General features: G+C 42.8%; 2 protein-coding genes across 3 annotated transcripts; one reads left to right on the top strand and one right to left on the bottom strand.

Moving 5' to 3' along the window:
* The first annotated feature begins 17,136 nt into the window (after positions 1-17,136).
* On the top strand, positions 17,137-50,713 carry tp63 (tumor protein p63). 2 transcript variants are annotated; one of them, XM_085347239.1, is made up of 14 exons: positions 17,137-17,345; positions 22,611-22,745; positions 25,296-25,425; positions 35,321-35,578; positions 43,072-43,258; positions 43,347-43,462; positions 43,755-43,864; positions 43,947-44,071; positions 44,271-44,353; positions 44,436-44,560; positions 47,811-47,956; positions 48,210-48,357; positions 49,222-49,315; positions 49,414-50,713. In XM_085347239.1, the coding sequence occupies exons 1-14, from the start codon at positions 17,293-17,295 to the stop codon at positions 49,708-49,710; spliced, it is 2,007 nt and encodes a 668-aa protein (XP_085203365.1). In that variant the 5' UTR covers positions 17,137-17,292; the 3' UTR covers positions 49,711-50,713. The 2 variants fall into 2 exon arrangements, with proteins under 2 accessions (XP_085203365.1, XP_085203364.1); XM_085347238.1 differs by having other exon boundaries at positions 43,947-44,083.
* A 1,573-nt stretch (positions 50,714-52,286) lies between these two features.
* On the bottom strand, positions 52,287-63,928 carry zbtb11 (zinc finger and BTB domain containing 11). The gene is made up of 10 exons (XM_085347753.1): positions 63,432-63,928; positions 62,436-62,683; positions 61,277-61,508; positions 60,171-61,192; positions 58,030-58,347; positions 57,527-57,947; positions 54,006-54,123; positions 53,767-53,925; positions 53,045-53,220; positions 52,287-52,849 (listed from the first exon to the last, which is right to left on the bottom strand). The coding sequence occupies exons 1-10, from the start codon at positions 63,739-63,741 to the stop codon at positions 52,308-52,310; spliced, it is 3,546 nt and encodes a 1,181-aa protein (XP_085203879.1). The 5' UTR covers positions 63,742-63,928; the 3' UTR covers positions 52,287-52,307.
* Between the last annotated feature and the right edge of the window lie 7,661 nt (positions 63,929-71,589).

The raw sequence follows: 71,589 nt of genomic DNA, 5'->3' as shown, positions 1-71,589 counted from the left end.
AATCTGTGTCTCCCTGTGGTCAAAATGACCCTCAGCACCACCCAGTCCTTGTCAATGAAGTCATTTTCATGTGTTCAAGCATCATAAACAGCTGAAGGAGCATGCAGCGCTAGCAGTAGATGTGGACAGATGTGGCTAACAGCTGCCTCCATAGTTCAGGTTGCACATCTTGATGCTTGCAGCAGAATCCTTACTGCTTATGCTATTTTGCTCTGTTTTACAAAGCCTAAAAACTGAGCAGTAGCTTTGGTTTGCTTAGTCTTAACCTACTAATTTCCTCACTAGCACTCGTGAATTCTGAAGGCCAACGCTGCCAAAGTGGCGATTAGGCATCAAAAATGTTTGTGTGCCTGTTTGCCTACATGCAAAAATGCTTTTTTTAAACACATTAACCATTTCAAGAATTCAGGAAGCACCTGCTGTTAAAACTGCGTCAGCTGTGTTTTCAACATCGTGTGAAAAAGAAACATCTGAATAAAATGCACACACAGGATCACAGCTGCTCAGGTCCACCTGTTAAGGTGAATGTGAATGAGTGCGATCTTGTCCCACTGTGCTGGTATAAATACTGACGCTTCATGATGGAAGTGGGAAATCACCTCCCTGGTGTGTGTGTGTGTGTCTGTGTGTTGACACCCGATGTACTGCTGGTGTCAACACACAGATCTATACAGCTGAAAATGTAACAGTATCCCATAGGGCTGTGCGATATGACCAAAATCTCATATCCCGATATAAGAATTCTATCGTCGGATAACGATATAAATCACAGAAATGTAACAAAATCTGTAAATTCTGTGAATCTCGGGCAGCTCGACTTGCGTGAAGTGTTTCCAGCTGCGCGTCATGTAGCTGGAGTCGAGTGTTTTAACCGATGCATGAAACTATACATTTTTAGACATAAGTTGTAAAGGCCGCCGTTTTCTTTGTGAGTATTTATTACACGGCGTGCTGCGGGGAAAAGCCTGTTCTAACGTTTGAGTCTAAGGTTTATTTTTTAGCACCTGGCGGCTCTTTTTTTTAAAAATTCTCATCCGTAAACAATCTGCTCTTTCACGTGATTCAGTTTATTTTGAAAAGTCTGAACAGGATCTTGAGCTTTATTGTGAAAGGTTTATGTGGAACATAAACAAGCGGACACGCAATGCTGTTACCGTCGTTGTTGCTAACCACAAAGCATAAAAACAGGCACTTGTCTGTAGTGTGGTTATATAAAATAAAAGAGAAAGAGAGAACTTTAAAAATTAATATAGCCACTACAGTGACCATCAAAACGATGAAAAAATATTTCCGTAAACAGTTTATTTTGCGACACCACGAAACAAACGATAGCGTAAAATGAAACGATAGACGTTTTTATATCATCATCCGATATATATCGCTATATCGAACAGCCCTAGTATCCCAACTGAATGTAAAATAGAGCATTTAAATGAATAGTTTGTACTGAGGCTTGATATTAAGGATTGCCGTTGTCCATCCTCACTTCAGTTAATAATTGATTTTTCCAAGTATGAAACACTTGGACCGTGGCAAAGACTTGATTTCGTAGAGTTGTGATGATGAATTGAGACGTGCTGTGTTTAGACTTTGATTCATGATTCATTACTTCGAGTCAGGTTTGTTCTCAGGGTTACTTTCGAGTAAGCCAGCCTGTGAAGTGGAACGGGCAGCAAAGTGTGAAAACTAGGACCTCGGTCTCTTCAAACATAATGGAAAAATCTTTGTACAACTTTTGAAAAATAATCCAGGGCGTCCTTAGTGGCATGTTCTAAGATTATAAATTGTAAACTTTGCTAAATTAAGGTCATATAAAGATTTCAACTTAAAATTTAGCAGATCTGTTTTACTTTGATGTTCAACATGACGTTTCCTACAACTCAGAACATGAAATGAAATTTGAACCATTCTGTAATATTCTTGAAACAGTTTGTAAGCTGAAACTGAAGCAAACTGTAAGCGAGAGTACGCAATAAAAATAAACAGTTAAAAAGTAGATGAAATATTAATGCAATAACATATAAAGTTTAAATTAAATAATGCAACATTAAGATGAAATACAGAAAAAAGTACATTAAAAAATAAAATCTCTTAAAATGAAATTAAGTGAATAACTACAGATAAATAATGTCTGTAAAGCAAATGCTTTCAGGTCTTCCAGCAGGAGGACAAAAGGTAAAAGCTGCAGTTTTAACAACCAGCAGACCTCCTGCCAGCCAGTTTATGAAGTATATACTCTGTACTGATTGACTAAAATGATGTGGAGACTTAAAAATAGAAGGACAGAACACATTACACCTATCAGCAGAGCTCTGAATGAATTGTAGTACATTAAAATGTTTTTAATTAGCAGAGAGTTACAGCAGTCGAGTTTGGCAGATAAGAAAGCAAGCATCAGTTTCCTTGAGTCACTCGTAGAGAGCGGAGGCCGTGCTTCAGTTAAATTCTGAGTCAAAGCTCATTCTTGGGTGTCTTGCTTTACGGCTTCTAAGTAAATAATTTCTGTGATGAGTATCTCTCTATGCTTTAGAACCTGTTATTATAATTTCAGCTTTATTATTGGTTGAGATGTGAAAGTTTTTGTGACACTAATATCTAAAATGCATGTCAAGTTCTGTGAGACTTCTTAAACATCATAGCTGTCATCACTGCTTTATCTGTTGTGTGCTGGGATCTTCCTGCCACCCTCACAACAGAGTACAAGCATTAAATATAAATTCATGCAGATGGAAATTCTCTTTTAAGTGTAGCAGTCCTCACTGCATTGATACGCTCAAAAATCACGCTATTGTGTTTGAATAGTGAATAAATGGGATTCAGTTGCAATGTGTGCAGTTACCCACCTAAAAAGGTCTGCATTGCGGAGATTAATCACAGATATAAATTTGTACTTTTTGTAAAACAATTTCTTTTAGTACAACAGTATTTGTATAACTCGTCTGTGAGCTCCTTAGCGAACTTCTTATGGGGGCAGGATGGGGGGAGTTCTTCAGAAAGGTGCTCTGACTGATGAGTAATCTTGCTTGTCGAGTTTCAGAGAAGTGAAAAACGTTGGTCCTGACTGTTTTATGTCATTCTATAGAGACGCTTTTAGGATGACGAGATGTCTTCAAATTAAAATGTATTCATTTTCTTTGCACATGCTGTCTTTTTGTCACTGGTGTTGCTTCTTTGTCGCTCTTTGTGCAGTGTTAAAGGTTTTTATGACTGATTATTTCCCCGGTCTCTTCAGCACGTGTAGACAGTGAGGTAAAGTTATCGTGTCAAATATCACACATTTTATAAGATGTGACAAACAATAAGTAACATAAATGATGCGATGAACCATCTGAGGACATGATGATTAATAATGATGAAGAAAACACGATATTTGCCTAAAATATCAATAAGCTATGCAAAACAAACTTAATGAGCAGTTTTTGATAAGGCTTTTCTATACATGTGAGTCACTGGTGTTACCTACAGCCTCTAAGTAAGAGTAATGGCTCTGTTATCTACCTGTAAGGAAGATAACACTGGCTCTGATAAATGAAAAGAGTCGCTGGATTTACTATGAGTGAGTCACTGGTGTTACCTACAGCCTCTAAGTAAGAGTAATGGCTCTGTTATCTACCTGTAAGGAAGATAACACTGGTTCTGATAAATGAAAAGAGTCGCTGGATTTACTATGAGCAAGTCTTTCTAGAACTTCAGGAAATGATATATAAAGGGAAGTTAAGTGTTTTGTTTTTTCAAAATAATAACCTTTCTGACCTAATAACAGCCTTACTTTTTTATTTTTGCCAAATTTATTTTACATCCTATATCATATATTACATTTATCACATATTTGGTAGTTATATGCATAAAATTACATTAACAGTGGTTAAAACAACACGTTTGTCATCAAAACGCTCAATACTGTGGGGACAAGCACGAGGATATGTTGTTTTATGTTCACATGGAAATAACTTAAGCCTAAAGTGTTTTTTGGGTGTAATATTTCTGTGAAAACAATCAATAGAATAACCTAGAGTACACTTTACAGAGAACAGCAGGGCAGTTGATCCTGAAATTGATGGAAAGATGGGCTGGTTCTGCAGTTCCAGAGAAAAAGCCAGGACTGGGGTGTGGGAATGGGTTTTTTTTTTTCTCAAATACACAATGAGAGACTGCGTTGGCAGCAAGGCTGAGAGGCGTTTGTGTACCTGGCTATCGTGGGTGCTGTTATCCACATTTCAACATCTGTAGTTTTGTGATGAATCTCAAAGTAACTTAGCTTGAGTCACTGTTCCAAATAATCCCTTTTTTTCATACTGAATGAATATTCTGTCTCACAGTTTTAGCCCCTGTTAAAGCTTCCTTCTCATAAAGCCTACTTTCCTTTGTCCTTTGAGCCTGTGAGCTGCACTCACTCAACTTTGTTGGCTGTCAAGGAAGCTTGACAGCCTGAAGCATCAGGTCTTTAACTTTGCATACACTTAACGCATTATTCAAAACTAAATTATGTTAATTTTGTACAAATTAAATTTTTATAGGCTGACATGAATCATGATAGAGAGTAAAGATAAGCATAATAGCTCATTTTTTAATACATCAATAGGGAGAGGCGAGATTGCATTAACAACTTGCTTCTGCAGCCCAAGGATGACAAAAAAATCTTAACAGCTTCAGTTTAACCACACAAAAGCGCTCATTATGCACAAGGTACTACAGATGCCAGCGCTTTAATCTTCCACCAAGCTAAAGTCCAGAGTTTCAAACATGACATAGATTAAATGCATTTTAAGTGTGTTTTAGTATTTTTTTAACTTGCAGATGTCAAACTGCGTTCGCTCTTTGAAATGTTGTGGTTTAGTAATGATGCTAATACACAAAGAGTCACTTGTAGCGCGTTCATGAGTATTTCACCTTCTGGAAAAAAAACTCTACTCAGTTTACAAGAAACTCACTTGATCACAGTCCATACAGCGTAGGTTAAAGGCCAGCATCACTAACAGGCCGGGTCAAACAGATTTCAGTGAAGTCGTCATTGTCGGGTGTTTTGGGTTTTTTTTTTTGTTTTGTTTTCTCCAATTGTTACTTCCATCCATCTGATTTAAAATCAGACCAAACATCTGTTTTGGAGATGTTGGCAATATTTCAGATATTTGGGGGTGAAACACTTAAAAGTATTTGGAGCACTGTCAGAATGAGATGTCCTGTTATGGAATAGTTACCCATAAATTACAAATTGCAATAAAATAAAAGCCTTATAATCTGTTTCAAACAACTGTCCATAATTTGTGCCACACCTATGGAAGAATTCATGTAAGAAAAAAGGTTCTTGGTGAAGCAGAATGACAGATTCATGCTGGAAACATTATTCTGATAACAGTCTGCTTCATAAATGACCTTACTCAATGACTGGAAGGTTAATACACTGGAGTAAAAAGTGAACTATTTTCCTTTATTAATTGCAGTAGAGTCAACTTTTTAAAAACCGTACTCGAGCACAGTAAACGTAAAGTGATTTTTCAGCACTGCAGACAGGCTGATGGCAGTAATGTCAGCATGTGGACGGAGTTTACATTCCAGCAGCATTCAGTCTGCCATGAGGCAAAAGGTACCATCATTGGCATTTCCTGTTGTACGGAGGCGTCTAGAGCTCCGACTCTGGCACACGTGCGGCCGCCGACACTCCCCGGTCATTTCGACACCATTTGAACCAACACCAGAAATGATCTAAGCTACATTTCTGTACTTCCTGGCATTGCTGAAATCTGTGCAACCGCTTTTAAAAATTGTTTTGATAAGTGGGATAGTGCGGTGTTTTGAAAGGCCTTGCATGATGAAAGATAAGCTTCTTTTCTTTGCACGATGACTCGGTGTGAGTAATAGTAACAGAAGGTGCGATGATATGTGTGTCCATATGTGTTTGTGCTGTTGCCTTCACAGAGTCACCTTACAGTAAGTTTGGCACTTGAACTGTGTCCGAGTTCACTCAGCCGTTAATCTCTTTGCCATCCTCCTCTGCACTCTAAAAACAGGCCGTTCGGTTAAGTTTTGGTGGATTCATGTAGTTAAAAAAAAAAAAAAAAAGTTTTTTAACCTTTATTTTGGTTAACTTTTCAGAGAAAGTTGTATGTACTCTATGTATGAGATGGAGCAAGATAGGATTTTACCTGATAACAGCAGTAAATTTATAATGAATTTCATACAGAAAATCAAATGTTTTCAGCAGAATTTAATGCAAGGCATGTTGGGAAATATAAGCAAAGACGATCCCAATCTACTCTACATTATTATTCATAGCTGTAATTAATCATTTTTTCTAAAGGTACGCAGTTTTGTGGACAATGCTGAAATAGGTTTCTTACACGTCATCACATATCAATAAAATTGTATAAATCTACTGCATATAAAGAAATTATAAATGGGCTAAAAAGGCATATGCTTCTAAAATCTGGACCTGTGGATTATTTTGGAACATTGGATTTGAGAATTCCCATTAAACTAAAGTGTATTGCAATCTGAGCTCAGATAAGCTGCTGATGTCGCGAGTCTGACCTCTCTGTACTCTGCAAAGAGTTTAGTGTCTTCAAATTACTTGATTTGAAGCCTTGAACTGATGATTTTTTTTATCAATCAGTTTTGTTTTTATCTAATTTGTCAAATAAAGTCAGAAAATGCTCAAATACAAATAAACATGTGACAAAGAAAAGCTGCAAAACCGCACATTCGAAAAAGTTGAAGTGTTCAAATTTTGCATAATCATGTGATTATGAGCTCAAGTTCTAAAGGTAGTGATTTACTAATGCAGCACTGACAAATGTGTATTTAAGTTAATATTAAAAGAAATGGTTGCAGTGGAAGTGATTAAATAAATGCAGATCAGAGGTTTTCCTGCATTCAAGAAAAGGTGCCTCAGAACTTAGTGTTTTTACAGTGTATCAGCACAGAACACCTGAGGGTGTTAAACTGTGTGTGTGTGTTGCAACTGAGCACAGTCACTTGGCCATGACGGGATGGGGTGGGGCTGAAAAGGAGCAATCTGGCATTTGAAGATTACATGGAAAAGCTGACTGATGACATATTCATCACAGTTTCCAGTCTTCCATTTTTTCCTCCCTCCTAACAAAAACCAGGTGAATAATGTGTTCTTAAACACAAAAATGTGTATCGTGTAGCACCCAAAACAGCAGTGGACGCACACTTGTTTAAACTTACCTTCAGCTCGATGCGTTTGCTTTACAAGTGAAAGCTCAAGGATTTGTCATCACGTTGGGTTTTTTCTCTCTGGCTAGGTGAGAGTGACAGGGCTCTGGGATATGTTGGACGCCTGTCAGGATTGCACACATTTCACAGAGTTTATGTGCTTTATGTAGCAGTAACCGTCTGCGCTGTAGGAGCTGAGTGAGGAGAGAGCCCGATTGCAGAAGCTGAATGGGATCTGCAGGCCCCTGAGGCTCAACAAACCTGTCCTGCAACCTCCTCAGCCAGCCCTCTGTGGTCTTAAGAACAGATTTGTTTTTCAGACCTGTTATTTTCCTGCTTGGTTAATGCTGACTTCTTGTATTACAAACTGAAAACAAACAGAGAAGGCAGCTACAGTGGATTTCATGCAGACACGGCAACACAATTAGTGCTCCTTCTTAACCTCCTACACCCTGATTGGTCACAGTAATTGTGGCTTTGTGCCATTGTTGGCAAAGAGATATTTTCCTAGGAGTTTTACCATCTTCTTGTTTGGTATTACCAGATGAAAGCTTACTCTTTTGCTGTTGCAAATATGAGTAATTAAAGAAAAAAAAAAATCAGATTCGCTTGTTTTGTTTAGCTGTGTTTAAGCAAAAATAATAGAAAACTGGAAATTATGTTTTGCTTCCACTCTTTTCAGTTTAATAGTGGTACTGTAGAAACAAAGTGGGCCATTCCTGTATTTTCAGTATATCATGTTACTCCACGCTCTTAAAAGATCAGGGCCTCCTGGTTACGTCTCATTAATCAGTGGAAAGTGCAAAGCGTCTAAAAACATTTTGTCTTGTTTTTTTTTTGTTGTTGTTGTTTTTTGGACTGTTTAAAACCCGCACACACTGGAATGGGACCAGTAAACAAAACTACCATCGTCTATGGGGAGCAGTCAATGTTATGCAACATCTTCATTCAAAACAGTGACTCAGAATTTACCGTGTCCGCTGGTACAGTGTGTTGTCACACTTGCAGTGAGTAAGGTCGTATGTTGAGCAATGACGAGTTGTAGTGGATTAAAAAATAAGTTTGATCACACAACTTTACAATAACAAGAATGACATTCAACTCTGTCTTTTAGTTTATACGTTATTAAACAAAAACTTCAAAGATCTTTTGTTTTATACATTGTCACGCTGTGTTTTTTTTTTTTTTTTTTTTTAATCTCAGGTTACGTTTCTGAGATGGTTTTAAAGACCCCCAGAGATCTTCATGGCTGGGTTCATCACTGATTGGTTAAATGTACGGTTACATTAATAACCTGCATTGTTTTGTCAGAATCGCTCCAGACACCACTTACCAGTAGCCAGAATTCTAGATCAGATATATATGGGGGAGCAAGGTAATGAAGCGCTACTTATATCTACTCATAAGTAGCAGTGGTAGTGAATTCCAATTTCTGGAACTCTAGACAGAGATGCAGCTTGCAGCAAACTAAATGCTAACTTAAGCACGCTCACAGTAGCGAAGCTAAAGTCAATTTTATTTATATAGCACGTTTAAAAGAACAGCTGTTGACCAAGGTGCTGTACGTTTAAGATTATCAAATGATATAAAAACATAGGAAGACATAATAAAAGTTAAGAAAAAGAATCATAAAATTAGAAGATTTGAGTAAGAAATAAGACAAATAAAAGTAGTACAAAGTCATTCTGATTTAAAAGCCAAGGAGTGTGCCAATTTAAAAGATCAGAAGCTAGCATGTTGGTGTTTAGTATTTACCTTGTCTGTCACTTATCACATACTGTGTAGTGGACTTTACAATGAGTTTTAAGCCACTTTGTAGTGTCCTCCAAACTTATATTGTGTATTAATATATTATAGTCTATACAGTGCAATAAGAGTGCCTGCCTCACAAAAAACAGTACAGCAGTGTGAAAATGATGGGTCACTTCCCAAATATTTTATAGCATCATACATTATGTTAATGAAAAAAGTAAAGAAAGACAGCAGTGCAGCACACCATGAACTGGAGTTATTTTCTATTTAAGAATGTGAGAAATTGGCTGTATTTATTTATCTAGCCAACACCGATCGTCCTGTTTACACTACGTGACTGCAGTGACATTGCACTAAGAAAATAAACTAAGAAGTTAATTCTGTGTGCTGCAAAATGTATTTGGTTGCATGGCTCTGATCTCAGACCTTGCCGACAACATGAAAGGAAGAACTGGGACGAAGGTGGGTTGCAAAGTGACAAATGACCAACAACTGTAGGCAATGATTACAAAATACAACCGGAAGTTACCTGACATATCCCAAACCATGACCCAGGAATAGGTTTTAAACCAGTGGTAACCTCTGGAGCTGAAAAATCTGCTGTTCCTCCAGTGACCACATGCTGGCCCTAGAAGTGATACAATCTGCACATCTTCAGCTCATAACATGATAACAGCCAGGTACAAAAACCTCATGGTGCTTTATACTGTGAGGTAAACACCCCACAATAATCGAGAGAATACCCTGACAACCAAAAGATCCCCAATGAGCAGTCACTTGGTAATAGTGAGAAGAAAAAACTACCTTTCAACAGGAAAAATGTCCGGCAGGTCTTTGTGTTATGATTTTTTTTTTCTTTATAAGAAGTTTGATTTTGAGTTGAAAGGTTTTGTAAACAAAAGGTTAAATGACCTTAAAATTTTTTTGCACTGTGTGTAAAAGCCTGCTAAGTGACTCAGACTCCACTTATGTGATGTGAAGCTGAAGGTCAACGCTGACTCCGCTGATTAACAGACGCCACTTATGAACTTATCAGATGTTCAGATCCGTTCTCCTTGATCAGCATCTGTATCCTGAGCGCTCTGCAATACATCACCTGCTGCGAAGGCTCTTTGCTGCCCTGGCATGATTTGGCAGCAGTTCGATACATCGTGTACGGCTATAGCAAGAGTAAGACGAGAAGAAGAAGAGCTGGGCTCTGCATGTCTGTTTCGCACAAGCTCGTACGACCATGCCATGACACCTTAACACATGTACAATTGCAAACCCTCTCACTGCCAGAGATTGACGTGACGTTATCTCGCTGGAACCTGGCATACCTGACACTGAAAACATTCCCTTCCCACTACCTCCTGCTGTCTGGGATCAACTTTCATATGTGGTCATAGCAGTGTAAGTTCTGTAAGCCTATCAATTAGCAAAGAGGATTACACGGTTCTTCACTCGGGCTGACCTCATGTCAGCAAAAGAAGAATGAAAAACTAATAAAAAATCAAGGTCATTGTTGAATGGCGAGCTCCGTGGTGTTTTACTGACTGTGACTCATGGAAGGAATTTAACAGTGAAGTCAACACTGACAGAAGCAGGGCTGTGCCGTACACTCTCTGCTGAATTATCTGAATACTTGAGCCACAAAAATGACAAAATGAGAAATCACCTATAAAAAAAACCCCCCAAGATGTCCCAGTTTTTTTGGTGTACATAGTTTTTTACGACGTGATGAATGAGATGCACAGCATGTTAAACGTGTAATTGTTTGATGGTTTGGTATGTTACAGACAAACTATATCCATCCACTCATCAGAGTCTCGAAGAAATGCCTCTGAAATATCCACTTTCATTTAAGCGTCCCAGAACGTCGACAGCGTGTTTTATTTTTAAAGTGTATCCGGTGACAAAGGACACTTTAACCCCTCACTTAGATTACTTGTGGACGGGTGGAAGCATCATTATGTTCTACCATACATGCTTTTTAATAGGTTGAGGGCCAGACCAATCACACTTGTCAACCTGTTGCCAGGATACCGGCGGTGTGGTTGCTAAACACCGGTCCACAACTTTTACATCATGGGCTATATTTCTGAAAGTTAGAGTATGAAAGTGTATTATATTACCTTACAGAAGTGCTGAAGCAGGTCCCGGCAGCACCTGCTCGTCCAGTGTAAAATATCATCACCCCGCTGCTCCTGAGGACGGACAATTTCCTCATTTAATTCCTGCTCTCAATTGAGGAGACGATCGCCATCTAATCCTCAAAAATGGTCTGCGCTGGAATGATTAGTGAGGCAGAGGAGCATGTTTAGAAGCAGGAAGCACCCTGTAATTCATCTCTGCGATAATGGTTCGGTTACATTTTATCTTTAGTTTGCTAATCATTAACCGCTTTTATTTTAATGTACTTCTTGAATGTCACGTTATAACAAGATTATTTGTGTAATTAGGCTGTAAGTCTCACTGTCAGCTTACTGCTACCAGTGTTTCTGCTCCTTTCTCCACTGTAAATGTAAAATTATTAGCACGGCTCTGTGCTAACAGCGCACCGTGTGTGATGGTAACTGACTTCAAACGGCAGCAAAGACAGGTTTAGTGTTGGATTAGCTGTGATTGATGGTTTGTGGTTCACTGGTTGTCTGCCTCTCAGATCTGGGACCGGTTGTTGGAGAGCTTTGATTGTGTTTACCAGAAGTGCTCTACGCCAGTCGGTGAAGGGATTCAGTCCCCTGGGAAAAAAAACAAAGCGATCCAGTCGTACTCGTCTGAACTGGAGCTGGTTCTAATCCACAGTTTCATGTTTTTGTTTAGTCTTCAGTCCCTTGTGGCCTGCTGCTTATCCATGTCTCTAAACTGTACATAAAGTACTGTTTGAGGAATCGCTGTGTGAAATGTGTCAGTCCCATTGCAAGTACTATTTATTTATACCTCCTGCATTGAGCGTTAATAAATGAACAATTGCAATTTAAGCAGGGATTTAGCTGCAAACAGTAAACGTCCACCGTGACGTATTTATATGTAAACAAAACAACAAAATGGACTCATTAGTCACATGTTCCTTCACTTTAAGAAGACTTCTAGGCATGTTTATACTTTCTGGGAGAAAAATGGATTTTAATAAGATCCAGTAAACCTGATGTCAGACAGTTTTGACAGTTTTTTGTTGCTCTTTAACGCACAGCTTACTTTCATTTTCACTCACTGTTTGTTTTTAGGAAAGATTGAGTGTGGGTTAGGAAAAGGCCATATTTTGGAATAAAATACACAGCATGCTTGAAGTAAACCCCAACAACAGTGAGATTAAATCATGTGGCTGTGAGTAAATTTAGATCAACTGGGATATTAAATCAATGACCAAAGAAATCATATGTATTGTGTCCCTTAAATGAGGAATATATATATATATATATATAAAGAAGTTAAATGCATGCTGAAACATGCACAAACATTAGCTATGTTTCTTCAGAGAGACTCATGCTACCTTTCAAGTGCACTGTTTGCTAAAAGTTAATGATGGCTACTTCACACAAATGTTATTTGAACAATCTTACAGAAAATTATAAATGATCATAGTGGCTTTTTTTTCGTTCTATAGCAGATCTCAGCTAACGGGAAACTGCTTTTGACAACACCTCCAATCTCTTCAGCGACTTAGCACGGACGCCGTAGATCTGTTACATCGGTAATTACGATACCTCTGAAATTGCTATTCTCGGTATGCAGTTTCCCTGGTTTGTTTAACTTAGGAATCACATTTACTTGTTCTACCTTTACCTGCATGTTAGTGGTGTGTTTTGGTTTTTGTTTTGCCTCAACATACTAGTTAAACATTTAACTAGAGGGATGCTCTTTGCATCATCAAACAGATAAACGAAAACTTCTGGAATCTGCCTTGGTTTGAAAAATGAATGCCACTTTAACCGCAACAGCATTAAGAGTTCATTTCTCAGATATCCCTTCTTTACATTTCAACTCATCAGTCTGAGCATAACAAACATTTAACAAACAAATCTGGATTCCAGCTAAAAGCAGTCATACTGGATGTATTTTTCAACTCTGGCTCACTGTCTTTCAGTTGCCACAGGCAAGGTTGATTTTCCCAACGTGGCAACAACCTGATCTCAGGTGTAAAAGTCACTGTGACAAAAGACGCATAAAGAAAAACTTGAATCATATCGTGGGAAAGCATCAATAATTGTCTGGGAGTCTGAATATTACTACAAATGAATCAGTGATTCAATAGAAATACAGGTTCTGTGGGTCACATGGGAAAGCTGGAGGCAGTTCACGGCTGTTTATCTTTTTTGTCGTTATGGAAGTACAGGACTGGTTGTCTGAGTGTCAAAATATTCCACCCTCCAGGAAGTGAATTTATGGTGGGAATGTTTTGATTCGTTTTCTTGTTTACTACGTTTTTCATCCCTTCCCTCAACGGTTCTTCACACTGCCCGAACACAAGACTTCCCTATAGAGGTGACAGGAACAATGCCAAGTTGCTGGGCAGTTTAGTGCATAGGCTGTAAATTAGCGCTTCTCAGACACTGCATCGGACACTGGTAGTTTTGACTCATCTGGATTTCCCCTGCATTAGTCACCAACTAGAATATACACACAGACGCACACAAGTATGCCCACATAACCCCCACACGGCGTGAGAGTGATTGGCCTCAGCCTGGTGTGTGTGACTGACACTGATAATGCAGCACTCCACAGTGCAGCGAGCGTCGCTGCTACCTCATCAGCTGCTCCACCAACTGCTCGTTGGCATCCTGTATGTAAACTCCTGACATTAATAAGGCTGTGTGAACCGGGTATATAATGCCTTCAGCACGATGAACACACCAGAATGAATTAAGCACACCGATCACTCAGGCTGGTTGCCATTTTTGGCTTGATCTGCAGATACAATTGCAGATTAAAGCGGGATTAACGCTCTCTAACCAGAGGCCTGTGAGAATAATAACCACTTTAGACATATGTGCTCTCCCACTGATGACAGTACCAGAGATGTCCCTGACGTAGCTGCTAACCCATAAACACACACATACATCTCAAATGAAGTAATAGTGGCTTGGTGACTGGTTTCCAGAGCCTGGGCCTTAGAGTAATTAATGATGTAAGGGTTTCGTGTGTCAGTGTAAATATCAGATTTAATGATATCTTGAGGTCAGTTTGTCCTTGTTGTGCTGGGAGGTGGTCAAAGCTGCAGTGTGTGTGTGTGTGTTAGGTTTAGAGAGACTTGTTGCTTAAATAACCTAATAATCACCATGGGATTTTACAAGTGGGTTTTTACGATAGTCGTGTTTATGTGAGCTGTGATTGGTTGTCATTTTTCAGCTGGGAACCATGTTTCACAGAGCAACCCAACAACGGTCGCTGGTATTTCCAGCAGTGACCTTGGGGGAATAGTTGCTCATACTTTCGCACGGTCGTTGGGTGTGACTCATTTCAGACTTTCACGTCTCTAAAAATTTCATAAAAATTGGCAGTTTGTGGACTTTTTTAAACCAAATTAGAACTCAATGTCATTCTAAAATTATGAGCAGTTAAGCCTAGCTTTACTCATTTTAGAAATCGGATCAGCAGACAAGCAGCAGAACGGCGGATCCTCTCAATGATTCGGTCATATCACAACACGGTCTCACATTTGATCATTTGGTGTTCACATCCGTTGGTGGTTTTTTGTAGAAGATCGTGCACAATGTAGCGCCACAACTAAGCGCAGTGTTTGTTGCTGGCTCTGATGAGGCACTGGGGTTAAATTTCCATCTAAAATTATTTTTCAGCTTGTTTTCAGCTTCTTTTTTTTATTTTTAAAATTATTTTTGAAGAAGTGGCTGAAAGTCACAGCTCAGTCACATCTGATGTAACTTAGTGTGTGAGTGAGTTGCGCATATTGTTCTTTTATTTGCTTTCTGCTTGTGAACTTATGTTTTTCGGGTGTTTCTTGTTTACCCGCTTTTGTGGCAGGTTTAGATGTGAGCATCATTAGGAGCCTCCAAGGCTACACGTGAAAGTGTATTTATGTCGTGTCATTCATGTAGCGTTCATAAACTACACCCATAAATTGAAGTTTACGTTTTTTTACTCGTTCAAAATATGAAATGCAGTTAAGGAAAATATTAATAAGTATGTGTCAAAGCTTAGGTAAGTTAAACCCAACTTTAAAAATTACACTCCTGGTGATTTACCGTTGGGGAAGCCCAAAACCTCCTTTGCTGGTGCGAGTTCTTTGTTACACACAGGAAATACCCTAAATATCCCGAATGTTAACACTGTCGTTTTAGGTATTTACCCCAGTTTGCACCTCAAAGACAACAACAGAAGTCAGGATAGGTAAACCTAATATATAGAATTAAAACTGTCACTTGGAGATGGCAGTGCTGCTCATCCACTGTCTCTTAGCTGGTTGCTCCAGACCGAAGTACATCAACACAGTTTGGATGGATTAGCAAGAAATGGTGTCTGGAAAGTCACTGGTCCATGACAGAGTAAGGCCATTTTGACAGCTATGAAATGTTTTGAAATATTGTTAATATGAGTGAATTATTTAATTGTTTTCATAGCTGCTAAACTTGCCATCGCTCTGTTTTCATCGATGTGAAGCGAGTGTTGTAGTTGCTTCCGTGAGTGCGTTGATGTCTTCATGCTTTCCAGTTTTTTTGTGACCACGCTGATTCATCAGCTCAGACCCTACACTGCAATGCATGTGTATTTTAGGTTTACTCCAAGCTTGCAGCAGTATAAAAGGAGTGGCTAATGGCAATCATGCAACTATTTATACAGGTGCACCTGTTCAGCCTTTCTAGGGTTGATGGGGCTCTTTTCCATAAACTAGTCAGTACAAAACAATACATAGCCTACAGTAGAATAAAAAAAATACTTCTTGGCTGTTCATTGAATTTGTCACATTTAGAAAGAGATGGTCATTCAGGCTTCAAAAGACTGGAGTGGGAGATTCATGAGTGGATATTTATTGGCGGGATTGTAATGTGACCAATTCTGGGTTTGTTTTTACAATAAACCACAAAATGTGGTCCTGAATGCTTGGGTTCAAGGTAGTTACAGGTCTCTCAGAAGTCCAGTTACCTTCAACTCAAATGCCCTGGATGACTGAGAAAGCACACAGTCCGTCACCAAAATGTGACATGCATCACAAAAGCGTACGGGTTTACTTGATGAGTGGACTGTCCAGATGTTCTTTACACTGAGAAGCAAACAAAGAGGGTGCTTCATTCATTACGAACTCAGCCGAGTGTGAAAATGCTGATATGAAACCTTCCAATACAGTATGTTAAAAATAGCGGCCGTGTGTCCACAGTGTCTCGTCACCAGGTTGGCACACAGTATCCGCTGTATCAGTGCCGTGTCTCACAGGTGCACCGCGGGCAGAGAGAGGCTCTATATCTTTATTAAAAGTACAAGAGAGCAGCATAAAGGTTTGTGTTCCCTGGATACACCACATCTATTTATTATCATTCCTCCTGCGGTGACCCTTCCTTTTATTTTAGCATACTGATTCATCTGCTGTTCATCTCTGAAAACCACACAACACCTCTAGGTTTACATTGCCATACTGCTTGGCTAAGAGGGTGGTTGAATTGGAAGTATGTGCCAGGATGTGGCACGATTTCAGCGTTTGCCTAAATATGAGTTTATGTAGGCTACTGTAATGATGAAGTATTTTTATCTGGTGTCTGTTTAGGTTTAAAGGGGATTCTCATTTTTAGTTTTTTCACGAGAACAGTCAGTTCTTGACCTAAGAGTTTGTTTCACTTCCTTAAAATTGCTGAATCGGCACACAGTGAACAGTTGCTGCTATTTGGGGCGCGTTTGTGGAAATATTCAGCGCGCCCGAAACCCTCTCAGTATTCGCTGAGAAGCGTGACGCAACAGACGTGCTCTCGGGCCGCAAAATCCGCTCGGGAGTCTGGGTGGAAATATCAGAACAAGGCCAGAGACATAGATGGAGGAGTGGGGTGTAAGTGGGGAGCTTTTCAGGATAGTGGCTTCCTGGCGTGTGGGTGTTTGTGTGTTGGGGTCAAATGTAGTTGCTTGATATCTATATCCTAGCAACTGAGAGTGAGTGATATCTTGTACAGCTGGAGCAGGGGATTGGTCAGAAAGAAGGCACAAGCCCCGCCTATTTTGGGTAGCCTAAGAAAAAATACCTAAATTCAAAACATCTCTCAAACTTTCTGCACTCTGCACTGTACCCTCCGGCACTTTAATCCAGGCCTGGTTGTGTTTTTAACTGTATTTTTTTTTTATTGTACTTTAATTGATTCTCATAGCTCAAACACAGCTATTGATCCATTTATGACAAGCTGATCATTCTGAAGCTTTCAGCAAAGTGAACTCTGGCATGACAACATGAATTCACCTTACACAGCTGTGCAGTATTACCCTGAGTTTCCCTTTCGGCGGTAAGTACCTAAAGGTTGTTGAAATTGATGACCTATACTCACACGTACTTATAGGGTAGACTGTATTGAGGTCATGTTTTTTTGCCTAATTAGTTAAACAATATGTGTTGCGTGGATTCGAAGTGTAGCTATACTCCTTCATAATGAGCCTTACATTAAGTTTAAAAGAATGATGTAGGACTTGCTGGCTGGGAATCTCCCTGCTCCTGTTTGACCCGCGCTGCAGTTCACGCTGTCTGGAGGTCCAAAACGGCCTGAGAACAGTTGTGTCTGCCTGGATCCTCAGCTGCTGCTGCTCGGTCCTGATATATTTATAAGGGCAGCATACTTATGGCAGCAATGCATGTGTAAAGGGCAATCAGGGCTGAAGGCAGGCAGATTACATGACATCTGGAGGTCCTCTTCTGGAGATTTTTGAACCTCAATGGGAGTGCATGTGCTAGTACTGTAGCTCTATAGGCTTTGATAATTGCACATGTTTTGCACCAAAACTACCTACATGAGTGTTTCTTCTCTCATTCTAAAATATTTAAATTCTTTAAATTCTTTGCAGATTGGATGTGTTCTGTGTGCTTTTTGCCCCTTTAAATTTACCATCACAGCACTCTTGTAGTTGAGTTTAACAGTTACATTTGTAATTTTTTTTTTTAGTTTTTCTGTTTTGCTTGATGACATTTTTGACCGTTCTGGCTGTGGCACAAATTTGAAAACAATGTAACTGTTTTTGAAAAGGGATGAAAAGTATCTTCCTTGGCCTGTAAATCCCTCCACCTGTCTTGTATCCTTTGCCTTCTACGCCTTACCTTCCCTCTTGCACCAGATGATCAAAATAAAAGGAGGAGAAACTCTGGGGCTTTCTATTGTTTTTCACTCGTGTCCCTTTTCCAGCCTCGGCTGACGGATGAGGGGGAGAAGGTCTTAGGCCTTTGAAAAGTGATTAATAATGACACTGGAGAAGGACCCCGATCGGCTGGGCTGTTTGTTTTGATTGCATTTTCATCGGTCGGTGTGCACAACCTGCCAAGAGACAATAGCCATCCCTGTTTAGTGCTGACCTCTGCCCCAGTCTCGTCTGGAGGCGCTGCACTGTGTTTAAGTGGATGCTGAACAGCCTTTGCCTCGGGCTAACCGAAAACCTCTCAGAGTAACCAGACACCCAAACGCAGACAAAATGCAGCCAGAAAAGGGACAAAGCCCATCTTGAAACTTCGTTAATAAAATAAAACTGCTTTGAAATGATGATGAAAAAAGATAGAATATTGCATTTATGTGGTATGCATTTGAACGTGGACATGTGTGCCTTATTACAACAATGAAAATTTTTTTCTTAAGCACAAAGTAGTGCAGGACATCAGCAGGGTTAGGCTGCAGATCTTCTATTTTATTCTTCCATTAAACTGTTTTAGTGTATTTATAGGCTTGGATGGCTGTACACGCAGAACCTGATAAACAGCTTTAGTTCTGGATGCTGACTGGTGATCAGACAATACCAAGAAGCAAAGCTCAAAAGTCTTTTGGACAAGTTAATGGGATGTCAGTTAAACTAGTTCTTCTGTATTTTAAAAGAAAATTAAAGAATGAAATGGAGTTAATGTGAGGCACAGGTCACGTGGATGACCACACCTAAATCCTTTCTCCTTGAACACAGATGACAACTCACCTGCTCTACCTGCCATTTACCTGTTTTTTTTGGGTTTTTTTAAAGTCATCCTTTGTGATTTTTTTTCCCCCTCTTTGGCACGTTTCCTTCAAACTCCTCGTGTGCTCTTGTGCAGGCAGCTAAGCCACCAGGTTTTGATTTGTGTACTGCTGTAAATGCTTTCCTACAAAAGCGTGTTGGCGCTGTTCAAAGTAAAAAAAATAATAAAAATAAATCAATCACTATTTTGACATCTACTCTGAAGAGATACTGCTGTGATTTGGATGTATTCATAACAAAGCAACATGTTGATAAGGATGAAGAGATGGCTTTTATGAATCAGTAAGCCCTAACATAATGGATCATTTCAAGAATATCACAATTTATTTTACTATTATTCTTTACAAATTATTTATTTATTTATTTTTTGCTCTTTAATCTTCAGTGCTTCTGAAGAAACCGTATAAAATCCTGAATTTAAATGTATGGGACGATGTTGCAATTGCAAAAATAGTAGAAAAAAATAAGCATTTAAAACCTTATTCTGGGGCAAATTCTGCATTTTTAAAGCAGTTTATATTATATTATGAATTACTGTGAAAAATATTAATAACTCGGATGTCGATGTCACATGTTTTCTGTTGGCTGTACAACAATATGCACAAATAAGTTGATTAATTTTTTTTTAATTCGTAGATTTAAAAAATAAATAAATCTTGGCATCTATCTGTTGTCAGTTTAATTCCTTCTGTGACTTAATGCTTAGTCTTTAGCAGGAATGAGTTCTTAAGCAAAGGTACTAACAGCATATTGTCAAATAATGCCTTAAAAATTTGTTATGGAAGTACTGAAGGTATTTAGTGTTATACTTTTACACGTTTTATCCTTAGACTGTTAGTCTGGATGAACTGAAAGGATTTTACACTGTAATTGCAAACATGGATTTATTGGTACCTTCATTATGGCCATAGATGAATCTTTAGAAAGTCTTTATGCTCTTTATCTAGCGATCTTTAAACATTTAGCCTGCACAAAATTGATGTGACACAACAGATAAACAATCGCTGCCATCAGTAAATGTCATCTTAGTGTCTGTAGGCTGACGGCAGTCAACGAGGTGCACTCTTAGATATTCTTACTCATGCATTCATGTAAAAGGAGGATATCTGTGTTGCAGTTGGTTTGGGTGGGGCTTATTGCGTACAAGTTTGTAGCAGTTTTCATTTTCATTTTTACATTAACGAAACGTTAATGTAACATCACATTTGCTCTCAAACATTTTCAACAGCTGCCAATTTGAGAGTGTACAGCTGTAAACCACTGGTCCGTTTGAGTTCTGCAAAACTCATATTTTAGGTTTTTGTTATATATAAAAATCAAATGCATTCGATTTGCGGTGAACTTATTTTGTAAAGGTGCTAGGTTGCACTCACATGTGAGTAGTTGACAATATTTAGCCAGTCAGAGAGAGATATACAGTATGCTTTATTCTTTTTAACATTCATATCTTTAAAAAATATATATTTATATTTTCATTACAATTTAAACACAAATCATAAACAAAAAGACTTTTAAAAACTGTAAAACATGTAAATATATTAAATTTGTCTGTTCAGTGGGGTCCAGTTGGTGTGTGTGGGGTCTGTGTTAGCAGTGTAACATAAATTTAGGATCTAGATGGCAACTATGCACACTGTGACTTTTTACATAAAGTAAGAGTACATACAATGAAATTAAAAATTAACAAATTAATAGCAAAAAAAGCAGAGAAGAAAAATCTGCTGGATTTGCTTGAGCATTTTCATATATGCTCTGGATCATAAACCCATGTGTATGCATATAAATAACAATATGTGTATATCTATTTAAAGAGCCCTGTGACTTTTCATAAAGATTTGAATAGTTGTATATTTATTGTTATTTGTAGATTGAGCTCTGTCTGCTTTCCTCATCATAATAATGATAAGTATTACCCCTCTGAATAAACTCTAAATACATTTTGAACTTTTCAGCTTGACTCAAAATAATTCTGCTTCCTTAAAAGAGCACAGAATGTCCAATTAGAGGCAATAAATTAGGTTATAGACTATTAATGCAGATGTCAACTATAGCTGTGTGAACACCTGAAAAACACTTTCTATATTGTTTTATTAACAGTTTGTAGTTTTCCTTCCCAAATGTGTTTTATAGCCACACAAAGTTGCCACATACTTGAGTACTTTTTTTCTCATCATCATCGCATTTAGCAACATTATTTTGGCCGACTTTCCTCACGTAGTGTATATGGTTACTTACTTCGTAACACCATTACTTAAATATTGTACAGAGGGGCACAGCGTGCTGGAGGCGCTCTGCTGCTGAAAGGGCAAATCGTTACCGAAAACTATCCGACATAGGATGCGAAAAGTTTTAAAAGTCCCAAAATGTAGTTTTAGTTTTCAAATCTTATGTTAAGGTCAGATGCCACGAATGGCTTACAGGCTTCCCCAAAAACTTATATATTTAGGTTGGTTACAAGTTTAAAACAAAAATCACAAAAACGCAGCTGTGTGAGGAACCGTCCTTGTTAGTAGACTGGTTTAAAGGGGTGCGTGCTATTTTTGCAGCGGATCGACTGACCTTGAGACATTTATTAAATTCTTTTCTGGCTTTATTAAATTATTTACGTTACATTTCAGGTGAAAGAGGTCAGATGAACGATTTCACTGAAGCATTTTGGAGTTTCGGTTTGCTGCATATCGTGTCAGTTTAATTATTGTGCAGGTCTGATATACATGCAGCTTTTTATACAAGGCGAGCTGAAATACAGCTTCCTTGCAAGCCGCTGTAATTTATGATCAATCCAAGCTTTGTCGTGGTCCTAATGTTGCAGAAACATCTAACTTTACTCTATTAAATGTGTCTGGGCATGATTAATATGTAGGCCCTAATCTGTGACATCTTACCCATAATAATTCTTGAGCTTTGCAAAATAAATTCATCTCAGCTCTCAGCGCTCCCTCATATGAGCCTCCTGCATACGTGAAATTATTTGCTTCATTAGATATGCCTGTGTTTGTAAGACAGGTATTAATATCATTCATCACAGCGTTGGGGAATTCCAAAACCTAAAATAGTGCCAGCTTCAGATTATGGCCGCCCCATCGGCCTCCCTCCCGAGCTCGCCCAGCTGTACGCATACCACAAGTTTTAGCGGTGCTATCATATAGACGTTGGGGGGAATTCCGCCTGTCTCAGACTGCAGCGTGCGCCACTTCAGCAGGAACAATGGCGGGCAGAGCTCTGAAGCAGGTGTAATGTTTCAAGGCAGCAGGTCAAAGTGCCTCTGTCTGAATGGTACATAATCACCATTATGTGTAGTACAAATATTCAACATTATGTAGGCTGACTTCTTCACAATGGAAGTGCTCTTCATGAATGGCTGCCAGCAGGACTCCTCCTCCTCCTCCTTTATCTCCACTGGCTGGGTGGCCGCATCTTAGCACAGCACATCAGCTTTTATGTTCGCTGACTTTGCAACTATAAAACGCTTCCCTTTAAAATAGTTTTTCAGAAATGGCAGCTGTAAGTGAGCAGGAATGGGTGTAATAAAATGATTACAGCTGATTGATGGTGTCTTTCTGCAGACTCAGGGACCCTTCAGCTCGTCTGTCCTGGAGAGAGGGCTCATTCCTCACCACCATGTCCCAGAATCAGGCAGCACAGACAACTGACTTGTTCAGCCAAGATGTGTTCAACCAGCTGTTTGATATGCTCGACCAGTAAGTGAATACTGCCAAAAACAACAAAACAAGGAAAAAAAAAGGCCATAGTGAAATATTCATCTATGCACATATTTTAGATATTTGTGCGTTAGTTTTCACTTTGGGGATTTTTTTTTCTTCTTTTATGTGGAAATTATAAACCATGTCAGCTTCTTTGCCTGACTTCCTTCTCACTTGCAGCAGTTATCCTCACACTTTAGTTTCTCTTTTTTTCTAGATTTGAATTTATCCATGTTTATGCCCCTGTGTAAAACTTGCCTATGGACACAACAACGTTATTTTCAGCCAGTGGGTAAAAGGTGGACTTAGCCACCGTGACGTCACTCACTTGTTTTTGGGTTAGGATAACCCCCCATTGTTTTGTTTTGTTTTGTTTTTTAAATCAGAAGTGATTGTATTTGGACAGGATGTAAAGCTAACAGTAACAAACTGCACAAATAAACTGTAAGAATGTGGGAGAGATACATAGATACCCTCTAATAAGCACTAATTAAGAGGCTACTAAAATACTAGAATTTCACCAAGCAGGACATAATTTCTTGTCAGTAAAGGCAGCAAAAGCAGTCCAGTTCATTAACTCTTTCAAAGTGGCCACATCCGTGGATAATTTATAAGAAAAAATTCACCCCCTCAGATTCATTATGGACTCAGACTGCAAGTTTCTACTGTAATGTTGGACTTTTTAACATGGGCGTCCATAGGGACTAACTCACCGACGGAGCCTCGAGTGGACATTAGAGGAACTGCAGTGTATGTTGACTTCATTTACCAGCTGCACTTCCATGCAGGCAACTATACACAATTTTGCTGAAAACTCCGAATGGTACTCGGTAGTTTTTATGACAACCGCGTGCTTCGCATCGACGGATGATGTCCTGGGAAATCTAATCTCAGATCTGGTCCAGGTCATCAATGAGCTCCAGGACAGTCTGGTGCAGCCTGACAGCATTGGATGGATCATCACATAAAGTCCCAGAGGTGTTCTACTGGATTTAGGTCAGATGAGCCTGGTCGATGGTATCAATTCCTTCGTTCTCCAAAAGCTGCCTATATTGTACCGCATGAGGTTCAGCACTGTAGTGCACCAAGAGGACCCGAAGACACACTGCACACTGCGCCTCCTGCTACCAGCAGTGATACTGACCCTAGCCAAATGCAAAACTAGTGGAAAAAAACCATCAGAAAAGATGTGGAGGAAAAAAATGTCAGTGGGCTTCACCTGTAAAACCATTCCTATTTTGGAATGGTTGCCCCTGTAGTGTGCCTATTGTTCAATTTAATTTAATTCAGTTTTATTTATGCTCTGCTACTCTGCTACTTAACTGACCAGATCAGTATTCTGTCAGTATAACTTCTATACTGATATTATATCAATTTCAAGTTTAACTGACTTGATTCTGTATTCTGATTAAAAATTGTTCATTTACGGGTTTTTTTTAGCAGTGTACTTTTTCTAAAAATGTTCATATCTGGAAACAAATTAGTTTCAATATTCATTTATTTGTCAATAATAACATCAACATTATTAAGGACTCTGTTATTAATTGTATAAATATACAGTTAACTTGTAAAAGAATTAATTTACAGTTGTATTTTAAAGTCTTGTTCTCTGGTGGCTCATTTGTCCCTGTGAGCTGGGTCAGTGTAGCTCTTATATATTTCAGTCAATAGCTAACATCCTGAATTCCTTTTGTATGTGTCAGTTTTATTCCTGTGTCATATTTCCTGAGCTATAGGTCGACTTAAGTAAAAAAAAAAAAAGTCTCACTTTCCTCTCTCCCCCTTGTCTTCTGTTAGCTCTGTCTGTCTCTGCTCTGTTCACTGGGTGAGCAAACAGTGAGACTTTGCAGAGAGGCAGAGGGCACCGGTGCAAGAACAAAAGTCAGAGAGCTTCTGCTGCTAACCCTAACTTTCTCCCAGAGTAATAATTTTACATGTATCACAGCATGAAATCACAGGACAGATGAGAGAGAGGAGGGAGAGAGACACATAAGCCTGATCAATTTCACGCCCACACCACAATCTAGCCAAACTATCCCACACGCTAACGACATGGTGAACCTTGAAAGTTTACCCAGAATTCATTTTTTGAAGTCTGCGCCAGTGATTTATCAGAAAACGGATAAAACATCCGGCATGCCAGTAATCGATTCTGTTCCTCTGCGTTACAGACAGTTTATTCACACCGATGCACGCAGCTACACACTGCTATAAACAAGAATTTAGATTTGGACTCTTGGAGTGGGTCCAAAATTGATTTGAAATCAGTTCTTAACAGAGCTTAAATGGGTTTAATATTTAATGTGAATATCTCCTGGACTGTAAGTTATGAAGGCTCAAGAATTCTAGAAAATGTAGCACAAGTTAAAAACAATCACTGTGTACTCCAAAAGCTAAAAATATTCATAGTATGATGGGTCAATAAATTCATTGAAATCCCTGTGAATAAAAATCAGCAGATTCTGAGGGGGGGTGTATAGAAACGTTTCTCAGATTTGGTTTATTTTACATGGAACGACCCATTAATCTGTATTGTTGCTGTTTCAGATCTGCCATTCATTCAGTCCAGCCCATCGAGCTGAACTTCAGCGACAGTCCGGCCGACGGGTCGGCAGGAAACACCATTCAGATCAGCATGGACTGCATAACCATGCGTGAGCCGGATGAACCGCTTTCTGTAAGTACATGTGAGGTTTCAGTGGGAAAATAAATGATTTACTTTAAATTCTGCTGCCTGAGAACAAATAATTTATAAAAGGAACAATACAAGTAACCTATGACGTGCTCAGGATTGTTTGAGCCCATTATTTAATAATGCACAGTGCAACCAGTAAACTAAATAACCAGTTTTACTGCCTGTTTTTTGGTTCAATACTCACAGAAACAATCAAATATTTATTTTTGAGGGCTATTATTTTTTAACCAGTAAATTCCAAGGCCTTCATCTCATGCCCCAAAGCGGAAAACCATGCTTCTCCTTAAATGACTCACCATTATCTCGGTAGCTAATTATTTTGTGCATTTTTCATCATTTATGAGCTGTATGCTATCACTTTCATTCTGAGTTGATTGGATTCACAGTGTAAATTACATATGTTGTAAAACACAGAACCTCCTTTCAAATTACCAATGGAATTTCCCTGGGAAGGTTAAGAGAAGGTGGTGCAGAGTGGTTCCACACACCGGTGAAGAAAGGTCTGTTTTTTCCTGAGATGTTGTCTGTAAGCTGGCGATTTTATCTGATTTAGCCTGAGCTGTGCTTGACCTGGGTGGCTCCTCTGAGGCAGGTAGTGAGTTGATGGTAGCGCGCGCCTGTCACTGTCACATGACGCATCCCTCTTTGGACACAGAAGGAGTTCAAGCTTGCAACATCTTAGTACAGATAGTCTGATTTTTCCAGTTTCACCACATATAACAAGACGCAGCTGCAGTGGAAGGAAAATTATAGAAGAATTTTATATCAGGAAACGTGTGAAACCCACCTTTGCAAGTACTGCTTCTCTGCAGCTGCTTGGCTGTACGCTTTTCAGGCATCAACACAATCAGCTAACTGCTAATCAAAGCTCTGTAAGAAGTCCAGCATCCATGAGAAGAAGATTTAAAAAGAAGATTGGTGAAGTCAGGCTAGTTCAGGTGTAATGATTTGCTACCTGCTGGTTTGCCACAGAGCTACGGTTAGGCTGATATAGTCACATTTAGCAAAGAAAAGATGGATCATGAGGGTTGAACCGTTATCAATAAAAGGTTCTATTGAGGGTCTGCCCCACTTTAGAAGCCCCAAAAAGTTCACATCCCACACCTCACCATATTTTTTGGTGAAAGAAACGATCGGGGCTGAGTTTTAGTTAAACAAAGTTCAGCTCAGTTGTGTCAGTTTCACCCATCTTTTCACCTCGGTCTTCTCTGCGTCTCACAGAGAAAACGCTGAGTTAAAACACAGGTTTGTAAATCCATGTTTGACCTGTAGCACGGGGCATGTCCTTGTCAGCTCTGCTGCTCAGCGATGATGTGCACGCTCCCCTCCCAGTGCAGGAATGCCGTTGTCCAGCCAGGGCGGGAAAAAAATAGCAAATAAAAATTTCGTTCGGGGAGCTGAGTAACGTTACACTGCGCATCCCCCAAGGGGGCCTGTGCTCTCTTGAACTGATGATTAACGGCTCTACCCCCACCACCCACTTTCCACTTTGTGCACCAGAGAGGGGCGTGGTGCAGCGATTGGCACAGCAGCAGATCTGGCAGCATCGCTGTGGGCTAAAAGCTCGCTCCGGTGGCTGCTTGCCAATCACCAAGCCCCAGCCGTTATTACAGAGTCATACCTCTGTTTTGATGAAAAGCTGCGGTGGGCGAACCCTTCCTCTTCCACCCATGTGGAGGTGTGCCTCTTTCATGAGTCATTAGAATGCAGCTCACTGTTTAGTGCCCCGGGGGACTTATTTGTATTGTGTGGGCTTTACGTTTAATGTGAAATTCCTTTTTATTCTACTTTTTTTTTCTTTCTTTCTTTCTTTTTTTTTTGCACTGTAGCTGCAGGGCAACAATTTAACGCAGCACCTGCCTCTGTTGTAGAGGTCCCAGGTCTCATCTATCAGTACGTGTCTTCTCCATGTAAAGGTTGTGGAGGTGGGGTGGCAACGAAGGGGGAAGGAGAGGGTAGAATAACATGAAGGAATGTAGCGGGGATCGTGGCAGGAGAAACGCTATATCCTACCCCAAACAGCTGATTTTACAGCCAGATAAAGCTGTGATCAGCTGTGCGTGGAAGATGCAGTTGTCGAGCAGAGGCACCGAGGTGCTTTTCAGTCGCAGGTTAGAGTTTAAACAACTTTACAGAGGAGTAGCTCAATCAACACGAGGCTCCTTCGAGATCTAATTACATGTTTGTGTTTGGATTTTTTTCCCCTCACCTACTGTGTGTCTCGGCGTGAGTGCCCCTGTGTTCAGTGTTTGTGCAGATGAGGGGTTTTCTCTTTTGTTTCCCACATTTAACAGAGCTGAAATTAATGCTTTTTAATGCAGACTTTAGCACATGTGGTGCGCTTGTTACCACAGCGTTTGAGCCCTTTCCTCCAGCCTTTACCTCCCAACGTTATTTTTTTTTCTCTTTCTAAGCAGCGAGAGGCTTGGCGTCAAACTTTATTCGTCAGGACATCACACTTTATTTAATCCGAAGCAAACTGGTGCATGAAGTAGACAGCCATAAAGCGCTCCTTTATTTTGTTTTAATGCTCCACCAGTTTGCCTCCAGCACTTAAAGGTGAAGACCAAAGAACGGTTGCTTGCCACGGTCCACTTGAATGACTGTTGATTTGGTAAGAAGTCAGAGTTTAGATGTGGGGATGTGGGGCCCCTGTTACTTTCTTTGTTGGTCATGGTGAGCTGTGTTTTTACGCCGCAGTTTCATATGGTGCCGGGTTCAACAAAAAAACATGCAGGTTGTGACCAGGTGAAAACATCTTTCAGTAATAATGTTTTCTACTGTTTGATAATATTTTATCTGTCTCAGAATGAGACTTTAGAGCCGACTGTGCACTCGAGTGTGGCTGGTCCAGATGTGGTGAGGACACAGGCTTAACTGAAGTCTGTGCATATCTCATAAAGATGTGCTTTTTTTTTTTTTTTTTTATAAACAAGGGTGTGAAGAATATTTTTCCAGTCCAGGTGATTTTCTTAAGAGGAAAAGTTAGAGGCTCTTCAGGGATGCCAGCAGGAAAAACCTGTTATGGATATTATTTTAAGAAATATCATGTTTGAAACCAGGTTTTTCAGCAGTATTGTGAGAGCTGGGGCAGAAAAAACAGGGTTTTACTGCTCAGTGGTTTAAAATCTTTAACTAGTTTATATGTTTTTATTCAGTAAAAGAAACTTTGAAATTCAATTAGGAGCTAAAAAAAGGTTCTTTTGTGTTTCACAGTTTCCTTCTGCACGGCGTCTGTGGTGATCAGATAAATGAAAAAGCAGCGATTCTGTTTGAAATAAGCGGCTGAGTCTCTGTGCTCATTGTTGGTGATACTGGAGGATATTGAAAAGCGGGCCGTGCGAGTGATCATGTTTTCAGAGCCGTGATCTACATTTCATTTTCTAGTGCCAGAGTTTTTCCTGAGTAGAAACATTTTTGGCATTCTCCAAAATGATTTTAACTGTTTCATATATGCAAACAAAATGAGCGTTTTTCTTTATCAGATTGTCAGAAATAGCACAACGGAGAGATTTCTGTTAAAGTAGGTAATAAAGATCAACTCCAGTAGGCCCATTTTGAACCAGGACTCGACAGAGCGTATAAATATAGAAAAAGAACACTTTTGAAACAGATGCAAAGTGCTTTACAGAAACATTTAAATAGATTCACACGGAAAACTCAAAAAGAACAGGTTACACATTTAAACCCGACCAAAGAGTGCGAATACTCGGGGCTCATGCTTGACCCGCACATGGACCTTGAGGCGTTCAGTACTTGAACCTCCAGAAGCTTCAGCTCGGAAACTAAAACTAAAAGTGGGTTTCCGTGGTTGCAGGTGAAGTTGAAAAGTTAAAATACTTTCCATCTTCTCAGTGTGTGAAGTTTAGATTTTAACGGAGTCTGCAGCACTGAATTTGAGCCCTTTTACTTACCAGTATGTATGTGACACAGTGCTAAAACAGGTGTAAAAACATCCCGGCTGCTCTGTTAATGCAAAGATGAAGGTAAGATGCCCAGCACATTGTTTTACAGTGTCGTCACTTGTCTGATTATTTGTATTTAAATAAAAGAATTGAATTAGCGTGCAAAAGTGTGACTCTGCAGCCATTTGGTCAGTGAAGGTCGTAAAAATCATTGCTGAAAATGTTCCCAGTTTCTCTTTCACTTATAAAATGTGTCTGTGGATAAATTAGCTTCCCTAAAAGCAGCTTCAGTGATTCAGGATTTGGTGGCAGTTGATTGTGAGGATTTTGGGATTTGCCACCCAAGTGATGCTTTCTGCTGCTCGGTCGACCATCTGCGTCTGTCAGTGAGGACGGCAGCTTACTCTGTTTTAGGTCAGGTGTCTGTGCCTTTGCAGCCTCTGCAGCCCGACACCCGATACTAAACTAATCTAGCGGACTTTAGGACTAGCCTCTTTAAAAGGAAAAACTTTAGCAAAGCCTCTTTTGTCTGAGCCTCTGGATCTGCAGATCTTTAGTCGCCGCTTGCTCCAACTCAGTTTCTCACCGCTGTAGCAGCCGAGGTGACGCAGTTAACCTTCAAGTGACCGACTGGGGTCTTTGAAGAACCCAGCTGTTTATTTCATGACATTTTTAGTCATAATGTTACCCATCACGAATCTAATGTTTACGCTTATCAGTACGTTGCTGTAGAAATGGATCTGTTTTGGAGTTCAGCTCCTGCCTTCGTTGCATTAGCCACAAACTGAGGACTCTAACCTCTTTCGCAGGTCACTGTTGTTTTAACATAATTAGAAGTTTGTTTTGCCAAACAAATGATCACCCTCAGAAGCTGCAGGTTGGCCCGTGTTTGTGGCCGGGAGTCTTAGGAGGCCACTGGCTTGAGCTCTTTAAAGTGTTGATTTGCCTTTTGTGACAGGCTGACCTGCAGGCCTGAAACCCCGGGGCCTGAGCGGGGTGTGGTTGATGATTGGAGACACTGACTGCACGTCACAGTTGTGCTTTAGATTTCAGACAACTTTCAAATCATTCTGACCACAGGGCAAGATTTTCATCCCCCCGTCACCAAAGGAGTGATGTGTGCCCTGCTGACTGGCCTCCTCCTCCTCCTCCTCTACCTCTGTCATGGAGCAGATCAGCTGGCCATATCTAAATATCATTATATCTGCAGTATGTCCTCTTAAGTCAAAATAATTCTCATTTTATGTGATTATATAAAGACACACATGCTCTTTTAGATGTTCATCTGAGCCTATATTGTCAATTTTCTGTGAATTTTTATTTATTTATTTATTTTTTACATCTGCGTTGTGCATGTTTTTAGTTCATATTAATCAAAACAATTCATTAAAAAATGTCTCAGCATCACCCAACAGTTGTAAGAAGCTTCTCTGCACAAACTGTATGATTCCCAATTAAATTGAATCCCACTCACTAGGCCACTCTTATTGGAGCTGCTGGAGTCACAGGAGAGCGAGCGGCTCAGTCCCACCGTCATTACACAGGCCGAGAAACAATGCATGTTTCCAAAACAGATCTACAGCAGTCATCTCTGATAGATACAAGTAATCTACGGGAGTCCCTTTGTTTTCCTGCAGGCCTCTCCATTCAGAGTGCTCTGGGGCTTCAGAGGGGAGCCATTCTTATGCTAACAAGCAACTGTGTATCTGTCCCGAGCCCAGACCGCAGCTCCCACTCAGCGGCCTGCACTGTAGGAATTAATCGTCTCTCTCATCTCTTTTTTTCTAATTTGGAAAATTATTTTAAACCACCCGAGGCATTTCTTTTTTTTGTTAAAAACTCATTTAAAATGTTTTAGTTTTAATTCGTTCAGACGCTGTTCCTGTTCTCAGGAACAGCGCTGTTTTTTGAAAATTCAAGACAAAAACATACTTTTTTCTCCATTTTCTGTCGCTTTGCCTTCTGCGTTGTCACGTCGTTGCATATAAAAATTAATAAAACGTCTGAAATGCTTTATTTTGGTTGCAGTTCATTATAAACAAAGCTGCCAAGTCGACAAAGTCATTCGTTTTCTCTGCAGAGTTTTCTCTGCAGAGCAAGGCCTCTTCTTCTGGGTGTGGACAGGTAAAGCTCCTCAGGCCCACCCCCTTTTCTTCCAAGGTATATATGACCATCCCATAGATTCTTATAGGAGCTTCTGCTTGTCCACTTTGCATCTGTAGTCCACATCACTCCTTTTAGAGTGAGGAAAAGAGATTTGTGGAATCCTGGAGCCAGTGGAGCAAACAGCAGCAGCTCTGCTCAATCTCAGTGCCAACATGTTGTACCTGGAGACGGGGACCACAACTTCTTACAACGAGGTAAGAGCAGTGCGGGAAACAGGGCATCAGCCTTCGCTTCCATTCTTTGGTCCCCCAGCCTCCCTGGCGTGAAGGACACATCAGAGAAAAAGGCCTCGTAGTTTGAAGCGTAGATTTTATGCCACTATTTAACGTTCCGTAGATTGGATTTGTGTATTCATCTAACTGAGACATAAACTGCAGATGTGACAGTCCAGAGAGCAGGGGAATGTAAACACAAATCTGGATATTTCCTTCTTGTGAAATGGCTGCTGTGTGTGTGTGTGTGTGTGTGTGTGTGTGTGTGTGTGTGTGTGTGTGTGTGTGTGTGTGTGTGTGTGTGTGTGTGTGTGTGTGTGTGTGTGTGGCGGGAAAGGATTTAATCTGTTTCTATGTCTCAGAGTTTGTTTCTTGGTAAAAGTTGGAAAATTTGGGGGGACAAAACTGAAAATGGTTTTGATTTAACGTGGCGCCACGTTTCTCTTTCCATTAAATCTTCTGTTCTGTTGAAACCAAAGACAACAAAAGTTTAAAGAGTAAAATGTGAGGAAAAAGTTTTTAATAGATACATATTCTTTAAAAAAAAAAGAAAAAAAAATCTGTTCCTGTAGATTCATATTTTACCCTAAGAGGGAAACCATAATTGTTGCCTTATCTGTGTTTGCCGAGCTCGATGGCAAACATATCATCTTAGCTTTATTTTCTTCTTTTTCAAATATGATTGACAACCCGAACTCTAAGTTAAACAATTCAATCTCAGCTCTTTTCCTTGGATCGTGCTTTTGCTTTTCCATATATATGTCTGTTATTTCTTTTTCTTTCTTTCTTTTTTTTCCCACTAACTGAATTCCAAACCAAAGCTAACGCCGAGCGGTGATAGATTCTCAGATTGCAGGTTGCGGATAGCAGGTGTGTCAGTTCGCTGTCTTTTTAAGTTGTTGAGCAGGGGGTCTTTAAGTGGTGTCCAGGTCAGTGTGTGTGTCTGAGTGTGAGTGCGTGCGTGTGCGGGGTATCGGGTTCCCCCCGGTCCCCAGTCTCCTGGGAGCCGCTGCAGCCATTAGATGGTGGCCGGCCAGGCATTGCTGTTTTGTCCGGGGTCGTAATTGCTTTAATGGTATGTTGATGTAGATACAATCACCTGAGGTGCCGATAGACCCCCACCCACCCAGCCCCACCTCACCTCCCCCCTCTCGGCCTTGTTGAGCCTTTAATGTCTCCCTCCCCAGATGGTCTCATACGCTGGTCCAACGATGAGCGGGTCAGCGGAGAGCCTGGAATGAGCTCTTTCCCCCTCAGGCCGGGTCTGATCTGGCTCCTGCTGTCTCTCAAGATTTGGCGTTATCAGTGTTTGCGCTCTGCGGCTACACAAAGCAGCAGCAACAGGAGGATTTTAGAAGCTCTAGATAGAAACTGTGGAGCTTTCAGTTGGTCAGTATAAGTGCTGAAAGAGTGTGGCGCTTCTGCTCCGCGTAGGGGACTGCTGTTACGTCTGTGGAATTTTCTGGGTTTATCAGAGACTGTGATCTGTGTTCTCACAAAGAAAACAATCTCTGCTGCCTCGCGATGCTGCTGATAATGACACTCGCGCTATTAAACTGATGAGAAACGAGTCAAAAGCACCGAACCGACTCTTTAGACAAGAGTTTTGGCGGGAGTGCAGAGAGCATTTTCACCATTAACATTTCATATTTATTCAGTGAATTCATTTGGTCGCATACCCAGCGAGGAATGCATTGATTTGAATGCATGCACGCGCCGAACCCAACGCCGCAGCAGCAACTTCTAAATGAGCCCTGCCACGTGTATTTAAAATATCCCTGCTATGTGTTGTGGGTAATTCAGGCAATCGCTGTGAAGGTCAACAGTGTCCTTTTGCCGCTGGTCTGAAGCGTTAGCCCAGCATTTTCTCTCAGACAAAGAAATGAGCTCTCAGGCCTCGAACAGAAAGCGCAGCTTTTTGTAAACTTTATTAAAGGCTGCTGCTGATTTACTGCGCTTCTGCTTTGCACAGCCGTGGCATCCCAGAGGCCTGAACACAGCGTCAGCTATAAACAGAAGGAATTTTTAAGAGCTGCTAAAGTGGTTATTAAATGCTGGCTGTATTATAGTGGAATAAGATCTGATTAAAGGAAATGAAGAGAAGGCCTGAAAGTCCCTCACGCTGCCCTTTCTAAAAGCTGATATCCTGCTTCCAGCCAATTAAACATTAAAACGCGATGAGTTCAGGTGAAACCTCGCTATCTGGTCAATTACAGCTTTATCCTCAAATCCTCATCTTTGATCCTGATTTTCACTTACACCACGAGAAGCATTATCTCAGGCCCTGTATTTAATGTTAAGTAGTCTACGTCAGCCTGTCTGCTTTATTCTTCTGCTTTTATCTATGTTTGGTCTGAGGCCACCATCAGCCTTTTCTTTAGAATAATCATTTGGCATTGATAATTGGTGCCTGTCAGATCCACCATAGCAGCTGCCAGCATCAGGTACTGGGGGAGGCTGTGTCATCTCTCAATGGCTGAGTGCCTCAGTGGAATTGCACCATAGTTCAAAAGAATCACTCTGATATCACCATCGCTCGCGCTTCATTTACGGGAAAACGGTGTACAAACAGGAAATAAATCCACCGAGCTCGTTCCCATGGGAAACGGGGATTATTTTCATTTTTAAAATATGCGTAGGTGGGGAAAAAAAGAACTTTGTTTTTCTTACCATCCATTTTTCCCCCTGATTAGATCCACAGAGCCACTCTTAGACCTGTAATACGTGCGTATAATCAGTCATTTGTGTGAGAGCGTGTGTGTCCCCACTAAAAGCTGCAGGGGCTCCCCCAGGAAGGACTTTCTTTCTTTCTGTGCGTGCGTGTGTGCTCCATTCACAAAACACTTGTCTCTTAACACCTGCATGCCCGGCATAATTGTTTCACGCAGCCTCCTTATAAGCTCCGGTGTCATTGTTTCTGAGGGGCTTAAGCCCCCCTTCCTCTGCCAAACAGCCGCTCCCCTGTGGCGCTGCTGCACAGGTATGCCGAGGTTGACTCCAGTGACCTCTCTCAGGTGTGTCTATGGATCTGTGTGTAATAAAGCGGCATCGTTGATTCATAAGTCACTCCCTTGACTAATAGTTATCTAACCTACCAACCTAGTGTTTTGTTGATCATCTGGAGCAACACTAACACCTGGCAGGGCAGTGGGTGTGAGTCGGACAGCTGTGGCCAGCCGTGCTCGAAATAAACGAGAGGCCCTGGAAAGATTGATGGCCGTCTAAAGAGCACGAGCGATGGCACCTCTTCCAGGAATGTGCTGTTTATAAATGGAAAGGAATGAGGTGAATGGCAAGCAGAGCAAGCAAGAAGGGGCTGGCTACCACCCAGGAGTACTCTCCATCCTCTCTAAAGGGGACATATTTTAATTCCACTCGTCCTGTCTGAATATATGTGGGAAAAGAAATGGCTTTGTAGGGAGAACGTGTTTATTTCATGTGTTGTCTTAATCTTCTACCTTAATCACTGATGTTTGGATGAGGCTAACTGTTTTTATTTCTTTATTACAAAATTTGCACAAAACATTTCGTCTGAAGCATCTGTGACTGAACACCTTTGTCGCTCTTCCCCCTCCCCCTCCTCTCCATCTTCAGTCACAGTACACAAACCTGGGGCTCCTGAATGGTATGGATCAGAACATTCAGAACGGCGGCTCGACCTCCACCAGCCCCTACAACAACGACCACGCGCAGAACAACGTGACCGCCCCGTCGCCCTACGCCCAGCCCAGCTCCACCTTCGATGCCCTTTCCCCCTCACCGGCCATCCCATCCAACACAGATTACGCAGGCCCACACACCTTTGACGTGTCCTTCCAGCAGTCCAGCACAGCAAAGTCTGCCACCTGGACGGTAAGACCCGTGTTCGCTCAGTGTTTGTGGAGTCCTGCATAAAGTTAGCGGGGTTCCACTTCCTTTTCTGCAAGAGGTCTCGCATTAATGTCGTGCAGACCCCACTGATAGGCCTCTGCAGGTGGGACAGATTTGAGTGAATATGATTTATTTCTTAATAATAATTGTGCTGAACTCACAAATTTGACCAGAGTGAGAAAAGACTCGGACTAAGAACATTTACCGAATATTTAATTGAAGTTAATTTTGTAATATTGATCAGATAAATGTGTTTATGGTTTAGTTTGCATTAACTAGAATAACTTTGCGCTTCACTTCTGATCAACAGGTGAGTACTGGAGGTTAAGAGAGTACACTAAGTAACACATGAACTTTTTGATTTAAATAAGATATACAGGAAGCTGGAATTTTACTTAAGTATAAAGACGGAAAATAGGGAGAAGAAGAAGAAAGACTCTGTTACACCATCTCCCATCGTTCCTGTCCTGCTGGACAGAGGCTGCATTCATGTTTTCTTTATCTTATGTTCCATAAATTATGTTTTTAATTACACATCATAACAATCAGCACTCAAGATAAAGATATGACTTTTATAGCTACAAAAGAATGAAAGCTTTTGTCATTTTTTTATTGTGTAATAAATTTAAATGTGCTGCCTGTCAGCCTAACCCATCATTGTAGGAGGTGATGATTTATCGGGGTGGAGGTTAAAGAGACACTTTCACCTATGAACTTCTTATCTGACTTCTGGCTGGGAAGAATGTCACCTGAGATATTTTTACATCAGGACTGAACCTCAGGGTTTTTAAGTTAACTTCTCACTGACAGGGGGAAGAGTGCATACACTGTCAAAATCATGGATGCACTCATTCATGTGATAGGAAATGTGTTAGCTTGAGTAAGTAAGGCTTGAGTTGTCTCACTTGACAGAAAATGTGCTATTTTCTCATATTTCGACCATTTTAGATACAAAAATGTCTGGGAATTGTTAATTTTAGCTAACCAAACTGCTAACAGTGCAGGTCATTTAGTGTTAAAACTTCTTGACAAAGCACCAAAAACAACTTTCTACAGGAAACCAGAGCCCTGCATGTGTGGCAGGTTAAAGTGAAAATGAAGAAGCTTAAACCTTTATTAATCTCACAGTGACCTCACTCAAGTGAAATGTCCCTTTTCCTTAGAAGTCGGGTAAAGTTTACTGATGCTTTGTTGATGACAGAGGTAAACAGGTTGAATCGTTGCTCCTTTCCCGTGCAGCTAGATGTCACCATCGTCGACTCATTAAACAGACTCAACCGGCTCCTCTCGCTCTGTCATTACGCATCACAGGGCTGAGGGACAGCTGTTGCATCAGTGCCCCGCCTGCTCGGTTGTTAATGTGTGCGATCTGTGGCGATGCGGGAACAGAGGCGCAAGGTCGGTGCACTAATGCACTCTAGCGGACGAAATTGGCGGCGGCTTTTTGTCCCTGCGTCATAATTTGGGACAGCTGTCACATCATCTAGTGACGGCGTGGGCGTCAAAGGAAACCCCGTCTGTTCACATACAGAATCTGGGTGACGTAACTTTGTGACATGTCAGTTATTACATAACGGAACAGAAAACGCTTAATACAGAAACATATTTATTAAAAATTTCCAATTAACAGTCAAAAATGCGGGCCGTTTGAGGAAAACCTGCTGAGCGCATTGATGCGCCGAATTTAACGTGCTGTAGCTTCCAGGCAAACTCAGGGAGTGCTGGGCGATCTCGCCTTACTCCTTGGCCACGCCGAGTGTGGGATCGTCACATTTGCCCAGTTCCCACAGTGCCTCAGTCATCCCTCTCATTTTCAGTCCAAAAACAAAAGTGTTTGTCTGATGTGCAACCGTGAGGTGGCTCACACTGTGGTTTGTGAGCGGCACGCCCCAGTCGCAGTCGTCCCGTCGTAGACACATGCAGGGAACCAACGATGTGTCCCACAGTCATAACATGATGCAAGACTGGTTTGATTGGTCTGGCTTAACATGGAAAAGTCAGGGATTGCTACTTACAATCATTGCACTGATTAAAGACTTAACTTTATTTAGTAGTTCAGAGTTTAAAAAAACATTAAAAATATTTTTAAAAACTCGTTTTTTTTGTATAAATTCTATTTTTTAAAGTGCAGTCGCCCAAAGTCTCCACAAGGATAAGAAACGGGCACGAGCGCTAAAATATGAGAGCAGTAAACACAAACAAGTGCTGTTGTGCAACATCGTCTCGTACAGTTAACCAATCGAAATAAAGTTTGTTCTCCTAGCGAAGGATGGGTAGCATTACAAAATCAGAGCCATTAAAAAGTAATTAGCATCACCTTTTGTGCAAAGCACCTCCTTACGATGACTTTTACATTAGCAAGAATAACAACTTTGCACACCTGTGGATAACCAGTCTGTGCACAGAGGCTGTGGAGCCAGTTGGACATTTACATCAGCAGCACCACATAATCGACAACAAGCTTGTTCACTTCCCTCGGTGACAGCTAAACTCTAAGCTGTTCCTGTTTCAGAGCTGAAGCACCACCATCATTATCCTCCTCAACTGGCCACCAGTGTTGGTGGAGATTGCAAATGTGCTGCTGATATAAAGCTATTGCACTGGGAACAAGTAACTGAGCCCATTTGAGAAGTTAAAATACACGTCTGACTTAAATGTCAATTTATTTCCCTGTGGTAACAGAGGCGGGGAGGTTTCCTTGGTTCCTTTATTTACTGCAGACATGACACGTACTTCCTGTTGTTACGATCTATGTCCATGAAAACAAACACACAGACTGCTTTTTAATGACTGTTTTTAATTGGAGTTTGATTTTGACCATACATAAATAAGAGCCAGGAAGTGGATGCACTGCACTGCTTAGAGTTTAGAGCCTGTTTAGAGCGCTCATCTGGAGTTGGCCTTGAAAACAATAATGCACAAATAAATGATGACCAGCACGTGACTGATTGCTTGTAATGTTTTCTGTGAGGTCGGGCTGGTTCCACATGCTCTGTTGTTGTTTTTGTACCTCGCAGCCAGGTTAAATGTCACTCAACTCTGAAATGCAGTTGATCCTGTCAGAGAGGATTCGTTACAGCGTTTCCCCGCCGAACATCGTTTTGTTGATTTCCAGATTGGCTCATAGAGAGAGTCATTTTCGCTGGCTGCAGCTTCCAGTCTGATTCTAAAGAAGAGTGATTACAGCGTCGGTTCCCATCTCAAAGGAGGCTCCCTCTCCTGATCTCAGGAGATCTTTCGTAAAGCTCCCATAATCTCAGCCCAATAAGCTCAACTGCTGGACTGATGGACTGATGGCAGAGAGCCACCGTAGATGTCACTGCAGCTTTGCTCTGTGCATAGATCCACTAATGCCCCCTTTTTGAAGGCCTGTGGGATCTTCCACGGGGACTTAGTGGACTGTGTACTGTACTGTTTGATGACTGTTCTGATGGAGACACACCTAATCCCTAACCCACACCTTAACCTCTTCCTGTCTAGGATGAGGCACACAGCAAAAGGTGCAACACGTCAGTGTTTCCCAGAAACTGCTCCCACACGGTTTTCCTGCCGGCACTCCTGCAGCCTGCACGGCGTTCCCTCCCCCAGCGCTCGGTTAGAGAAAAACAATCGCCGGGTCAAATGAATACACAAGTTTAGAGATGTTTCATCTTCTTTGCGCCGCTAAAGGAGGCAGCCATTGTTGTCAGGGTAAAGACTAGTTGTGTTTGCGGTGTGTATTAACTGCCACCATATTTAGTCAAAGGAGAGGAATGTCATGGTTCGGGCTATCACTGGGACGCTGTTGAGCCCAGGGGGATTACAGTAATGGATTGAGGGCCTGTAGATAATACTTGTGTAAATACCGTGTGCCTCTTTCCTGAACCCTGTGCTCTTGGAGTGGGCTCTGTCTTTTTTTGAGAGAGTTAAGCTTGATGGTTGCATCTCACATTGCGCCGGAGGAGGAGGAGGAATGCTCAAAGAGAAGAGTGTTCTAGCGAAAGGCGGCAAGACGCAACTTGCCCATGGAACATCTGCGGGCCCGTCCCACGCCTCACGAGATGGGGCTGAGACTTGTTTGTGTCAAGAAGCTTGTCACGACTCGCCCGTCGCAGAGAGACAAACCCTGAAAGCTACAGATGGGAAAAGGTGGAGGGGAGAATTTTTAAAAAGGCAGAGTTGAAAAGGTTTTTATGATATGGGCTATGGGATTTCTCCATAATCTTCTCGGAAAAGCCCTTTCTCTTACAGTTTAAGTTACAAGATTCCTTTTTTTTCCGCTTTCTGACAGAGTACCTGCAGCAGTGATTTACAGCAACAGAAAGCAGGCTCATGCTGTGGCGGTATAAATATAAAAGGCAGATATTAGTCTGTCATCAGGGGGAAAAGGAGGAATTTAAATCAGACCTCACCAAACTGAGTTTGTTGGAGTTCTCTCAACACAGAAATCATTGTTGTGTTATAATTGAAGGTTGGAACGACAAAAAAGTGCTGGCAGCTCAAACGCTTCCTTCAAGGATAAGCAGATCAAACAGTTTTTGAAAATAATTTTAAGCATGTTTAGCAAACTTTGGCTGCTCTCCATCTGAAAAGAAAAGGAGAAAATCCTCGATTGCTTTTTTTTCCCCTAAACCTCTTCCCACCTGCTGTGCTTTCAGTTTTAAAGTTGAAGTTACAGTTGTTCTGCTGAAGACATTTGATTGGCAAATCCCAAGAGGGACAGATACATGTTTGACTCTTTCAACACCGGCTACGTGATGCTGCTTGCCCGGGGGCAGGTGTCATCCCTAAGATTGGGTGGTCGAGATTGGTGCTGATAGCTTCGGCCGAGCAGATTGTCCGCTAAAATGTTCAACTTTTCCCCGTTTTAGATTTAAGAAGCAGGTGCTTTGCTTCAGTTTCAGAGAAAAGTAGCGCGAGGGAGGAAAAGAACTCTTTGGATTATTGTTGAATTAAACAGGTTTGGGAGACGCTGTAGGCATGACATGACATGTCAGGTATGAAGAAGACAAGACCAGAGGCGCCAAACGTTGCTTGTTTAAGGCCTGATGTTTGTCAGGACTTGACTTCTGCATGCGCCCGCAGCGCCTGTCAGGTAGAAAGGAACGCTACAACTGTGGGCCTGCCCCAACCTGCGCAACACAGGAAGTGTGTGTCTCTGTGTTCCTGTGCTGTGTGTTTGTGTGCATTAGCTGCATGTGTGCAATTACTTTCTATGTCCGAGTATCAGGACAAATTGCATGTTGCGCGTAGTCAGATTATCCCAGAGACGCATTTTCGTTGTAGCTTGAAAGCTGCAGTGCTGTGTCCGCACGGTTTCCAGCCGAGCTTTCCAGATGTGCACGTAGAATTTAAAAGTCCAGCCACTTTAGGTCATTTATTACTTTTGCCCCGTGCCAGCTGAACAATGCATCACGTGTGTTTCCTGCAAACACTCGCAGAAGTTTTCTTGTGATTTCTTTGATTGTGATTAAGCGGCTCTGCATTGTGCGCCTTGTGTTCCTCGGCCGTGTAATTCACATTGTGACCAATGAAAGGCTCATAATTACATGTTAACACCTGAGCGCCGCACCCTGTGTGAGCCACTGAATCCCCATCAGTCAACTGGCTGTCCTCCACCCTGAACAGTGTTGGCTTTAACCGCATGCTGCTTTCAGCAATCAGCAGCTCCTGCTCTCACTGCTGAGCAAACACAGCAGCAGCACAGAGCTGTGCACTCAAAGTTTGTAGCTTCAGGGCTGGGGTGGGCCACTCGTGTGTGTGTGTGTGTGTGTGTGTGTGTGTGTGTGTGCATGTGTGTGTGTTTGAAACTGTAGGATATCATCTAAACAAACTTTGTGTTTCTGGCCTAACATTCGCGATTAGATCTTTAGGCTCAGATTTGTGCAGACCCTTTACACACCACCTCTCTCTTTCTCTTTTGCTCTTCTTCCACACCCTCGCCCCCCTTCCTCCATCTCTCTGCTTGGCTTCTCCACCTCATTTAGCTGACTGACAGAGGCGTACGGGGAGTATCAGGTTAGGAGCGAGGGGGCAACTACAGCCATTCATCTTGGAGGCATTTTTTTTTTAAAAGCTGCTAGAAAGCCGCTTTGATTTTAAGGAAGAGTCAGTTCAGTTGCCGTGTTGAGCTTAAACTGCCCTCATCAGTCAATCTATCGTGTCCTTGTGCACGAATCAAAACGCAGTTTTATTGTTAAAATTTTCTGCTTTGCATTCGTATTTCCCAGCAGTGAGCATCAGCGCTGCAGCGTTGACGTTGGGTCACTATAAGAGGGTCACTTGAGGAAAGCAGCACATGTGAAAAGTTGCGTTTAATAGCAGACTGCATCAGTGGGCGAAACGCAGGCATAAGGCAGAGACGGGGAGGTGCACTTTTAGGTTTGTCCTGATGAAAGGAGAGGTTGCGCCTGAGGAGAAGAGCAGAAAATGTCCGTGCCAAGCTTGTGTAATATTTAAAGTGAGCACAGACGGTTCCTGGGATGAGCTTCTTTTCATTGGAAGCAAACTTAATAGAGGTGCAATTTTATGTTGCATTGTTCCCGAACACAGCCCCGAGCAGTTTTCACAATGTTCACTTTTCATCACTCAGAAATGAAACTGACAGGAAAATTTCCCCTCCGCCCCTCCACCCTCAGCTCTGTGCACATAGAGGATTTAAAGCTCTGCTTGCACAGCAGTGATTTGAATGGCTTGTGTACACAGTTGGGTTGTGCCTATTAGTAAGAACTCGGTCTTTCTGATGCCTTTACTGGTTATCGCTTCTAACAGTGCCAAGGATCAAGGTGCATCCATTATTCAAGACTCCTGGCTTGCACACTTGAGCCTGAGCCAGTTTGTGTGATCAACCATCACATTTTGGCTCGTCGCTGATGAATCTTTTGTGACTGCCGCGATTAGCCCTCCGCTCCTTCACTCGGAGTCGTTGTCATCCACCTGCACTCAGCCTAATGCAGCTCCAGCCTGCCAGGCGCTTCAGAAGCTGCTCTGTGTGATGAGTGGCCATCAGATGCTTTAAAAGAGATGAAAGCCAAGCCCTGTTTAATTGCCCCTGGAGGGGTCCATTTTATGGTGCTCCTCGGAAGTCCCAGAGGCTGTCTGTGAGACATCTTTGAGGTTGGCCAATAGTCACTTGTAGGGCCGAGTGCTGTGTGTGTTTATTTAAGTGGGTCATAATCACAGTCTTCAGTTTAACCCTTTTTGCTTCAGGGGAGCCAGAAGTGCACAGCTGAGGCAGCAGGTGTTACCAAAGTCCTTCAAACACCGCTGTGCACTTATTTTTAAGCTAAATTAGTTTAATTAAATTTTACTGGTCACCAGGAATCTGAGAGTTTCCACCAAAATAAGGTTTCCAAAAGCCTTTCCCCCCTGACTTTATCCATTTACTATCACGTCTCGGGTGTTTCTGTGATCAATCTGTGCTTTTAAAATTTAAGTCAATCCCCCATCAAAACTTTTCTGTAATCTTTTGTGTTTTCTCTCGTTTTGTTTTGCAGTATTCGACCGAACTGAAGAAGTTATACTGCCAGATCGCCAAGACATGTCCCATTCAGATCAAAGTCCTCACCACTCCTCCCCAGGGTGCCGTGATCAGAGCCATGCCTGTTTACAAAAAAGCTGAACACGTGACCGAGGTGGTGAAACGCTGCCCGAACCACGAGCTCAGCCGCGAATTCAACGACGGTCAGTCGAAATCCCACCGCCTCGTGTTTCACTTCGGCCGTCTTTGTTTGTTGTTGGCGTTTGACCATACGACTCGCGTTGCTTCCAGGTCAGATAGCGCCGCCGAGCCACCTGATCCGCGTGGAGGGAAACAGCCACGCCCAGTACGTGGAGGACACCATCACTGGGAGACAGAGCGTCCTGGTTCCTTATGAGCCTCCCCAGGTGAGCTGTCCATCAACCTACAGGGTATCCAAGCGACAAACGACTCGGATGGCGACAGACAGCGAGTTCGCTGTCATGTTCAGCTGCTCGACACTTCGCCAACCTCTCCGTCAAAGCTTTCAGTGCCGCCATGAAAGCTTCAAAGACGCACATTTTTCAAATACTGGTTAAACATTTGGATTCTGCATAATTAAACCAATTTAAATGACCCGAACCTGAAATATGTCCAAATACGACCTCTGTTTTTGCGCCTGCCGCCGTCACTCACCTGCAGTCTCATTCTCCTCCTCAGGTGGGGACCGAATTCACCACCATTCTGTACAATTTCATGTGCAACTCGAGCTGCGTGGGCGGAATGAACAGACGCCCGATTCTCATCATCGTCACCCTGGAAACCAGAGAGTAAGCCGTGCCGCCGCCACCTCCGTCGCCCCCCCTCGTTGGCCGTGCTTTGTTTCTGACAGAGGATGTCTTTGTCTCCCAGCGGTCAGGTTTTAGGGCGCCGTTGCTTCGAAGCCAGGATCTGCGCCTGCCCGGGCCGCGACCGCAAGGCCGACGAGGACAGCATCCGGAAGCAGCACGTAACGGACGCCACAAAGAGCAGTGAGGGTACGAAACGCCGTAAGTAGGGCCGGGGCTGGTGACGGGCTGACGTGCTTTTGGTCTTCCTCGACATGCAGCTGGCGTCGAGGACTCTCACTAACCTGCCTTTCCCCTCGCTTCTTCCCCCTCCTGCTCTGTCTTAGGTCGACTTGTTCTCTTTAGCACGGCGGCCGCTGTATTCACGCTCTCCTCTTCTCTTTTTCAGCCTTCCGACAGGTTTCCCACGGCATACAGATGTCCGCCATCAAGAAGAGAAGATCCACAGATGAGGAAGTTTTTTGTTTGCCTGTAAGTGTGGCTCCGCTGTCTCACACGGCTTGGGGTGCGTCTGAGCTGCTCACTGACCTCTCGTCTTATCTGTTCCCCTCAGATTAAAGGACGCGAAATCTATGAGATTTTGGTAAAAATCAAAGAGTCGCTGGAACTCATGCAGTTCCTGCCGCAGCACACAATAGAGTCATACAGACAGCAGCAGCAGAACCTCCTGCAGAAACAGTGAGTACCAGAACAGATTCTTGGTGGAGTGAAACACAGATGTGCAGAACGGGCAAGCTTCACCGTTGAATTCAACTGTTTCTTTGCATGCAGCTGCACTCTCTGCCTCAGTAAACGTCTTCTTTGCTTGTGCGGAGGTTTGTTTGTCTTTCGAACGCAGGGCACTGATGACTAACTGACTGAACATGGCTCACTTGTTGCTTGAATTGTGGATTGCACTGATAAATGAGATTTCTTGATTGTATTTACTGCCGCCGCTGAAGCGTTGCAGCTAGAAGAGCTGATAATAAACGCTCTGGAGTAGGTGTTAGCCAGCGTTTCACAGAATTTACTCCGAATCAGCTCAGCCTCGCGTCCAAGCAAAAGCTGTTTTTTGTTGGGGTTTTTTTTTGTCATTTTCTTTCCTCCTTCTTGCTCTCTCTCATGGGACACGAGCCAACACTGATGAATCGTGACAAATGTACCTGGCTGCGCTTTGTTAGGGAGACGCTTCCAGAAGGTTCCCGGTAACGCCTTTGGGTGCTTTGCCAAGTTTTTACACAACAGCAGCAAACAGAATCCGTGCCTCGGCCTCATCTATCGGCTTCGGCGTAATTAAAAGTGTCTCAAACGCACACGTCCTCGTCCCGCCTCCCTTCTTTCACTGTAAGCTATGGAAACGAGGAGATGGGAGTAAGTGATAGTTTGACAGCGCTGTGATGATAATTACTGCTTATGTTCTAGTTTCCCATTAAGAGAAGGCAGACAGCCTCGCAGTGACGTAGTGCTTGCACTCGCTGTTTTTCTTTGACTTTATTTCTGTTTTTGCTGCCCGTCCGCCCTTCAGTACTAACAAGAGCTTAAAAAGCAGACGTTTAATTTCAGACAGAGAGTGCAGAATTTTTGAAGAGTTTTTCAAATTCGACACTATCAGATTTTGATGCCAACCCCCAGAATCTTGGGATTTGGTGTTTATCCTTCTCCCGTTTGTCCATTTTTGCATGCTTTTCCCAGTTTTCTTTGTAAAACCTTTGACCTGTTGGAGTTTATTACTGTATTCAGCATTGGAAATAAAAGGTTCTGTCAACAGCAGTGTTTCAGACCTTTCCTTCTTTCCCTTTAAATGTCAAATAACACCATTCTGTAAAAAGGCTGTGATCTGTGTGTGCATACTGCCATCTTCTGGACACACATGTTACTGCAGTACAGTAGGAGTTTCCTGAATCTCAAACTTGAACATTTGTAGATTTTTCTGAACATCTGGACCTCTCTGGGGTCCCTCGCTCCTTCCTCCTCCTCCTCCTCCTCTGTCAGTGAGCCCTTATTTCTGCTCTTCTCTCTCTCTCTTTCTCTTCTTTCTGGTTCCTTCCTGCAGCCTGATAAAAACCCGTCTCGGTAGCCAGCTCCTGGAACCTGCATTAGAGCAGAGACGGCGGTGCAGCTCCTCCTGAAATCCACATTCCTCCTCTTCTTCCTCCTCCCTCGACTTAAACGGACCTCCTCTCCGCCTCCTTTTCATCAACTCTGATTTCTGTGACCTGCTTCCTCCTGTGCGTCCCGGGACTCTACACCGAGGATGTGAACTTTCTGTTTCTCTCTCTGCTGCTGCTGTAAATGCTGGATGATCACGTCTTGTTTTTATTCAGCCGCGACAGACGGTGTGAGGGTTTCGGTAGGCTGCGGGCCTGCGTGATCCCCCTCCTAATCTGAACTGAACTGTAAATGAACATGTGAATTGCATGCATTATTTTTATCCACAAAGACTGTACTTTGTGGACAGGAATCATTTTAGATTTCTTATTTCTTACTAAGTGTGTTGCGTCTTTGCATTGTTGCGAGAGCTGGACTCAAATCTCTAGATTTTAATTTTGAGTTGGTTTTTTTTTTTGCTGATGCTGGTCATGTTTTCTAAAGTCACTGCGGGACAGTTTGTGTGCTTGTTTTTTCATTTTCCTCAATAAAAGATCTCCTTAAACGGAGGAAGATGTGAACCGTTCTGTTTAAAACAGATGATTTTACTCGGCTGCTGCACTTTGTCTGTCAGATTCTAATAAATGGGGTTTTTCGGCTTGAATTTTTCTCCGTTTATGAGTTTGCGTTTGCTGATTTTTGTCGAAACATAGAAAGTTAATGCTGCAGTTAATATTAAGAGTTTCACTTTCAGGTTTGATAAATGCAGTGATTGTGACGCCCACTGCTGATTTTCCCTGTTGTTCTGTTGGAAAATGTGCCTGTTAAGAGATGAAATTGGGGCTAAAGCCTTTTTATTGTTGGAGACTCGAGTAGTCCTGTGCTGTGTGCTCTCACTGGAGTCTCACTGGTCATTAGCAAGACTCTAATGACCTACTACATTTATTCAGGTGTGTTGCAACAGGGACACGTGCAAAAGTTTCAGGACACTGGCCTTCGAGGACTGGAGTTTGACACCTGTGTTATAGACTGTGTAAAGCAGGGGAAGGTGGGGAACTCAAGGCCTCGAGGGCCAGTGTCCTGCAGGTTTTAGATGCGTCTTTGATCCAACGCAGCTGATTTAAATGCCTAAATTACCACCTCAACATGTCCTGAAGTTTTCCAGAGGCCTGGTAATGAACTAATCATTTGATTCAGGTGTGTTGACCCAGAGTGAGATCTAAAACCTGCAGGACACCGGCCCTCGAGGCCTGGAGTTCTCCAGCCCTGGTGTAAAAGATGGATGTAGCTCCTGGATCAGAACGGTGAAGCCAGCGTAGCAGTTTCATAAACCTGTCCAGCAGGAGGCGACTCCTCTGCAGGAGATTAAGTCTGCTGGGAAAAATCCCTCAGCTTTTTGATGGCGTGATGATCTCAGGCACTACTTTCAGCTCACACTGAAAATTATGATCGTTATTAGAGTCAGAGGATTATTCAGCACTTATTATTAGAGTGCTAATAGCCAGCTAGTGAATCAGTGTGCAGTTTCCATCTGGTTTTTACTCTGATCAGCCCCCTTCGCCTGTTACATCTGGTTTGAGAGCTTTAGAACAGATTCTACGTCCATCTTTTATATCCCGTGTGGTCGAAGGAGAAATTCTGGGAGAAAGTAGTGAAACGCTAAAAAACTAAGTTGCAGTAGAGATGCGTAAAATATTTGTAATATTTCCATCTCCTTGGCTTCCTGGGGCGAGGGTCTGGTGACAGTAGCAGGGAAGACACTGATTGTTTTTTTTCTGTATCACTAGAATAAAAATGTTTCCATGTTGTTTTCTGCTGAATGCTGTCAGTAACCGTCACCTCCTCCTCTCTCCCACCCCAGAACCTCCATGTCATCTCAGCCCTCCTTCGGCTCCACCTCGCCCACTCCCGGAAAGGTCAACAAGCTGCCCTCCGTCAGCCAGCTCATCAACCCCCAGCAGCGTAACACGCTCACTCCGTCAAGCATGTCTGGAGGCCTCACTGACAGTAAGTGCGCCACCTTCTTTCTCCTCCCATCTCTCTCGGGTCGTAGACGCCCCGCGCTCCCCTAAATCCCGTGTTTCCGGGTTTTTTGTAAAGATGGCGGGTCGAGGCAGGCGGGAGGGGACCTGAACGCTTCACTTCCCCTCCCCCAGTGCAGCTTCCTCACCTGTTATGATGCATTATTAGTCAAGTACAGAGTGACCTCTGCACGCCCCCGCACCCCAAAGGCTCACAGTAGCTCCTCTTGTCTCTGCAGTGACTCCCATGATGGGCACTCACATCCCCATGAATGCCGACATGAGTTCACTGAGCCCCACACACGCCCTGCAGCCACAGCTGCCCCTGGTGCCCTCCTCCCACTGTACCCCCCCTCCTCCATACCCCATGGACAGCAGCATCTCCAGGTACCTCACCAAACCACAGCGCCACACATCCACTCATCACCTTTAGTCCTTTCTGAAGACTCTGTGCTCGTCTTCAAAGCGTGCGGAGGCTCAACAACACACAGCGAGCTGATCACGTGACCAAACGCATCTAAGACCGCTTTGTTTTCACACTTTTTCATTTTTTAGTTCATTTTTTTTTTCTGACAGTGGTTTCACCAAGCACTGTGAAGTCAGTCACACTCCCTCGCCATCGCTACAAAACTGTAGATTTATGGCTGCACTGATCAGATAACACGATCACTGATTGGACACAATTCTGTGCGTTTTGCTGTAATTTCGGACTATTTGTACGCTCGAGTAAATTAAACCCCAAACACAACAAAAAAAATTCTTTGGAAGGAGGCGGGAGGAACGAAGCAGCTCGCAGAGGCGGGTTTAAACCTCGAGCTGCGTGTGACGTCCGTTCCCACTTTCTGGTTTTAATGCCAGCGTGGTGAGAGGGGGGCACCGGGAAAGTCCACTGTCAGAAACAAACACGACACCTGAGAACGATCAGTGACGCTTCACCTCTCGTTAAATGGAATTTATTTGAAATGACAGTGTCATTATAGTTACCTACAAATACTTAACGGTAGATTTATTAGAATAAGGGAACAGTCGAGTCATAATTACGGCAACAGAATAGAAAACAATAGAAACTAAACATAACCGTGCAGATTGTAAAGGTGACCTCACTGGACTATTTAAAGAATTACACTGAGCATCAACAGAGCGACCTTTAAGCTTTATTCCAAACATACCGAGTAATTCCGTACGTATTTCTGGTGAGAACCTCTAAAAATGTCAAACTCTAACACGCTCCTCCTCCTCTTCCTCCTGCAGCTTCCTTATTCGGTTGGGCTGCGCCGGCTGCTTGGACTACTTCACAGCACAGGGCCTAACCAACATCTACCAGATTGAGAACTATAACATGGAGGTGAGCCCTTCCCTATCCAACACGAGTCATTTGATGGGTTAGAGAGAAGATTGGCTCCCCCTGCGAATACTAACGCTCCCCTGTGTAATGACCATTAGGACCTGTCCAGGCTGAAGATCCCTGCCGAGTTCCAGCACATCATCTGGAAGGGCATCATGGAGCACCGACAGGCTATGGATTTTTCCCCTCCTCCCCACATAGTGCGCACCACCGGCAGCGCCTCCACCGTCAGCGTGGGCTCCTCCGAGGCGCGGGGCGAGCGCGTCATCGACGCCGTGCGCTTCACCCTGCGCCAGACCATCTCCTTCCCGCCCCGCGACGAGTGGTCCGACTTCTCCTTCGACCTGGATTCGCGCCGCAACAAACAGCAGCGCATCAAGGAGGAGGGAGAGTAAGACGCAGCCACCGCCGCCGCTGCGTCCCCACTTGTCATTTCACGCCTGCTGATGAACATTTCATTTGAAAACCTGCTGTTTAGTGCAAAGCCTGCTGAGAACAAACACACAGACGCACTTACTTTCATTTTGTCCCGCCAAGTTATTTTAAAGGTGTTGAGCAAAAGGTGCATTTTTTTGTTTTTGTTTCTTTTACATTTTATTGTTATGTTGTAATTTCTTGAGAGCACTTAAGAAATGCTGAGGACTTCCCAGATTGCTTTGAGGTTTCAAGTGTTCACGATTCATTCCTGAGTCAAAGCGTGAATGGAACCGCGTAAGAGGGCTTTTATTAGGGCTGTGTTTCTGCTATGGGCCGTAGCAAAAGTGTATTTTAGTTTGTAACCCTTTTTTAGTCGAGTACACTGGTTTTCGCTCGTGGCAGGAGTCATTTCAAGCATTTCTTCTCAGAAGTATTACGTCAGCTGATGGGCGATTTGTTTTTCTGCTGTAGCTTCCGTATTTTGCTTTTTAAAAAAATGTTTTTTCATGTGTTGTGAGACCAACGCATCGCCTTGAAAGGTCTGTTTGTGAAGTGTTTGAGTGCGTGCGTGTTTAAATGATGGTATTTCATTTGATGTAGCCACATATAGGCCTAACACTCCACCCAGTGTTTCACAGTTATGACTGATGTCGTTTTATTCTCGTTTATTGCAGAGCAAAAGTATTTTTTTGATCTTTTGGTAGAGGAAACTGGAGTTAAATGTATATAAATTTGTATAGTTCTGTTTTTTTAACTTGCTCTAAGGGAACTGCATGATTTCCTTCATGAACCAAACTGTTTGGTAGCTTTATCACTAAGAACAATGTATTAATCAGTTCACAGGAGTACATGCAGTGTGTCTGTGTGGACACAGGATTTAGCCCAGCTTTCTCTCCAGTAGTCTGCATTTGTTAGAAGCAGAAACCGACTGCAGTTTCATATTTTTGTACAATGTATTGTAAATATGTCTCATTATATCGAGGGTATTTTGATATAAATCTGAAATAAATATCCATACTTGCTGTATTGCATGTTAACACTCCTGTGTGTCAGTTTATTTCTGCGTTGAACAAACTCAAAGATATCTCGAACTTATGTGGCTGACGTCATTTCAAGAAGTCACACGAAGCTGTTTAAGTGTCGGAGCACTGCTGCATGTTCTTTTTATTCTTTGAGCAGAAAGGACAAACACAAAAGCAGGACTGAAACCAGCGAGGAGGTTGAGCCTCTGAAGTCGACAACTAAAAGGTTTCTGTGTAAAGAAAAAAGAAGCTTTAAAGTTGTTTGCAAAAAGCAACAAAGTGCTTCTAAGAATCTGCACAAAGAAGTGAAAGAGACTCTTACCTGTCTTACCAGAAAAATACAACCTAAGATGAACTAAGGACATTTTGCACCATGTCATTAATGAGAAATAACCAAGTCAAAACACAGAAGCAAAACAAAAAGCCTTGGAACTGCGAGATGGCGAGCTTTCTGTTTACCACGAATCTACACGTTACTGAGACGCTCTTAAAAAAAATTAAATAGACTCTTTGTTATCTGCATGTGGAGGTCTGAGGGATCTTCCAGGAATGGTGAGGACATTTTCCAGAGATCTGATTGTGTACATTTTTTTTTTTTTTAAATTGGAAAGAACTACAGTTACCTAACAAAGGGTAACTAACTCCTGCTACAGAGTCCAATTCTCAGAAGAACCACCTTCTGTGTTGGTCTACAAAGAAAAAGAAAACAGCTGTCAACAGCTGGGAACGAAATTACTGGGAACACGATGCCTTCACTGCACACCCAAAAACAGGAAAAGCTGCAATTGCCTTTGTTTGTAGCTGAAATGTTTGGTTTTGAAAAAAACCTGCAGTAACTTTATAAGCTACCTGACAAAAAGAAGGAGGCCAGCTGTTTGGCAAGAGACAAAGAAAAACAGAAAAGGCTCCCAGGATGACAGGACTCACAAACAAGTTTCAACAAGAGCTTTACCTTCCACACAAGTAATCAAACAATATCGGGCAAACCAATAAATTACAAGCTGCTTCCAAACAGCTCCTCAATGTTTTACTGAGATGAGGAGACTTGGTCAAGCTGTGCCTTTTTAGTGGTGCTACTGTGACACTGAGAAGTATGTGAAAAATCTAATTCAACAAAAAAAATCATCTACTGTACCTTTTACACATAAAAACACCATCTGCAAATCTACAGAAGACATTTGTCTTTTTGATGACCTGCAGGACGCCGGTGCAGTGACAGAACCACAAACTATACAGAACACAAGGACAAAGGCTTGAGCTGTCATCATCATCTTGGTATTAGCTAAAAAAACAAAACAAACAACAACAAAAACAGACCAGAGGAAAACGTTTGAGCCAAAGCTTTAATTCTGCCTGCATTCCTCCTGAGCGACAACACTTACTGTTTGTTTAGCTATTTACAGACAATGCACACAGTGAAAACCTCGAGTCTGAGATCATTACACTATTTACAAGTTCAGAAAAATAGGATCTGAATGTTGTTTTTTACATTTTATATAGACTGAAGCAACGTGATCAGTCTATGTGGGGAGTCCCCGTCCTCCGGCCCACAGCTATTCTACCTCGGCGACATGAGCCACCTCCACCTCCATCGTCTGAATCACCTCAGGGTTTTCCTCGAGCTTCCCCCCCGTCAGCGCCTGCTGGGCCAAGACGTAGTTCACGACCTGCATGATGCCCTGATCCGAGAGCGTCGCCACAGAGCCGTCGCTCACCGCCTGCACAGCCTGGACGGCCTCCATGGCCTCCACCGTCTCCTCCGTGATCAGCACCGTCTCGATCTCCTCCGAGGACGGCTGCTGCGCAGGCCGTAGCTCGGGGGGCAGGTCGGACGCCAGGATGCTGACTGCGTGCTCCACCTGTGTGCCCTGGTTGTGAAACTGGAGGGTGTCCTTCTCCAGCATGATCTTCCCAGGCAGGCTGTCCACGTGGTACTTGGCCATGTGCTTGCGTAGAGTGCGTGCGTCGATGTGGGCCTCCTGGCACATGGGGCACACGTATGGACGCTCTCCTGTGTGAGTGCGGACATGGCGCTTGAGAGAGCGTGCATCAGCCCAGGCGACACCGCAAGTCAGACATTCGAAAGGCTTCACTCCTTCAAGAGAAAAAAAAAAGATGAAGGGGTGTTAATGATCGCATTTATAGCACAGAAAACTAATTCGCCGCCCTCACAGGACAGCAGAGTCAACAAGAGTGACGGGAGGTCTCATTTTAGGTTACGTTGTTATACGTTCGTACTTTAGCGATAAAAAGCATCTTCTACATGAGAAAAGCTGCATGACGGACTTACCCTGGTGGTTGTTGATGTGGCGTCGGTACTCCCGGAGCTGCGTGAACTTCCTGCCACAGTGCTCGCACTCTCTCTCCAAATTCTGCTTCACTCGGCCCTTCTTCCCGTGCGTGGCTTTCTTCACGTGCCTCCTGAACAGAGCCTTCTCGAAGAACTCCTTTCCACAGACGTTACATCTGACGACACAAACAAAGGGCGTCACTGCAAAGCGCACGATGCAAAAACCGAACGGAGATCAAAGCCAGCCAATCGTGTTGTTGCAACAACCATAGCATTTGTAACTGTCCCCACCTCCCAATTTACATCACTCATTAACCGTGAAGGAGTTTAAGTGAAATAACGGTACCGCTTACTTTCCTTTACATGTTTCCATGGCAGCGAGTTTGGTTTTATTTCAGCTGGTATGAAATCATTGATAATCGGCACCAAGAAAAGCAGAACATGAAGTTCTGAAGGATGGTAAAAATGTTTTATATAATCAGCAGAAAGCTTCATTTTGTTTTTCAGTGTCACAGCAGGAGTGAAAGCAAAAAATGTGGCTGTTTGGAGAAGTTTTGGGGAGGGGCCACCATTACGTATCAAGTTCGTCTCAGAGGTCTGAAGTTGCATGGTGATAGGTGTCTCAGGGCGCTCCTGTTGTGTTGTAGGAGTAAATTCCCTGAAGCTATTCTACTTCTGATTTCTGGGATGTGACTGGTGCACATCACCCCTGTCACACTTACTTATAAGGCTCGGCGACGCTGTGGGACTTGACGTGCGAGTACCAGTCCTTCTTCCAGCTGTAACATTTCCCGCACACCTGGCACTGGAAAGGCTTCAGGCCCATGTGCTTGTTCATGTGCTGCTGCAGATCTTTGGCTTCGTAGAACCTCTTATCACAACTGTGGAAGAGAGGAAGCAGACTGAGACCGCAGCTCGGGCTCTGAAGCAAAGAGGACGGTGTTGATGAAGAGTTACTCACTGTTCACAGGCGAACGGCCGGACGTCGGGTTTGGGTTGGTGCTTCTTCAGGTGTTTGCTGAGAGCGGAGGCTCGGTGGAAGGTGGCTCCACACGTGGTGCAGAGGTACTTCGATTCACCTGATAAGGAAATGGGGATGTTGTCATAAAGGCCACTGCAAACGACTGAGCCAAGATTTTTTTATATAACACTATAGACACTTTGTCAGAGCGGTAATCAGCTGCCTCTCCTGACAGCTCCGCAGCCTCAGAGCATAGCGGCACATGAACCCAAGAGCTCATGTGCAAAGATAAAACTCAAGTTCAATTCAATTGAACAACAGGGGCCTCAAGACACTTTCTATTGTAAGTTAAAGACCCAAAATAATACAAATAAAACAGAAAACCACCAACAATCAAAGTTAAGCGTTTTCTCCATCGTGAAAGAGGCTCTTTTTCTCCTGGCTAAATCACCGTGGTAACTGATGCTGAACACATAACCTGGTCGACTACCACCATCATGACAGTCATCATCTCTGTTTAAGGTTTTGTTGAGCCAACCAATGTAAAGAAAGCCTGTTTTGAACTAAAGTTTGACCCTCCAGTCTCCACCTGCTGAGCGTTTGTTCAGTTCACAGAGGGTCTCAAAGCCAGTGTTGGGCAAGTTACTTTGAAAAAGTAATTAATTATAGTTACTAGTAGAGCTGGGCGATATGAGATTTTTTCATATCACGATATGTTTTTTTCATTTCAGGCGATAACGATATCTATCACGATATAAGCCAAATAACTATATTTGTAAGATTTAAATGTGCCGTTGCTCACAAGTAAAATGTGAAATAATCAGCAGCTTGTTTTTATTTAAATATTTATTTCCCATAATAAGTTCAACAGGGTAGATGTACTTAAGGAACATGAGACTTTTTCAGATAAATAAAGGCAAATATTGCAAACTACACAAAAGGCAGCCGCTAAAGCGTTTAAGTTTCAAAATGGAACAAACGAAACAGACTAAATTGTCAATTCCACTTAGAAACAAAATATTAATTCTAAAAATAAATCTTAGTTTGTGTTACAGAAGAACAGACAAAACTGACTAACTTTTGTCAATATCAAATAAACTGAGAACTAAAAGGAAATTCTCAATCTCTCCTTGTTGTATAGCTGAGCTTTTCAAACAGTTTTAACAGTTACTTTAGTCTGACAAAAGCCGAATGATGAATTAGCGCTTCCAGTCAGAGACTGAGGCTACGTCCACACGTACACGGGTATTTTTGAAAACGGAGATTTTCCGTTTTCGTTTTAAAAAATAATCCCGTCCACACATAAAGGTTAGAAATGAAGGAAAACGCTGCTATGAACATGCCAAAGCAGCAGGTGGCGCTAGATTCCTAACCGTGCAGAAATGTTGGCCAATCAGAAGTCTAGAAGCCTCGGTGGGAAAAAGTAAACAAAGCTGGGGCATAGAAGCAGAACCGAGTCGTATGTGTGGAGGGACAGTAACTGTGTGTATATGTAAGCATTTAAACACTGCAGAGAGTAGAATTAACAGTATTGTAGAAATTCATTTCACCGAAACAATAACGTGGCGCACAGTGTGACGCATGCACCAGTTCATTGTATTTCCAGACTTGCTTTCGGCACAATTTACAGTGCACGCTACTCTGTTTTTTGTCAGACTTGAAATAGCCGAAATACCTTCACACTACGGAGCTTCTATGGCTCTTCCGTTCGACAATCTCTCCGGCATTGGAACCATCATCTGTTTTCTCTTCGGTCACGCTCGGTTGATTTTTCTAGTCGGCACACTCATTTCCTCCATTACGCGCTGGCTGCTTCCCAAACAAACACATGTGCGGCTTGGCACTTGTGCTGTACGTAACAAGTCACGCGACGTGACGCTGCGGCTGTGATTGGTTCGGCTCTGCGCTACTTAGTTTGGATTGGCTAAACTTTTATTTATTTATTTTTATTTTATTTTAAGAGGACAAGAGCGGCGAGGTCTATCGCGATAGCTTAATTTCTCTATCGAGTAAAAGTTATATCGCGATACATATCGTTATCGTTCTATCGCCCAGCTCTAGTTACTAGTTACTTCTTCAAAAAAGTAACTGAGTTGCAATATTCTAAAAGTAATTAATTACTTGAAAAGTAACTATTGCGTTACTTTAAAAAATGGTTTAACCCTCTGGGGTCCAGAGTATAATGGGCCATTTTTACCTACTTTTGATTTTCCCTCCACATTTTACCTTTAAAAACTATTTACTTTGTCTTTTCTGGTATCATCAACACAACCTCACGTGTCTGAATTTACAGTCATGTTTTCATTTTGACATATTGTATTAACACAACTGATCTAAAATCAGACAAAAAACATAAAATCCGAGTAGAAAAAGTTGTATTTTTTACTGTAATAACCACAAACATGTTTATTGAATCATATTTCATAACTTTAAATGCAAATGTAAATTGTCAATTTTAAAATCCTATGCACAAGTTTTGCAAACAACAAAGTTAGTTGCATCCATTTACCTTTTACCTTGATTTTTAAAAAAAACATTTCAAACGATTTACAGAACAATCAGCTGTTCTGCCTCCAATACGATGCTGCACAAATTATTTGTGCAACTCCAAATATTTCTGTCCACTATAAAGGAGAACATCACAGCCTGATACCTGCAGGTCTGACAGCAGCAGGTGTCAGACCCTCTCCTGTTTTCTACCTTGAGACAGCAGTCGCCTCATTGTTCTGACACACAACACAAAACTATCCACAACACTACACACCAACTTACACAAGACAACACATTAACTACACACTCCAAACACGCTAAACGTCACAAATCTCTCACATCTCAAAACTCGCTCTCTCGCCGTCACTCCTAAAACTTCCAGTTTTTTTGTTTGTTTTTTTTGCTCATAAGCAGCGAGTGCTTGCTGCGCTGTCCTTAGACAGCAAACGTAACGAAACTATTGAGGAAAAAACACCGCGTATATATTGTTTATCATGACTCTGGTTTTACGTGGCCTATCAGCACAATTTAAAAACTGGTATATATCACCTTGTTGCTTTGTCTTGAAGTTGTCGTGTGATTGGCTTACCACGACTACTTTATTCTTCCTCAGTCAAACAGCAGCCCTCATGTGATTGTTTTGCCCCCTGAGCTCCAGGTGTTGTGCTAGACAGTGATCGTGATTACCGTCCGCGGGAGCGCGCAGCTGCTTAAAGCTGTAGCGTCCAGATTACTTATGTAGTCAGCTACTTCCGTGCGATTGATATAAGATGCGTAAGCTGAACACAGCTTCAACCGTCTGTTTGTTGAAAAATAGTAACAGACCGCATTTTCATGTTAGTAACTGTAACGGCGTTGTAACGATAGGAACAGTAATTAGTTAGATTACTCGTTAATGAAAAAAGTAACGCCGTTATTCCCATCACTGCTCAAAGCAGAACAAGAAGTACAGTCAGGTAGATCCTGACCAGAAAGAAGAATTTTCAGAAATCCTGGATTAAAGAGAAGAAAGCTGACGTCCTGTGACTGACCTGTGTGGAGGCTGGTGTGCTCCTCCATGCTCCGCTTGCTCACAAACGACTTCTTGCAGAATTCGCACTGGAACTGTTTGGTGACGTCGTGCAGCGCTCGGTGCATCTTCAGGCTGTGTTTGTGGGCGAACGTCTTCCCGCAGACCTTGCAGGAATGAGGCCGCACACCAGTGTGATTCAGCATGTGGATCCGCAGGGAGTAGAGCTTCGGTAAGGTCTTCCCGCAAATGTCACACACAAATTCTCTCTTGGTGAGCGAGGACGATGACGACGTTTTCTCGTCCACCTCGCTGTCCGCTCTCCCCTCGGAGCCCTGCTCCACTGAGGGTTTGGCGACGGGGGCTCGCTGGCTGCTCTGCTGCTTGTGTCGGGCCAGGTGGGCGCGGAGAGAGGCGGCGTACTGGAACTCCTTACTGCACAGCTGCAAGGAAACAGAAACATCACGGTGAGAGCGGGCAGCATTAACAATTCAACACCACGCAGTGACACGCGCCAACACTTACGCTGCACTTGTACCCTCGAGCTTTCTCGTGCTTTAACGTGTGCATGATGAGAGAGTAACGTCTCTGGAAGGACATGCCGCACTCGGAGCACGTGTGCTCGCCGTCTACGGTGCTCTCTGCCTGGATTTTCTCCGGACTGGCTGTGGTCTCTGGCTCCGAAACCTTCAGAGCCCCGGCCTCCTCAGTAGCGACTTCCTCAGTCGTAACACTCTCCGCAGCACTGACCGCCGGATCTGTTGCAGACTCAGGCAGTGCTTCCACCTGACTTTCCACAGGCTGCTTGGGCGGCCTGCCTCTCTTCCCGGGCCTCGACCCAACCTAGAACACAAGTACCAACACCACAAATATTTGAACATGTGCCATATCTTGTTATTTTTAATAAAAACAAAGGTTTAATGTCACAAGTAGGGATGGGTACCAGTATCTGACATAAACGGTAGTAACCAGACCGAAAAGCAGCGCACATTTCAGTGCTTTATTTCCTGAGCTGTGATACACTTTAGATTTTAGCCAATCATTTTACGTTTCCGAGGATAGTAGGCGGGTCCAGGTACGTACGTTCTTTTAGAGCAGAGCTACAGATTAAAAATGCCCAAGGCGAGCGGTCAAAAGTCTGGCTGTACTTCACAGCAAAATATGCAAACTCAGCAGCCTGCAACAAGTGCTTTAAGCTGATACTGTGATACTGTCAAAGGAGGTAACACCTCAAATCCGATGAAACACCTGGCGACGCATAGCATTTTTTTTAAAAGCCCAGAAATGCGCTGTATTTGATAGCTTGCTGCAAGACATCACACCGAGCACATCTACTGCGGGTGGGTTGCCTGTTATCAGACCCGGAGTTAGCAACATCCCCCAAAAACACGAAGAATAGAGTCCTGGCCCCTAGCCCTGCCAGTGTAGCAGAAATGATGAGGATGATGATGGCAGCAGCCGTTCTTCTCTGCGTGAGTAGCTTAATGTTGTTCGTGTGTAATTTACGTTGAGTAGGCTAACCACGTTATTACATTAATGCATGTAAGGTGAACTAGCAAACATCATCATAGCTACATGCGGCTGTCCTCTTGTTTGATGGCAGATACTCCCTTCACCCTGGCCAAAAAGGCTAAAATGACCAAAGAAAAAGTGGAAAACGGTTAAACATGAGAGGTTTTGGACAAAGTTTGTGTTTTTTCCATTGATTAAGCACTGCTTCCAGCCAAGAGTGATACCATATATGCCCTATAGCTGCAGAAAAGGCTAACATTGTTATCTTTTTACAAAAAAAAAAAAAAACAGCTAAACATGAGAGGTTTTTGGACCAATTTTGTGTTCTCCATTCTTTAAGCACCGGTTTGAGCACCGTTTGAGCACCGGCACCGTTTCAAAAGTACCGGTTTGGCACCGGTATCGGATAAAACCTAAACGATACCCATCCCTAGTCACAAGCACTTCTTGTTTGGCTCTCACGGAGCTTAAAGAAAACCAGTTTGCATTTTCAGTGGGGGGGGGGGTTCAGTATCTTTCTCTACAAGAAATCAGTTTTAGAGCAAAGCTGTTTTTTACTTTCCAAGTAGATTTTATTTTGAGCTTTTTAATTATTTTTTCACTATTAAACTCAGTTTCAGTTCATTATTAGAATGGATTTGCAGAGTTTCAGTTTATATTGTTCAAGTTCATTTAGTTTTATTTCGGGGTTGGTTTTAGTCTTCTTAATTATTGTAACATGGAGGGTATTTTTTGTATCATAGGGACACTTTACAAAAAGACGTGAGGTTGAGAGTTTTGTTGAAGAGGTGAGTTTTGGGAAGAGTAGATCTTATAACACAAAACGCTTGAAGGCAGCCAACTCGGAGTCATGTGAACATCCTAAGTCTGGACAAACAAAGCCTCGTGAGGCAGGAAGTGTTGAGAAAAGCAATCAAAATGATAAAGACAAAAACTACGAATATTTCTTGCTTTTAAATTGATTTCAGTTAACTGAAATCTTCTTTCACTGAGTAAATATGTTCTTCAGCCCCAGGCCTGAGCTCAGGCTTTAGACACACCCCTGTGAACTTTTTCATGTCTTTGTTAAATCTACATTGTTTAATGCTGTAAACATGGATTCTGAGGAAGCATTGAAGCAGTGCCGAATTTTTTATGGGATGACTGTTTTGTACCTTCGGGGTGGCAACACGCGGTGAGGCTGAACCTTTCTTTGCAGCCTCCTCCTCCTCTTCCAGCCCCATATGCAGACGAGCGTAACCGCCCTCTGCGATGGAGCGCTGCCGGAGTCGCCTCCTGTTGGGGTCATCTGACGTGAACTCCTGCTTGTCTGAGGGACTTTCATCTGCAGAAGGTTCCTCGTCCTCCAGCGGCAGGAACTCGTCTATCTCCACCTCCTTCCTCACCTTTGCTGGACGTCCTCGTTTGCGTTTCTGCGGCAGTGGTGCTGGTTCGACCCTCTGCTCCTCTGTAGTGGCCTCCTGAGTTGGCGTCACCGCTGCAGGAGCCAGCTGGGTGACCTCCAAGGGGCTCTCTTTGTTCAGTTCCACGTTTATGACAAATGTTTCTGCCTCTGCGACTTGTGGCTCTTCCATCGCCAAACATGCAGACACCACGGCGAGGGATTCGCTGGCCCCGGCCTGCCCACTGTGGGTGACCACAGTCATCGTCTCCCCCTCCAAACCTTCAGCATCCCCTGAAATAAGAGTGACGGTCTCGCCCGGTTCCACCTGCCCGGTGTGTGCAATCAGGGCCACAGTCTCGCTCTGTCCAGCCTCCCCTTCGTGTACTTCCTCTCCTTCTACTGTCTGCGTAATGACCGCCACCGGTTGCTGGATGCAGCCGTCTTCAGAGGGTGTAACAAAAGTCAATGTCTCGCCTGACACGGTGACGCCGCTGTGCGTGACTAATGCCTGTCCGTCACTCTCTATGGTCACCATGTAGGTTTCAGAGTCATTCTTCGGCTCTTCCTGAGTGGCCGGCTTGCTCGACAACACCGTGTGAACGTCTCCCCTCTGATACACCGTCAGCTTCTGTTCTTCCACCTGCTTATGTACCGACTCACAGATCTGCAGCACCTCGGTCATCAGCAGGTGTCGGGCGAGGTTTGCGATGTCCGCCATGATGCAGAAGTTAAACGTAAGCGTGGATGTGTATGCAAAGTCCAGCAGCGGGAGGAAGCTGGCTTTGGTGAACCCTGCAGGAAGAAGGAGGAATGTTAAAGCTGGGCAAAGGAGGAAAACATCCAGCAAGGAATAAAAAAAAAACCCAAAGTGCTCACCAGAGAGGTCGACGACCGCTTCGTGCGTGGACGCAGCGCCTTTCTCAAAGAAGAGCTCGTTGAAGTACTCGCTGCACGCTGCCAGCACAGCTTTGTGCGCACGGTACTCCTCGCCTTCGATCAGCAGCGTGATGTCACAGAACTGATTGTTGAGACGCTGCTCGTTGAGTTTGTCCAACATGGTCTGGCTGTGTTTGGACAGGAACTGATTGACCACGCCTTTACTGTCAACCTGAAAAATAAAACACATTTTAGGGAAAAGCATCAGTTTTATTCAGAAAAAAAAAAACAACCTCTCCCACATGCAAACTTCAACTTTTATTCTCTCCTCCCTCCCACACCAAGCATGATCAATTTACTACCGAGTGGTCAGCTCTTATTTTGAAAGTCCAGCCAATGCTAACCAGATGAGCCAGGCCCTTCCTGCCTCCTGTTTTTTGCTGGTTGGCAGTCTCAGATGTTGGACGGCTGCTTCCAAAGGCAGGAATCTATCCAAGCTAGCAGGATCCTTTCAGTCATGGATTCAGGTGTGCTACAGATGATGATAACACCTCCCAGACTTGTCTTCACAGTGAAAGATTACAATTTATTAATCTATCACTGGTATCAGATCTGTTTTCACTGTCTGCAGAATCCTGAAGCGCGATGGCGGTCCTGGTTCTGTTCTTAAGATCATCTCTCAGCTAGAGGGTCACTCTAGCCAGAGCCTGCAACAGGTGGTTCTGCTGCAGAACCAGAACTACAAACTGCAGTTCAAGATGGAGGAGATTGAGCTGAACCGCAGCCATTTGTCATTTTGGGACACACACACCCATTCCTGCCCGTCGTCACCCCTCCCTACAAGCTCATTTAACTTAGCTTGAGCCAAGATGGCTGGAAATGAGCGTCTGCTCAACAAGATCTAAGCAGAGGAGGTAAGAGTCGCATTAATGAGGGTGAACCTGTGAAAGCGACTCATGTCTTCAAACGCACCACAAACACGCCCTAATCCAGAGCCAAATTCTAGGGACCACCCCTGATGTCTTTGGAAAGTCAAAGAAAAGCATCAGTAACACCGTGACTTTTGTTTCATCAATGATGAGTCATGTCAAATAATCAACATGCAGCACAAACAACCATAAATGTGTGGGAAACACTGAACGAGACCTCTGATACTCACAAACACCAGCTCATGCTTCGGCGTCCCCTTCGCCATCTTGGACCTCTGTTGCTGAGAAGAATCTGTGAAAAATACATTTTCCTCTCCCTCTTCTTCTTCCTCCTCCTCCTCTTCTTCGTTGGAGTTGGCAGCAGTCTTGCGTCTGCCCGGTCGGGAGAACGATCGCTGCCCCGAGCCGTCATCTGTGCCCCGCTTGCTCTGACAGTGAGCACACTCCCTGATGTGGTCTTTCACGTGCTTCAGGATCCCTAAGGGGGATGCATGACAGCAGCTCTCTGATCAATACCAGAAACTGATTTGTTCTACACACGTGCGAAAATTAAAGCATGTCCTGTCACGCCTGTAGCAGTAAAAGGAATCATTTCCTGACTGGTGGTGGATTAAAATTAGGCAGGTTTAAGACAAGGGAGGCTTATTTTGAACACTGAATCATAAAAAGCTACTCCAAGAATAAAAAGATGGATCTGAAATGAGGACTAACCAATCCAGGGCACACAGCTGCAAACAGCTGTGTGCCCTGAGCCATCTCGATCTGTCCAATAACCTCAGGGCATCGTTAGAAAGCGCTTAAATTTGCCTTTCTGCAGTTTCATCGGTGTGTGCAGTAAACAGAGACCTCCTCACTGCATCTGTGCTTGTTTGTGCAAACGCTGGATCGCCTGTCCAGGATATCTGATCTCAATGTACACATTACGATTATTATCGGACAGTTTCAGAGCAGTACATTTTTGAGGTTCTCTTTGGTTCTACGCAGACATGTATCTGATATGTGTCCGAAGCAAGCACAAGAAGCGATTCGTTTTCTCCTTTATATTAATTTAATATTCCCTTCTAATAACATCCATCCGCTCGAAACCAATCTCCTCATTGGCCGCTAGATGGCGACAGGGAGCAGTAGTGAGCATGCGTTTCTGCAGGCAGGCTCATCGTATTTATTTCCACCGGCTCATTCACACTCCTCACACTAACTATGAGCCGCACCCCTCGCTCTCTCACCTCTCCACCAGTACTTCTGGGAGATGACTTCCCAGGTGAGCTGCTGGTTCAGGTGCTCTCCGCCCATCATAATGTGCGCCTCGTTGATAAGTTCCTTCCTGCGCTCGTCCTGCAGCACCACCTCCAGCTCCGTGAAGTCATTCTGGCCCTTCAACCTGCGCTGATAAAATAGGGTCCCATTCCGCACCACGTAGCAGGCGGCCGCCTTGCGGATCTTCCTCTTGGTGTTCCCGGGCGTCCCCGGCGCGTACGGCTCCCGCTCGTCGGTAAGGTAGCGTATGATGGCCAAGTAGCTTTCCTCACACGACATGTCCGAGCCGAGCCGCGCTTCTCAGGCTGAACTGTGGATTTTTCTGGAAGAGGAGGGCCCTCCTCAGCTTACCGAAATCGGACGGAAATTTTTCGACGTCGCTCGGATCGTTGCTAATGCGAAATAGAGCCGCTACAACCGCATTTCAAATTATTTGCGAAGGTGGAACTGCAGTTCGCAACTGACTGGGGAGAAATGCCCGAACAGACAAAATGGCTGCTGCACAACCGGATTTGGCGTAACAGGGGCGGAAGTACGCAAATGTTTTCCCTGCCACAAGAGGGCACAATGTGCAAAGCTTTAACGTCATGGAAAAGAACCCGAGCAATTTAAAAGTGTATTTATTTTTTATTTATAGATTAAATATTTGCACTTAAATAAATCTTTATTATTCTTTAGTGGGCGTAACAAAACCCACAGTCTCGCCTGACACTGAGTAAGGACATGTATTGATCTTAAATTGTATTTATTTAAAAATATAAATTAAATCCCACAAATAAATATTTAACCTAAATAATTATATGTATTTATCTTGAATTTATTTTGTATTTGTCTAACTAAATAACTTTAAGATGAATGTTTATAATTATAAGTAATATTTGAAAAAGAAAAAAGTATGTATGTATGTGTATATATATGTATGTGTGTGTGTATCTGAGGAATTGTGTGGTTCTTGAAGGACCAGCAGACCATAGGGGGGCGCTGTTGCACACTTTCGCTATTGCAAAAAGAAATTAATCATTCCAGGGCTTCACCACAGCGTCATATTTTCACAGAGTTACACTGGGCCGACGGGGAGGGGGGAGACAAAGTAACACTTGCAATCTCATCCTTGTTTCAGATCCAGAGCCTGATGTTTGGTCATTACATTTTTTTACTGCTTCCTCTGCTGCTTTTCATAAAGAAAATGGAATCAATCTTGGATTTCTAGACTGTTTAAGTATCATAAAGCTTCAAATGAAGTGCTGCTGTTTCTTCTTTTGCCATTCCTATCTCGCTTAATTTCCCATGCAGAGTTGATCTGACGTATCCGGTTCCCTCTCCTGTGAGTCAGAGATTTAATATTGTTTATTCCCAGTTGCTGCTGGCAGACACCCCAACACGTGTTGCAGAGTGTTTGTGTGAGCGCTGGGGGAAAAAATAAGATCGTTTGCATCCTGTCAGTGTGTTTCTGTGTCACATGACGTTTGTCTGGTCTCTCCAGTAATAACTAGAGGATTAATAGCAGGTGAATCTAAAGTATGACACCTTCACAGGGAAACATGAGCTGCCTGTGTTTCCTTCATCACGTCACAGTTTGATGCCCACTTTGCACATCTTGTCACTTCCTCTTTGGCTTATTGGCTCCACCATTAATCTCCTTCTCCTTTGTACTATTGTTTAGCTTAATGCAGGTTTCCTGGTCTGAAGACAAAGGCACCTATTACTCAGAACAGGAAGGCTGGTGTAAAAAAACAATACAACACCAGCTAAGAGAGGTTCTTTGTTCAGTCAAACGTTTCAGGATCATACAAACAGGAAGCTTTCTTTTTATATATGTGTGTGTATATATACCCCCCAAAATCTACGAGGCAGCATTATGCTAAAGAAACTCATTGGGAGTGACATCTCCACTGATGATGCATGTCAGACAACTGGGAGGGTGTAGGCTCATTTAAATACTGACATTGCTTTAAAGGCTATTTTATTTTGTCTAAATTTTTATGTTTTCATTGTAATGTTTCTATAATGTCACCTTATCCATAAACAATATAGCATAAAGCCTCCACAGAGTTCCCAATTCTATAAAGCGAAGTCGCTTTAGAAGTGTCGTAAACCTGTTTATTCAATATCCAGCAGGGGCCGACTCCTGATTGGATAACGTGGCTCTTAGTGCAGTGGGTTACACTTTGCCTAATCAGCAAAATATTCCTGGGACATAAATCCTTCGTGGTTATTTCATGAAAGACTTATAAACTCTGTCAAATCAACCTGCTGTGGCGCTCCCTTGTGAGTAAGGGAGCAGCTGAAAGTAGGTCTAAAACGAGCATACTGCTGTTTTGATGCGTTTAAGGTCTCAGTCAGTAGTTTAACATCTTAATGCGTCAGATTAAGTTCATTTTAGAAATTTTTATGAACAACGTGTGGATAGCCACACCTTTAAAGCTCAAAGTGATATACTTTATGTGGTGCGATCATTCTGAATAAACAAAAAAAAAACAGATTTTGTTGAATAACTGAGCGTTGATTCCAGGTGGATGGATTTTTGCTTTGGGATCACTTTTTTAGATCGCTACTTTAACCATAAAGCTGAAAACCAGGTCTTTTCTTACCACTTTACCCTGACAGCAGATAACAGCTTTAACTTCAGAGTCATTTATTTTGTACAAAAAGCTTCCATGGAATCTGTATGTCCTAATGGACCCTCTTCCTCTGTTTATTAGCCACTATCATCGATTTCCCCAGCTTCATAGTGAATCACAGAATGGAAGTTTATCAATAAAAGCCTCCCATACGAGCAATTTATGTGCTTTCTCACCGGAGTTGTACATTTGGACTAAAAAGCCTGCTCATTTATGGTCAGACATGCATTCAGAATTCAAAGATGTACTCATCCTCAGTGCACATGTTGTAACAAAGAAGTGCACATTGCATCATGTGATGCATAGATGTGCATGAGCCAAAAAATCTCAAGTTCAGAGCTTGAAATAAGAGAGAGAGTCAGCATAGCCTCGGGCATTTCCGAGGAGAAAAACAGCACCGATCGTTGCCCCTGTTACGCGCTGGAATGGCCATTTTGTGTTCGGTTGTGCGTTTGCTGTTAAACCACCAGTGGTTTTTTCCACTCACAGAAGAAATATCGACTGTAAACATTTCTTTACAGCATTCATTAAACTCTGCAGATTTCTCCAATGTCAGAAATTTGAGATGATATTTTTTGTTATTAACTAAAAAGCGTTCATTTGTGTGGACTCTGAAGTACTTGTGCATAATTAGAGTTTATTCAAAGCTGTATCTCTAAAATGTATAGTTATAATATGGTGTAAAAGGCACAAACAATTAGAGAAAACCTAAAGTACAAGAAAAAAAAGGGATTTTTTTGGAGGGAAAACACAAAAATATCCCCAGACAGCTGAATAAGCTTCACCACAAACATCAGTTTAATCTGTACCATAACTAGTTTATACTGAAAGTGCATCCTCATCCCCAATATTGTCTCGTCAGACAACTCTTTGTCTCGCAGTACTGCGCTCACCAGCTGCAGTAATACCTGCCACAAAGAGACAGAGGCCCCATTTTATAGACCTAAAAAATTCCACATTAGCAGCGGAGGCGTGGCCCCGGCGTAAGCTCCAGATTTATCAGGTCTTGTTTGTTTGTCTTGAGTTTTCCATGACCCCATTCTTTTGGTCATTACCCAGCGTTTGCAACCATAGGTGAGCGTTGGAATGCAGAGAGACTGGCAGAGTGGAAGCTTCACCTCCTGGCTCAGAGGTTCACTCCATCATGACAGTGATATTAGTCTTACCTAACTCCACACCACAAAACTGACTCAAATGTCAAACTTTTAACTAAAATAAGTCCTCACTTTATGCCCGTGGACTGGTAAATAAAACTGCTGCTGCTAAGTGAATGTCAAGAAAGACTTTTAGTTTTGTATATTTGCTTTCCTGCTGCACTAATAGATCTGAACTGCAGCTTTAAGCAGACGAGAAGATCTTGTGTGTGACTCAGTCTCCTGGGTGCGATAAAGGTGTTTGCCTGTCTAAGGACAAACTCAGCTGGAGACCCGAGAGAATGGAGACTGCCTTATCTGTCACTGTCTTGCTCATGCTGTGCCCAAGGCCAGGCACTGTGATAGAAAGCTTGCTACAGTCTCTGGCACTGGAGTACTTTTCCATTACACAGGACCAGAAAGGATCACAGTGCCAGCAGTAATTCTTCCAGACCGAGACAGGGAAGATATAGGAGCACCTGAAGATGAACATGTGGCTCACAGTTTTATTCAGAAAAGGGACAGAAAGCTCTAGAAAGCTATTCAGAGCTGCTGACGGAGGACGTCGCCACAGTTTGTCACCGTCACTGAGCTTCGCTGCACAGAGGTCACAAGCGGATGACGATGCTCACGGTCACGGCTCTGCTTATGTCATCGCTTTCACTCATTCTTCAGCGCTTTGTTGTCTGGCTGGCAAACAGACGGACATTTCACGGGTGTTTGCAGCAAACAGGCTGCAAAACAGCCGGCAACCTTCTGATGTTTGAATGGTTCATTCGGTCAGAATGTAATGTGTGAATTTCGAGGGAATACACTGAATATTTTCACTCCAAATTCATTATGAGTGCAATACCAGCGTGATATAATACAGTAGATGAACCAGCAAAAGAATAACTGGTGAAGCCAGGAGACATAATGTAAAGACCAGCATGGACTTGAACTGCTTACTGGTGATCAATTTTCTGCCACATCTGCGTCACATTATTAGCTATATAGAAAAACACTGACCATAGATTTCTGGGTTAAAAGGTGAGCATCCGTTCAAACAGCCAGCAGGGGGCAACTCAGCTACAGCCACCTGTTGACTGTCCTCCCCATACAGTTATTATGGAAGGATATATTTGCTGTGGGCACTAAAACTGTTTTTGCAGCAGGCTGTAAACATGTTTATTCCTGCTGTAAAGTTTAACATACGAGTCTGTAGGAACTGACATGCCTCAGCTTCAAATGGCCATTTGAGGAACTGCAGTTTCTCACATTTCAGCAATGTCTTAACTATTTTTGTTTTTTTTCCTAACACAAAAGGCCTAAAGAGAGCAGAGATGAATAATAACTATAAAGTGTTGTATAAACACATAGAGAGTGAGGAGGGACAACCCAGTGCATCATGGGAAACCCCCAGGATCTTACACCTATTGCAGCATATCAAAGGAAGGACTCGGGGTCACCTGATCCAGCCCTAACTATGAGCTGTATTAAAAAATGACAAGTTCTTCAGTGATCAGATTTAAAAGACTAACTCAAGAGTTCATAGTGGTGTTAAGAAATGGGTCATGGCAAGGTGAGTACATCCATCTTTTATCATCCACCTTTTCTCCCACTGATGCTTGTTAAAGTGTATATTTGTATTAAATTATTAAAAGAGTCAAAGGATTTTAAAGATTTGATTCTGTCAGCTTGTGACATATGTTTACATATTTAATGGAAAAATACTAGAAAAGGTGCCATCTTCACCTGTGCTCTGTGAGCGCTGCTCTGTACCTTGTGCTGTATTTTCTATATCCTGAGAAACTCCTGGTGAGTGTGTAAACTCCGGCCCGCGGTCGGGTTCCGAACACCCGAGGCACAAGCACGTGCTCCATGGTGTGAGAAAAGCCTGTTTTGTGCAACCCAGTATGGTCAGAGTCCTCCTTTTCTCTCTTTCTGGGCCTCCAGGCAACAGACAGATTAATGCACTCGCATCTTTTACACCCACCGCTTTGACCTTTCACCTGCAGGGACGCGCAGTGAAAACACAGAATACGCTCCGACACCTCTTAAAAACAAAGACATCGCCATCCGTTTGGTTCTCGGCTTCCAGGGAGCGCAGTCACAAGCTCATTGCAGCTAATGAGTGAGACAAAACCACCCCTGGAAACATTGCGGTGTAACATTTCCCACCAAGAGTCCGAATTACTGTCAACATCAGATCCCCGGTTACTCATCGCGGAGCCGTTCGGCTGTTGACATCGCAGCCCGTAAAGCAGCTCATTAACTCTCTGTTTCACTAGCGAGAGAATCCAAGGGCAATAATGACGCTTTTGTCTGGAGGGGGGCTGCAAGCAGAGAAAGTGAGAAAACCAAAGGGAAGGCTGGGAGCCAGTAGGTCACTGAGCTCACCTTACACCTCGTGTTCCCACAATGCTTTGGCTGCATCGCACACTTTTTTTTGCTGTGCAGAGCCGGAGGGGAAAAAAGTGAGTAAGCTGTTATTCTTAACTTTAAATCCCAACCAGCTTTTATTATCCGACACTGGAATATTGTGATCATGAGCCGACTGAGTAAACACCAGCACAGAGCTCCCTCCTGAGTCCTCAATGCAAAGAATATTTCCCAAGAGCCAACGCGTTGGGAAGGGGAGGCTCACTCTTCATTTTCTTCCCACTAAGCCAATAGATGGTTGAAGGCGTTGGTTGAGGAATATGAGATGGCAGAGGACACACCTGGACACATCTGCCCAGGAAGCTGCAGGTTTACACATGCTTTTGTTTGTCCGTACAGCTTCTGTATTTGCTGATCTCACGACACCAAACTGAGATCTGCACAGTCTGTGCATTCTGCCACTTGTGTGCCACATTATAGAAAGGTAACAAATATTAAAGTAAAACTAAGACTGACCTAAGCGTCCTTTTACAGGAATAGCAGATTTATGAGCAATTAAAACACATTTTGTCTTTTTCATACGGGCGGGGAGGCTTTCTGCTTCAGCCTCAGTTGGATAATTGAGTGCCCAAAACTGGAGCACCTCTAATGTCCACGTGAGTCTTCAGCAGTGAGTCGGCCCCTTCAGACTCCCATATTCAAAACAAAACAAAACAAGAATAAACATGTTTATTATGACAGTCCCTGAACTGAATTTCTGGACTATGTTTGTCATTTAATGCAATTATCTGACCAGTAATATGGAGTCTGTACAAACAGTCCATCCAAGCAGTCTGAGCTCCAGTTTGGTGAATGAAGTTCTAGGATTTTATTTGAATGTTACTCAGTATTAATTAGCAGGGATCTGTGTCTGAGTGGTGCACTCTTACAGTGTTTGGATGCAGTTTGTGTTAGCTGATAATTAAGCAGTCTGTCCTCCCGTTTATATACGGTCACTTCTGGCTCCAAAGAAATCTGGGATGCAATGGTCCTAAAGCTAAAGTCTGGCCAGTATTAGCCAAATGCATAACCAACATTAATGCTACTATCCACGTACTGCTAACCAAGGCTATGTACTTCTATTGTGATGTCTGACACACATAATGAACCTGCTATCTTGAGTACCCATTTACACTGACAGACACTGATTTCTTCTCAGTGTCTTAAATAACTAACCTGGTAATAACACATTTGTCTGAACGCACTTAACTTAACCCCGGTTTGATGATTCATAACCAATGTTCGACTCTCCTAAAGGAATACAGACTGTGCCGCTTCTTTTGTATTTAAACTTTTGTCAGCTTTTTGTTTACTCTGCACTTTGCAAACGTTCTTGCATAATTCACACTTTTCTTCTGTTTTGCCTTTTTCTTCTTTGTGCTGGAAATAACTCTGCAGAGCTGACAGGCTGCTGACAGGTCTGTCTTTACAGCACATCGCTCAAACTGTGACACCAATCCGACACAACATTAAAAATACGTGCCGAGAGTACCGTGCGCTGCAGCTAAAACAGACAGCTCTCAGCCTTTGGAAACGTGGACACTGCATGGATCGCTGTGGGTGTCCTGTGGTGTCTGGCCTGGGATGATGGCAGTGGATCCTTTGGGTCCTGTGGGCTGCTGGGTGGGGCCTTGGTGGATCAAACTTGTTCCGGGACGAATTGCAGATGCTCAGTTGGAATGGAACCTGGGGAATTTGGAGGTCAGATAGACACGTTGAGCTCTTTGTTGTATTCATTCATCTGTTCTGCTGAGGGAAACTGATGCTGTCGGCATGTGCCTTTGCAGTGAGGGCATCCTTGGTCTACAGCATAAGCTGTATGTATTATTCTCTGTCTGAAAAGCAAAACCAATGTATAAGTGCTTTTTGTAATGACCAGCAGGGTGTGTGCAGCAGGGGTGTGCTCTCTGGCTCTGCTGCAATGGTGGTGCGGTAAGGAGGATGGAGGGGACAGGTGAGAGGGATTACAACCA

Source organism: Diplotaxodon limnothrissa, linkage group LG23, assembly GCF_057381915.1.
Source record: "Diplotaxodon limnothrissa isolate DT_005_m linkage group LG23, D_limnothrissa_male_GT1.1, whole genome shotgun sequence".
Taxonomy (NCBI): Eukaryota; Metazoa; Chordata; class Actinopteri; order Cichliformes; family Cichlidae; genus Diplotaxodon; species Diplotaxodon limnothrissa.
The sequence above is the reverse complement of the archived record's forward strand: the minus strand, read 5'-3'. Positions and strand labels throughout refer to the sequence as shown.

Excerpts from the sequence above, each read along its gene's own strand:
- tp63 (XM_085347238.1), top strand. The coding sequence starts at position 17,293 with ATGAATTCACCTTACACAGCTGTGCAGTATTACCCTGAGTTTCCCTTT. Across the intron at positions 25,426-35,320 it reads AGCCGGATGAACCGCTTTCT|TCACAGTACACAAACCTGGG; the intron begins GTAAGTACATGT and ends CTCCATCTTCAG. Across the intron at positions 43,259-43,346 it reads CAGCCGCGAATTCAACGACG|GTCAGATAGCGCCGCCGAGC; the intron begins GTCAGTCGAAAT and ends CGTTGCTTCCAG.
- zbtb11 (XM_085347753.1), bottom strand. The coding sequence starts at position 63,741 with ATGTCGTGTGAGGAAAGCTACTTGGCCATCATACGCTACCTTACCGAC. Across the intron at positions 62,684-63,431 it reads CCAGAAGTACTGGTGGAGAG|GGATCCTGAAGCACGTGAAA; the intron begins GTGAGAGAGCGA and ends CATCCCCCTTAG. Across the intron at positions 54,124-57,526 it reads GCACACCAGCCTCCACACAG|GTGAATCGAAGTACCTCTGC; the intron begins GTCAGTCACAGG and ends TTTCCTTATCAG.